General features: G+C 37.7%; 6 protein-coding genes across 6 annotated transcripts in view; 3 read left to right on the forward strand and 3 right to left on the reverse strand.

Annotated features, from left to right (window-relative positions):
* The first annotated feature begins 537 nt into the window (after positions 1 to 537).
* LOC139116413 (nose resistant to fluoxetine protein 6-like) lies at positions 538 to 12,832 on the forward strand. Its single transcript, XM_070679051.1, has 14 exons — positions 538 to 766; positions 4,235 to 4,346; positions 4,938 to 4,987; positions 5,478 to 5,568; positions 6,216 to 6,400; positions 7,168 to 7,344; positions 7,741 to 7,837; positions 8,228 to 8,501; positions 8,912 to 8,991; positions 9,459 to 9,566; positions 10,366 to 10,510; positions 10,853 to 11,039; positions 11,753 to 11,895; positions 12,649 to 12,832. The coding sequence occupies exons 1-14, from the start codon at positions 538 to 540 to the stop codon at positions 12,772 to 12,774; spliced, it is 2,004 nt and encodes a 667-aa protein (XP_070535152.1). The 3' UTR covers positions 12,775 to 12,832.
* A 2,068-nt stretch (positions 12,833 to 14,900) lies between these two features.
* On the reverse strand, positions 14,901 to 18,866 carry LOC139116164 (epidermal retinol dehydrogenase 2-like). Its single transcript, XM_070678710.1, has 4 exons — positions 18,392 to 18,866; positions 16,417 to 16,661; positions 15,630 to 15,746; positions 14,901 to 15,270 (listed from the first exon to the last, which is right to left on the reverse strand). Exons 1-4 carry the CDS (start codon positions 18,842 to 18,844, stop codon positions 15,174 to 15,176), a joined length of 912 nt encoding a protein of 303 aa, XP_070534811.1. The 5' UTR covers positions 18,845 to 18,866; the 3' UTR covers positions 14,901 to 15,173.
* Positions 18,867 to 19,700: 834 nt separating this feature from the next.
* LOC139116165 (epidermal retinol dehydrogenase 2-like) lies at positions 19,701 to 24,982 on the reverse strand. Its single transcript, XM_070678711.1, has 4 exons — positions 24,420 to 24,982; positions 22,940 to 23,184; positions 22,183 to 22,299; positions 19,701 to 21,781 (listed from the first exon to the last, which is right to left on the reverse strand). Exons 1-4 carry the CDS (start codon positions 24,870 to 24,872, stop codon positions 21,685 to 21,687), a joined length of 912 nt encoding a protein of 303 aa, XP_070534812.1. The 5' UTR covers positions 24,873 to 24,982; the 3' UTR covers positions 19,701 to 21,684.
* A 5,375-nt stretch (positions 24,983 to 30,357) lies between these two features.
* LOC139116167 (epidermal retinol dehydrogenase 2-like) lies at positions 30,358 to 35,574 on the forward strand. Its single transcript, XM_070678713.1, has 4 exons — positions 30,358 to 30,943; positions 31,130 to 31,374; positions 32,902 to 33,018; positions 34,512 to 35,574. The coding sequence occupies exons 1-4, from the start codon at positions 30,467 to 30,469 to the stop codon at positions 34,603 to 34,605; spliced, it is 933 nt and encodes a 310-aa protein (XP_070534814.1). The 5' UTR covers positions 30,358 to 30,466; the 3' UTR covers positions 34,606 to 35,574.
* On the reverse strand, positions 35,564 to 56,561 carry LOC139116166 (proteasomal ubiquitin receptor ADRM1-like). Its single transcript, XM_070678712.1, has 10 exons — positions 56,324 to 56,561; positions 46,449 to 46,565; positions 45,574 to 45,715; positions 45,171 to 45,254; positions 44,630 to 44,711; positions 43,126 to 43,358; positions 42,389 to 42,436; positions 40,941 to 41,101; positions 39,425 to 39,527; positions 35,564 to 38,931 (listed from the first exon to the last, which is right to left on the reverse strand). The coding sequence occupies exons 1-10, from the start codon at positions 56,528 to 56,530 to the stop codon at positions 38,807 to 38,809; spliced, it is 1,302 nt and encodes a 433-aa protein (XP_070534813.1). The 5' UTR covers positions 56,531 to 56,561; the 3' UTR covers positions 35,564 to 38,806.
* A 4,749-nt stretch (positions 56,562 to 61,310) lies between these two features.
* Positions 61,311 to 71,626, forward strand: part of LOC139116168 (phospholipase ABHD3-like) — a 12,561-nt gene continuing 2,245 nt past the window's right edge. The window contains exons 1-8 of the mRNA XM_070678715.1: positions 61,311 to 61,507; positions 63,616 to 63,779; positions 65,902 to 66,023; positions 67,639 to 67,745; positions 68,513 to 68,625; positions 69,220 to 69,393; positions 70,278 to 70,326; positions 70,930 to 71,095. Coding sequence (XP_070534816.1) covers positions 61,349 to 61,507; positions 63,616 to 63,779; positions 65,902 to 66,023; positions 67,639 to 67,745; positions 68,513 to 68,625; positions 69,220 to 69,393; positions 70,278 to 70,326; positions 70,930 to 71,095 — 1,054 coding nt within the window. The 5' untranslated portion in view covers positions 61,311 to 61,348. The remainder of the gene's footprint in view (positions 61,508 to 63,615; positions 63,780 to 65,901; positions 66,024 to 67,638; positions 67,746 to 68,512; positions 68,626 to 69,219; positions 69,394 to 70,277; positions 70,327 to 70,929; positions 71,096 to 71,626) is intronic.

The following is a 71,626-nucleotide window of genomic DNA, read 5'->3' on the forward strand; positions in this document are numbered from 1 at the left end:
ATCAGGCTTTGAAAGGTCTTTACTTTTGCTGTATTTTGTAAATTTTACAATTACAAGTATTGGTATTTAACTTTTCTAAATGGGGGGGGGGGATCAGTCAAAATTTCAGAGTTAGAGAGGGAGGTTACTCAAATTCATCATGGTTGGCGAGGGGGGGGGTCACTCGAAATTTCAGAGTTTCAGGCCGTAAATAATGACGACTCCCTAATATAGAACGCAGTACAATCTTGATGACCAATAAAAAAAATTTGCACTGCTACCCCATTTGGAAAAAAAAATTGATGGAGGTCTGACAGTAGAAAAAAAAATGCTGTCACTCTGACAGGAAAAAAAAATTTGCTCCCATACCCCCCCGAAATCAAATGGTTCTCCCCTAAGAGGTTTCGATGACCTAAACACTATTATGAGCTTAGGGAGTTATGCCGTCTAACGGAACAGCCGACAACTACCTTTGTATTTTCCCCATCATGTGACGAATACATGACCTGCCTGCCTTGTCACCTGACACAGTGTCGGTCACATCTCTTTTGCACGATCATGGCGCTGCGTCGGTCACTGATCACCGGCTGTTTTATATTGGTGACGATCTTGACCACGTCAAATGCACAGAAGCCGAATATCATGGACTCCGTGTTTGGCGTACTGACAGAATGGCCAAACCCTAACGCTACAGGGAACCCACTGAAGAACGTCACACTGTCATGTTACCGTAACATGCAGGGGTTTGGTCTTGATCTGCTGATGGCAAAGACCTACGCACGAGAAAGTAAGTTTGTAGGTCTTACTCAACATGCTCGGTCTTTTGGTATCTGCATGGTCTGACACTGGGGACAGTTTACTTGTTGGGCGTTCGTTTTCACGATACAAACATAAAGTTAGACTCACTGAGATTTTAATAGAGGACTTCAGTTTGTGCATGGTCCCTGTAGGAACCGTGGTTTGTGCAATCATGGATGTGCATGCACTCACTAGTGTAAGTACCTCCATGGTACAAAAGAAACGGTCAGGCCCACCTGATTTGAGAAATTGTAATTATAGGAGTATACAAACGTGTAATTAAACCATAGCCAGTAGAGAAATTACTTTCTATGGTTTAACGTACTTTTGAAGAAAATTAAAATTCAAGGGGAACTGGGCTGTTCGTAATTTCTTCCGCTACGATTCGACGGAGGAAAATCATAGAACGCGTAACTGCCCTCCCGTTTCGATTTGACATTTTCACCCTCTCGCACATAAGCTTAAGTCTTCAGACTTCGTAACAGGAAATCTCCCTGCTTCCACTCCCCCTAAAAACCCTCCCGATTGCCCTCTCTCCACTACAAAAGCCCCTGCTGCCATATTTTGGCCGCATGGGTTAGCCCCGCCTTGTTGGCTGTCCTTGATCACAGTAATCATTGTTGACAATGTCAGTCAGGTGTGTGATAGACTTGCACATGACCCATTTTTCTAACAAAGCTGTCGAGTTACAATTAGGAGTGGCCACCGTTCAGTCTATGGGAGTTTGAAGTTCGTTCACCACGCTGTCACAAATCGGGCCGATTGTTCTCGTCGAAAACGTTTGGTTTACTGTTGACATAGCTTCCCCTGCAAAACGTTTAAACACAGACTCTCCACCTGTGGTATAAAGAAAGAAAGCTAGTGCGTGATCGCACTGCCATTTATCATTGATAAGAAGTACTGTTATACTAACATTTGCATATGTCTCTGCCTGTTTGACTGATTCCTATAACATTAGTATTTGATGTACCCTCAATAGGAATAAAAACCTGTAAAATAATGAAATCTTAAGTTGACAAGTCGGAAAAGATACTAGCTGGTGTTGCCATTTTAAAGATATCATGAAAGTATTGCATGGTCTTTGTTAGAAATCAGCGTGAAGGACACGAAAGGTTGTCGCAGATTGAGGATATGAGAGTACATTATTCATGGATATTTCAACAAACAGACTATTGACAATCGTACAACAGACATTTTTTTCTAAAATGCTGTGAGACCTTTCTCAAGAACATCGTCGTCTTATGACCATTGCCCACCCTATGAGAGGAACCATCACTAATTTTAAAGTTGAGGGGACGAGACAATTAGTCATTTCCTTTGAACTAACCTACCCTATTTTATACCCCTGGCCTATGTGTTTTCGTATGTTCACAAGGGGCTAAATATGAAAATGGAAAAAGTTAGAATTCAGTTTCTCGTTACGTTAACATCTATAGAAATCTTCAATTTCGGGCCCTTCCCCTGTTACAAATTACTGTAGTCAGTTGTGCTCCAACCAAGGATTTACCAGGAGAAACTTTGACTTGGAGTTGGCCACCAAGGATTTACCACGAGAAACTTTGACTTGGAGTTGGCCACCAAGGGGTCCGCTTGTTATCATATATCATTATCATTGAATTAGTTGCAACTTTAGTTTCGGTACAGCCTTAATTCATCCATAGCATTGACAGCGTCTGTCAAAATGTCAAAGCATATTTATTTTGCAGATCACAGTCCCTGTGCAGACCAATTAAATCGGTCTGTCAGACTTGAAGATAAAGTGTTCGCAATGAAATCACGTCTTGCTGACTTTCTTACAGAATCTTGTCAAAAAATCCAAACAAAACTGAAGTCCGAAAATGTTTAAACAAAGCATTTCGTTCCTCCAAAAAGAGAAAAACGTATTTGGCTATGATGAATCGGTCAACATTTTCCCTTGACTATAAATTTTATGTTTCACATTGAAACGAACTTGCAGGAATCCAAGAGAAAGTTCTTTAAAGGCCCAATAGCTGTATCCTTGAGCATTATTTTTGTGATTTTACTTCCAAACTAAAACAAGTTCGCGGGAATGTACTCATTGAGGGGTGTTTATACAAGTATAATAAACTCTCTACTGGGACTGCATGTGCAATTTCGAGCAAGATAAATAATAAACTTTTGCCCAAACGTAAAATGGCGCCCTCATGCAAATAAAGCAAAAACACTATACGTCGTGCCTACATGCATAGGAATCTTCACAGAAACAACGGAGTAATCCAATATAATGCATAATACTGAATGTTTTCCGCTTGGACATCATATGCTTTGTTTTCTTTGTAATATTACCAACTTTTAAAAATGGCGGGAAATCGAAATAACGGTGAAAATTTAAATTTGCTTGTCCAATTTTTCAGTAGTAAAAGACTACATCCTTAAGTTTGTAGAATTTAAAGAAAACCAGAGAAAATAGAAAACCTTTCTCTCAGGTCAACAAATTTCAAGAGTTACAGCTACAGGGGCTTTAATGACATCATCTACACAAACTATAGGAGTCGGCACCACAGAAGAATATATTGCGCAATAAATCTGGCATTCTTCCTCAATCTCAGCATGCATCTGCATCTGAAAATAATTTTGGTGAACTTCAGTATACACTTATTTCTCTTTTGGGTGGCACCTCAAACAAAAACTTTTTTTAATTTCTTGAAATTAATTAAAATGATTAGAAATAGCAGTGAGACGAAATGTTAGGTTTTTAGATGAATAATGTTCAATTTCCCTTACGGAAAACCGTAATTATTATGATCGTTCAGACACGCTTTGATTTGTGAACGATTGGGGGACATACAGACATAAAGTTACAAAGAGGGAGACACAGGGAACGAATTGTTTCCGAGGGTCTGGCCCCTTAATTTTCTGTAAATTACCAGGGTCCGCTATATCCCTTAGGCACCAAGGGAGTTCAACTTGTACGTATTGGTGTAGGCCTACTACCACGAGCACATTTGGTTTATCCATGCATGCACGGACGCATAAACTCCACTTTTAATGGTTTACAGGGAGAACCATTTGATTTCTGGGGAGGGACTGGGGGATTTTTTTGGGGGAAAAATTGTCGGCAGGTGAAGAAGAAGAAAAAGGAGAAACTGACCCAGCAATGTCTGAATGTCCAGTAATTACAGGACATAGAAAAAGTTGCTGCCACCTTGACGTGAAAAACATTGCTTCCATACCCATTTCCTCCAAACCCCCCCCCGAAATCAAATGGTTCTTTCCTATAGACCTCACAGTTCCTTTGCAGTCTTGCTTCTACTGCCTTATGTTGTCTCAAGTCCAACACACAGAATGTGGAGTTAAGAAAAGGAAAGAGAGCGTGTCAAATATTTCACTTAGCATTGTTTATTGTAATATGTTTGAGTAATGGAAATCTACGTCACTCGGTCCCTGTATTCCACAATGATGTACTACACCATGTATTGTTACCATACCCTTCCAGTGTACGAATCAAGTGGATCATTCAGAACAGATTATGACCTGACCCATAACCTCAAAGATCCTGGTAACTATTGGATGTGTGTTCACGCTGATCCACAGCAGAGTGGCAAGGAGTTTGGAAGCCTTTATTGTCCCACAAGCACTGTGGTTGATAAAGTAAGTTGTCTAAATATGATTGACGTCAAAATTGTAAAATAATCAGTGTTTTACGCTCCCCATCTCGATTTCATCCTTTCCATACTTTTTTGTTCATTTATTGGTTAATTGATTTGCTAAGAAATGTTATACAATCAATGTGATAGCAGTGACGTAAAGCCCTAGTACTTGCATCTTTCATACCGTTTTCATGGCATAAAAATAAAAAACAACAGTAAGAAATAAAAATAAATGTAAGAAATTTAATACAAACTGACCTTTTTGATTAAATTCTGCATGAGAGTGTATCGTTGCAAAAAGTTTCTTGGGAAATACTTTGATGACGACTATGTTGTGAAAGTGGCGCTTGATTGTTTTTGTCCCTTCCCAAAAGGAGACAGATCAGCCATATAAACAACAATATCCCAGACCCTTGAGGTACTCTCGTTCCCTTGGTCTACATTGTCAATTGTGTCTCATGGCGGGTGTCAAAATGCAAATAAACTCGTCCTGTGTTCACTTTGTCTTTTAGGACTATAATGCGTTGTTCATGGGAACGTGTTTTCCAGATTCCTGTACAGAGAATCAGAGAATGACGTCACCATATTGGTATTTGAAGGTATGCATATTCATAGACTTAGTACCTGTCGGGCATTATCGCCAGGTTCATAGGAACCTGAAGGCAATTTCGTCTATCAATTATGATGACTGTATTGATTATTGATACCAAGAATATACAATAACCACGTTGATAGTAAATACTATGATGGGAGACAGGATTGATGTTGGCTTGAAGTTGAAGTCCCCTGAAATCTCTGCAGAGGGAAACAGTCTTTGGAGTAAATCTCTCCGATATAAAAAATCACGTTTCCTATTACATGGCAATTGTGTTGGGATAACTGTACGAGTCGTGGAAAATCACATATATATGGAAATGACCGATTGTCTTCGCGGATAGTGTGTAGATCAAAGAAAGAATATTAGAAAGTGGCTCCTCGAAGCAGTCATCCTCGAAGGAATGTTGTCGGTGTATCTGGTAAGAATATACACTTATACCAATCAAATGAATATTGTAACATGGCTTTATTAAAATATGTCCGTATTTGCAGGCTACCAACACCAACAGCAGAGTCCGTACTACGACACATCTGTTACCTGCTATCGGCAGTATTCCCTTCGCGATGGAGACATCGCGGCAATGTACGTGTATTTTGAATTGTTATGAAACCATAAAACATGGACGGCTCCTAATATAATGGACAATTGCTCAATCCCGTTTATGCAGCACGGCCATGGACATACTTGAGTGCGATTGTCATGCAATAACAGGAACAGTTCAATTCCCTGTGTATTTGTTTGCACATTTAGCTAGATATTGACAGAACTTAAATTTGCAAAGGTTCCCACCAGCAAAACTGTTTGTTCCACACCGTTATCAATTAATTTTCAACTTTTTTCCAAATCAAAAATGTGCAAAGCTTTCGAATGGTGTTATATCAAAGTACGGCAAACTATGCTAACTTCATTTCATTGTATCACTAGAAAATTAAAAGTTTAATAAGAGCGTCAAGCATGAAATAACTTCCGTTGTCACGTTCAAGTTGACACCATAAGCTTCCTTATAGGTGTGAGAATTGTACACAGTTGTCAATAAGTGCACAGTTCTTGACATACCACCATATCAGGTGCTTCCGCTTTATCTCACAACTTATTCTCTTTCATGTGTCGTATTGGAAAGTACTTTAGAATACTCCATGCTAATCAATTTTTTTCTGCCATACACTCAAAGGTATACGTAAAGGATTACAATTTTCTACGGTTTTAAAATAGTTATTTTATTTTTTTAGAGTGATCTGTTCTGTTTTACTGGCTGCAATATTAGTTGGCACCATTTACGACGTATACCGTATGATTAGGGCAGACAGTTCAGTAAATTCAGACCCTGAAGTGAACGCACACACGGAAATTCGCGACCACATCGGAAATGAAGAGGAAAATCTAATCATGAAACAGCATGCCACCAAAAACCCAGGTACGCTGCTAATTGGTGCTTTATGATTTACATACCTATAATTCTCCAATTTTTTTGTTATGCAAAATTTTGCAAATCAGTAATTTAACTACAGCCCTTTAATGGAAGGATCGTGATTTAACCAAGCAAAATTTAAGTGGTGAGCACGTCCACTGCAATGTAGCTGAGGGTCCATAGCTGTGGTGTTTCCGGACGAGATTTCTTCCTTTTACGGTCTGGTTTTGACTTGAACGGTTTTAACCCCGCCACCACATGTTTCCTCATCTTTCATGAAACAGTCGCTAGGCTATTTGTTATTGGGTTTGCACAATCTCTCCGCCACAGTGTAAGCGGTCTTATGGTAACAACTATGACAAAGACCAAAGAGTTTCAATATGATCTACAAGAGAAGTAGAAGAATTTTGCGTTAACCGATTCTTTGAAACAGTGTTCTTAATTAGAATTTTCTTTGCGCATCGCAATAAAACAATCTGCGCAGAGTGTGCCATCAGTCGCTCTTTGTCAGATTTTAACGGTGTGACAGAAAATATGACAACACCCCGGATGATCCGTAACTTGAAAAACATACTGAAGGATTAAATTTCTCCATTCAATTCCTGCCAAAGCACAATTCATTGGTTTCATTTCGTACAGCCACGGTATCACAAATCAGTGTTTCACTCTAAACGCTGACTGCTCCTGCAGAGTGTGCTGTTATAAACTATCCCAGTAAATAGTGCTTGTGAATGTGTAACATGACAATTATTGTCTGGTTTTTTTCTTAATAGGCGTCGCTTCCAAATGTCTCTTGACATTTTCTGTACTGGACTCTGGTCGGAAGATATTGAATACCGATGCTGGACGTGGAAGCATTTCTTGTTTGAATGGAATTCGTGTTCTCAGTATGTTCTGGATTATTCTGCTACATTCGTATTTATATCTTGGATCAAGTCCATCATATTCTGGTAAGTACTCGACGTTTTGCGACATTTCAGCGAAACCAGTCATATATATACTTTTAGTCCCCAAGGACAAAGTCCGGGGAACTTATAGATTTGGTCGAGTCTGCGTGCGTTCGTTCTCACAAATTTCTCAGAGATGCCTGGAGCATTTCATTCAAACTTGTACAATGATTACCCCCGATGCCATACATATGCCCGTTGGTTTGCTTCGTGACCATCATACAATGCAATATGACCATCATTTCCGTCAACGGTTTCCAACGTCTCTAACACATTGGGGAGTATGACGTTGACAATGACTTGTCATTCTGTTTATCAAGAACCTAAAACTGGCTTAATAAACGCTCTTCCCTACCAATACGTAACAACGTCATGACAAGCAATGTCTTATAATTATAGAAAATTATCGCTTTATAACCGATGTCGTATATCAGAGATGGACAGCTACCGTCCTATGGCAGGGCCATCTTGGAGTCGAAGGATTTCTCGTCTTAAGGTAAATAATTTACTTTGACACCAAGTTTTGTAATGTAATTTTGATTTCTTAATATATATATATATATATAGAGAGAGAGAGAGAGAGAGAGAGAGAGAGAGAGAGAGAGAGAGAGAGAGAGAGAGAGGCATTAGTACCAATCATTGAAATCAAAAGAAGAGATGGCGATGGCTTGTTTCTGTGCTATTCAGGAAAACTGTCTGTCGCCCCTCGAGAGGCTTACATTACTATATTTGATTGTACTCAGATTTGGCAGGGTTACTCCTGTTGGAGCAAGAGTATGGTAATAATAATGACAGTTCAACGCTACTTTCGGCCAATGACGAAACGCATATGCTGGCAATAAACGTTTATTTAGTATTACTGAGAACAATCTCTCTGCCATTTCAGCGGTCTTTTGGTTAGTTACCTGACCCTTCAACAGTTTGACAAGTGTGGTGGGCCCGGAAAACACCGCTGGTGGTTGTTCTATTTACATCGCTATTGGAGACTGACACCCGTATATGCGTTTTGCCTGATGATGTACGCCACGCTGACTCTACACATGGGGAATGGTGTATGGTGGTTCTCTTGGTACGGAGCTCAGGAAGTATGTCAAAACAAATGGTGGGCTAATATGTTGTATATTAACAATCTCTATCCGTTTCCAGGAACAGTTAGCGAGGTGAGTTGATTTGGGTGTTCATCATAGGTGAGATCCACGAAAATTAACATTTCACAATTGAGATGGCGGCGGTAGCAAACACCAACTATATATAGGAAAACCTGTTTCACATAATAAGCGTCTAAAATGCCCCTTGACTTGGAGAATCAAGGTAGATCCGATTTCCGACTGTCATTGAACATCAACAAAACGCCACAGTCAACTCAGAGACATCGTAGGCAAATGTGGTGATCATATTTCTCGCTTCTCGACTTGATGACGGTAAAGTTTAAGATGCAAGAAGAAACATGGCGGCTTCCTTTATGAGTAACTTTCTAGTGAAACGACACGGAAATGTTCAGTGTCAGAAATAGAATGGTTACTGCAGGCAAAATCGCAAAGGTCAACTGTCCTATGGTTTTGTTACATAGTGTATGGGATGGTCGTGGTATCTGGCAGTGGACATGCAGCTCTACATTATCAGTCCCATCTTCATAATCACGTTTTACAAGTAAGTTGTACACGGTTTGCTTCTCTGTGTCATAAATGCTACATGACACGTGTAATTCATCAAACACCTTTCACGGTATTTCAACAAAAGCGGTTTCATGATTAAGTTTTCAATGTAAGTAATGCCACAATTGCTTTGTATGAACGTTGTTTGAAAACAAAAAAAAAGATTTTAAAAACCAAGGAACTGACACAACGTAGTCAATGTTATTAAGAACCATTATGAGAACAAAGTTTGAAAACAGCGGCTTTTACCTGTTTAAACAAAACGCCAGACTTCTACCGGATAGTATATCAAATATTTTCTTAGCGTTCAAGTTTCGTGCATGGAAACACATGCAAAATTATTACGGTATTTTAAAAGTACATTGTCATGATCAGAAGCGACTTCGAATTCACCAACCAAATTATATAAACCAATCAGTGCTGTGTCGCACACTTACAGTTACCATTCATACTCATTTTCAGATCCTGGCGAGCAGGGCTAGGTCTGTCACTTGGAACCATCCTTTGTTCCTTTGGTATCTGTGCTTACCTCGTCACCGTTCAGGGTATGCCTGCAGGCTTGGATCAAAAGTACAGTAAAGATACCCTTTCAGTTCCTTTGCCACATCTCAGAGTTTGCAACGATAAGCTTCATGACAGGATCATGTAGTGATGATACTGGGAAATGGGCATGCTTTACTCGTGACAGTCACACCATCTCTTTCCAATAAAGCATGTGTTTATTTGTCATCGAATGTTCTCACTAATTTAAGACTTGTTTACCATTTCGTCCCACACACGGCTGTAATCTGTACACAAACATTGACTCAGTGAAACCAAAAGAAGAGGACGGTTTCTGGTTATGGCTTCCTTCCAAAAATGGGCGTCTGTGCGAATTTTCGTATTTTCATTTCTTTAGTGCTAGCCATTCAGTCTGTGAAGAGTTTGCATGTATTGTATGAATTAGGGAAGGGATAGATCTACAAAGCATGTTATCCAGCGACTTCAATAATTAATTTTAAGGCTTCGAAATGATACGTGTGCTGACCTGAACAATACACTATACAATTACAGTACCGCAGTACTACACTGGCAACTTCTAACTGAAGTGAACTTAACATTTACCCGAATATACCTCTCTTGAATTAGACTTTACAGTGCGATTACAGGACCAGTAATTTTACTGTATGAAAGCCTAGTTGGAATAAGTACTCCAATTTCAGGTTTGTGTTAAAACGAAGATATCGTTGCCGGAGATCAGTGAATCCATATTTTGGCATTCAAGTTCAGAAACAACTGAAACACGAGTGGTGTACATCCTATATGGCTTCTCTTTAGCTGACGATATTTCTGTCGATATGAACTTTTCGTGCATTGTGTCTCTGTCCAGGCCTTATCGATCACCGAAATATGAACCAGCTACGGGTGACTGGATATACGGTAAACCTTACTACAGAATACCTCAGTATCTCGTCGGTGTTGGCCTAGGTTACGTTCTATTTATATTAAAGGGGAATACAGTCAGAATCAACAAGGTGGGTACTCGACGTCTGTGCAATGAATAAGGAATACCTGTTTCAGATTAGTAAACTTTTGTCTCAAACATATAAAGATTATGTGCATATCGTCAACCAGTATATATTAGAATTTAGACAGCCTGTCCAAAAAAGCATTTATGTACTCCAGTGATGAGATTAAACAGAAAGCAATATATTATTGTCCAGAGGATTTATATTGAATGGAAAATAATAGTTTGAAAAGTGTGAATTAGGTACACACAGAACAAGAGGTGTTCCATGTCAAGAAATATGCCCTATAATTAGATCTACCGATCGGGCGTTTTATGTCAGCGCTACATTTCAAATTTCTTTCTGCAGATCTTGAATCTTTGCATTTGGTGTGTTGCTGCCGCTATCGCCTTAGCTGTTGTTTACGGTGTGTATCCCACGGTAACAGGTCATCGCTTGCCCCAGTTTGCAGCAGTCATCTACAATGTTTTGCATCGATTTGCGTTCTCCGTGTCGATTGGATGGGTGATATTCGCATGTGCTACTGGCAATGGAGGTATACTGACAGCTAACACTTTTACTTTTTTAAAATAGTAAGATAAGAACTAGTACATGAAAACAAATGTAGCGATGCTATAAATCTCGCTTTTTAAGTTAAAGCATGGATCACAGTCCCTTCATGTGATGGGGAGGGGGACTATGCAAGAACCACAGTCCCTCCATGTGACGGGGAGGGGGACTATGCAAGGACCACAGTCCCTCCATGTGATGGGGAGGGGGACTATGCAAGGACCACAGTCCCTCCATGTGATGGGGAGGGGGACTATGCAAGGACCACAGTCCCTCCATGTGATGGGGAGGGGGACTATGAAAGAACCACAGTCCCTCCATGTGATGGGGAGGGGGACTATGCAAGGACCACAGTCCCTCCATGTGATGGGAGGGGGGACTATGCAAGGACCACAGTCCCTCCATGTGATGGGGAGGGGGACTATGCAAGGACCACAGTCCCTCCATGTGATGGGGAGGGGGATTATGCAAGGACCATAAAGGGTCTATAGTCAAAGCTAAGATTGTAAGTCTCCTTAGTAGCAACCAATGAAGAACACGTAACTTCCAGCAGTATTAAATTTCAGTTGTAACGGTTTAACGATAGCAGACAACTCTCATGAAATAGACAGTTTTGCTTGATGTTGCAACACAATGCTTGCAAAACCACCTGAAGGACTGTGGCCAAACGTAGCCTATCCTTTTACCTTTGTGTCATAGGTCCCGTCAATGCATTGTTATCCTGGAGCTTTTGGCGGCCCCTGGCAAAAATAAACTATTGTGCTTATCTGGTTCATCTTGGAGTTATCTTCCTATATACATTCGGATTTCAAAGTTTGTGGTACTACACGGACTTTCACTTTGTAAGTACTTTGAACAATCTATTGTCCTTTTTGGCAAGCCAAAGTTGACAGCCAATCTATGGCATTTTGAAGGGAAGCTAAACCATGAAGTACAGTGTAATCCAAAGTATTGATATCATCATAAAAGAACGCTGTATTCGGCCACAACGGACTGCTTCCAGTATGTTAATAATTTGTTCTGGCCAACAATAATCACGAATCAGCAGGCTATTGAATTGACTTATTATTTTACATCGGGTGTTTCCTTTTGAATATAACTATTGCTAAGATGAATCACCGTACTTCAAGTACTGGATACATTAAGAATCTGAGCGCTGCACTTGAATTTGAATTCAGATCTTACCATAAAATTTCGACGATGCAGGCCGAGACGCTTTTAGTAGGCTCGGACTTAAAAAAAGAAGGGCGCGAGCATGAGGCTTTTTTCCTAACTATTAAAGTTATATCTTATGGTCGCAGTTTACTGGATCCGTTTCGTTTGTCAACCAGAATTATCCTGATTTTCGCTAAAAAGTTTAATTTTGGTCAATTGCCTTCAAAGCCAATGGAAAATCCAATGGAGTATCTTAGTTCACACCGGCTTCAAAGCGGTCTTTGCTCTTGAGGTGGTTCTTTACTTCGAAACGTAACAGATTTCTTGAAGATACAACGTAAACAGCGCCAGAGTTTTTCGTGAGAATCCCTGCGTTTTGCGATCATATACCATGCATGCTTGTCAATATTTTACTCATCGTTTCGTACATCTCCTTACAGGCTGTCGAATATTTGGGTGTTCTGGTCATCAGCTATGCCGTTGCTTTCATTACCACGATGGCTGTCGAGTTCCCGATGATAGGTCTAGAAAGAGTATTGCTGCCCAGTAAAAGCAAAAATTCATAATGATTTTTGACTTTACATATATATATATATATATATATATATATATATATATATATATATATATATATTACACAAATTACTTGAAGTACAAATTAATAACATCTGTTACTTAAGTTAATAACATCTGTTACTTAAGTTTCCTGCAAACCTCAGACAAAATAACTATCTGAGGATCGTAGAATGCATGAAACATAAGTAACAGATGTAATTACTTTGTACTTGAAGTAATATGTCTGTCTGTCTGTGTGTTTGGATATACCCTGTTGCTTTACACAGCGTGTGTATTTTATCGTAAAATTTACAGGCCAAAAGATGTTCATCGTATTTTTATAAAACTTATACACAGGGTATTCAAATATTTAAGCAGGTGAGAATGTAATATGTTTAATATGAATAGTGGAAACCTGAAATGCTTGATATTTGTTGCAAGTTACAACATGTAACGTCGTTGGCAACTGTTTTAAATCGAAAATCGCTATTTACTTGTCTGTATCACTATAAAACAAAGTCAAACAAATTCTGTGACCGCCGTTAGTTCACATGATTTTTTCTTCTGATGATAGTAAATCCTTCATGTAATTCGTTCTATGTGTCAAACAGAGTGATTTACGATAATCTTGAAATTCAAACTTTATTTGGTAACTTATTTTACAATTCCGTTATCCTGACTTTTGTTTGACTTTTCATTAATCATATCCAGTGCTGATTGTTGCGATGGCGGCATATTTCAAATTTACACTTTTCTTGTCCAACTTTTAAGTGTCAACTGTATCCATATGATCTATATTTTGTCCCGGGTCTCCACCCCAAGTAGAGTAAACATGGTCGGGTAAGATATATATATATATATATATATATATATATATATATATATCCTAGTTCGTGTATTTCCTCAGATTTGTTGAAATGTGACTTGTAATAAATTTTCAAATATGTTCTCAGACAGTTTTCATAAACTATTGTAATATTAATTTGTTGTTGTTTCTGTTATTTGTGATAACGGTGATTCAACGTCGTTCTCAGTACAACAGATTCTCTGTGATTGATTCGTCAGTTGCCGGTTTTTAAGGACTTCTAGACGGGCGAAAATGTTGAATCGCAGTGTTAGTATAATGTCTACGTTACATTGTAACATACCATGGTTTGAAACCCGAGAAACAAAGCTAATGCCGATGTAAAACGGCAAGTTTGCTACATTTCTGACTGTCATTCGTTTGTTGAAGCTAATGTTAGCGTTTTCATTTTGCCACATTCTGTATAAGTCTGAGCTGGGATGTTAAGATCACACCGACTTTGTATAGTGGGTGTGGATTGATTTGAATATCAATTCAAACAAACTCTTGATAAATATAGTACGTTTCAGTGCTTGTCTGAGCAGTGTCTTGTCGTCTCTATGGTAACGAAATGTCATGTAGTCCTAATAGCAGATGCAAAAAAGCATTTGTTTGAAAACTATCACTAACATCTCTTGTTGCGGCACATGCGCCGTTACTAGTCAATACACTATTGTGATCGTATCTGGGATTGAAAAAAATTACGTGCGTAATGTTAACACCAATCAGTGCGCTACCCATACAAAATGGACTCACCTCATTGGCCATACACTCACAATGCCTTTAACGAATTATAAACATTAAAACATGGTGTAATTCAGGAACATAGGAATCTTATGCACATAGGAACATTTTGAAATAAGATTTTTGTCAATAATTATTAACAATATCAATGATCTAAATAGCAAATCTAAATTTTAGTATTATTTATTTCTTGTACTATATTTGTCATGGACAACTATGCCATAAGGTTTTGTCACTGCAACTGTACACAACGATGATGCCTCTGTGTTTTAATATCAAAGATGATTAGCTCACTATGAAACATTCTTTTTACTATTTAAAGACCCACCATTGACACGAAATACAAAAAATATACCGTAACATATATACTCTGCAACCACTCACTATAATTTCATGCCACAGTGACGAGTATGATGTAGAACGGCGTAATTATATCGTATGGGTAGTCTTTGATAAAAAACCCCGAAAACTCGATACATAAACTATAGCCTAGCATAATACGTAATATTGCTCCACCAATGTATAAAAGTATCTTGTCGCATGGTCGTGCATTAAACTCTCTTTCAATAGTATCGACTTATTTGTTACACATTTGCATTGAGATTGTCTTCCCTACAGCTTCGACGTTTCTCTCTTCCTATGTTTGTACTGCAGACCCATTCCCCATAGCGTGCGTCATACTTTCAAAAAGCGTTTTTCATTCGCAGGTTTCGAAGTTGTCAGTAGGACCACGAAAGAATTAGAATACACAACATAATCTGAAATCAAGCCTTAACCTTATTTTTGTCATTTGGAAAAGTATCATTTTAGCTATTAATCCTCCTAAAAGTTCATCTTTTGTCTTCCGACAAAGTCTTCCATAAATGTTCCGCCTCCAACCAGGTATGTCAATCTCATAAAGGCGTCGACAGACATCCAACTACAATAAAAAAACAGAATTATTGTTATATTGTCACTGTATTGTTAACTATAGCAGACATATCATAGAGTAATTGTCTTAATAAAGGACGAATAATGAGTACTTGCTCTTTTTATGAAAGTCGGAATTCGAAACCGCAGTCAAGGTGTATTCCTTTCAGTACTGTAAATGCGTAAAAAACTGAACATTTCGAAGATTGTTTTGCGGAGAAACCGGGTTTTTAGGGTCATTCTACAGGATAGAAAGAACCACTTCAGCAGTGTGTCAGTGTGGATGAAATATCATCTTAAGTCAGTCGATAACAGACTCGCGTTTATTGTTGATAGGGAACACTTCAAGGTTATGTTTACCATACTTACGATTTTAGATAAGGGAAAACATACATAGCCTTTGGTAAGCAAAGTACTTTTTGATTGCTCTGAACAGCGTCTACAACCTTCTTGGCAACATATTTTTGTTCCAACATGGGTATAATGCTGTTAAAACAATAAATTAAGATGGCCTTATCATTAACTTACCAACTGCGCATTTGTCAATGTGAACGTCGCTGATAACTTGATATTTGTTCGCATATAACGTAATAATCGAATCTGTGGCAGTATTTCACAATTTACGCCTTAATGACCGAGCAGAAAGGGAATTTAAATATCATTTATTGGTCTACACGAAGTGTCTTCTGTCTTCTTAACGTCGATTGCAAATCAAGATATCAAATGACTGACAGAGAATGGTTGACACTTTGTGAAAATTGGTATCAAATTCCGCGATAGAATTCATCGTGTGACATCAGGAAACTACGCTTTAAACATCATTTCTTGCTGTTGAATCACAAAATCAAAATAACTGTGCTCGACTCTCGTGCTGATGATCTTATTGGAGAATCACTGTCGTCATTTGAAGCTGTTTCGCATTTCCAAGATGCAAAGCGCTCGACTTTTGATACCGTGCATTGTCTCAACGTGTGTTTCAGCGCTTGAGTGCTTTCGGTAAACCTTTAATAAGTTATTGAATTAGCCATCACTCATATACTCGTTTCACAGATACGAAATTAATCCATAGACCCTATAAGTGCCAAAGGGTCTATGATTAATCCAAACTTGAACACAATTGCCTCTGTCAATCTTGCCCGGGGAGATATTTGCTTACCCAACTTTCACACCATCAAACATTCCAGTATCGATAAAATATGGCTGCACCAGAGTTGTATGAACTCCTGTCACTTTCTGTATATCCATTTCTAACATCAACGATTCATGGAGACCAACTGCAGCAAATTTACTGGCGCAGTACTCCACCAAACCAGGACATCCACAGCTACCTGCTATGCTGCCAATGGTTACCAGATGACCACGGTTGTTGTTGATCATTGTTGGCAGGAACGCTTTGATGGTCTGGAAAGTGAAACGTAAACTTCAGTAAATTTAAAATAAACTTACCTTCCATGGCTAAGTATGCATCCCCACTTTTAAACATATAAACATTGGCCTTGTTACATAAAAGATCAATTACAACTATACAACCACGCGTATAAACTTGCATAGTCACTTACTTACCAACTTTCATGGCGAGCTACTCAACTCCTTTAGTCGAATTACATACCATGTAAGGGTTGACCGAACACCCATTCCCTCCGACAAACTAATAGCTGCATTTAAATCCTACATTTACCATAATACATTGTACTTGGCATTCGGTATTTTTTATGGCTGTCACCATCGAAGTTTACACCAGACTTCAGCATTAAGTCGCTCGCAAGCATTCAAGTTAACCTTTATTTTAGACATACACTTCGATATTATTCTAAGGCTGTACCCGTCCAAGTAGAATCGATTGTGATTTTACTCTGGAATAAATTACAAAGAAGTCGCTTGCAAGCATTTCAAGACATAAACGCTGCGTGGCAGTCGATGTTTTTACTGCTACAACCATCCATAGTGCATTGATATTGTCCCCTGCATTATTATTTTTTGTGAATTTTAACACAGGAGGAGACTAGGGACATTGAGCCAGATTTGCTGTATATAAGTATTTTGTCGGCAAATGTGAAAAAACTTTTGCTCATTTGTGAGACGATTGTGGTAGTTTGCAGCCAGTAATAAGAGTTTTTAAAGTAATTTAAACCGTAATTTTAAGAAATTAGGGTTCTTTTCGGAATTATCTTATTGTCTTAAGACCCGTCTTTCCAGGAATGTATAATCAGCATGGACACCCCCTTGTGTTTCGCCTGGTGATTTGTACTTGAACTGACAATCATTACATTCTGTGTTCGGCTTCTGTCTCCATGCCATTTCAAGTATTCGAGCTAAAACACTGATAACATTCAAGTGACCCTATAACTCCCTCAGTATTCACGGTTCCACAAAACCTAACTTGTCGTCGTACAGATGAGGAGTAACCGATAGGCCATTAGGTCATTAACATGGGACGCGAGACATCAGGTGACGACCTTTATCGTTAACGAGTCACTGTATCAAATATAGCATGTTAAAGCGTAAAGTTACCCAATTCATGTCTTCAAATAAACGAGGTTTCGACATCAGAAGTGTAGGCAGAATCAAATACACATGACTTTCGTTTTGTAAAATGTGATTCATCGACGATGAAATGTTCAAATTAAGTCAGGATTGACATTGTGAGATGAACTGCAGGCAATTTGTAAGTGTACACAACTTCAAATAGATTCATGATCCATCCAGAAATTCAGGGATTCATTACAATTAATTGCATTCACAGGGCATTATAGTGTTCAATATTTGCACAGGTGTGTAGGCATTTCAAATGATAAAACAGCTACTGACGTAATCTGAAAACGACCGCCATATTGAAAGAATCAGTATCTAAACAGACAGATAGAAGGGAAAGTTTTGGAAAATTTTGCATATTTTCAACATAGCATGCAGAACCGCGAAAATTAAATACTAAACAAGTGATTCTCCCAACGTGGCAGCTAGGCTTATATGAGATGTGAAAGTGTGCTTACTGATGCTCGGCGATCAGGGTTCATGCCCTGTTCCGAAGACCAGAGACAGTTGCAACCTATTCGGTAAACGTCAAAAGGCCACATGAAATGACCGTAGAAGAATGGAGCATTACGCAAGATATCAACAAATATGGTTATTACCCAAAACACAGCCATGACGTTCACATCCATGGTCCTTTCGATGAGTTCATCAGGGCAGTCTAATAATTTCTTACCAGCCACCACTCCAGCATTATTGACCAATATGGTAACATCACCAACTTCTTGAGTGACTTGTTTAGCAACACGATAAACGTCCTCTTTCTTGGTCACATCTACCACGTAGCTGTGGGCTTTACCTCCAAGTTGTTTAATCTGTTCAGCTGTCTCATCGTTACCTTCTTTGTTAATATCCCAAAGTACCAATGTAGAACCCTGCTTAGCAAAGTTGATTGACATCAGACGACCAATACCACTACCAGCACCGGTAATCAGCACGATTTCTCCGTCCAAAGATTTCTTACTGGCCGGCAGAAAGAATTTTATCCATGACCAAAAAATTAAAGTACATAATCCAATCATGTCAAACAGGGCTTTTAAACTCTGTCGGGCCATATCGATCGTAGCTACCGTTGTTTGAATACCTCTTGACAAACAGGACTGCGCACTCGAGAAGTTCGAGTACGGGCTCTTGAACTGAATTTTCGTAGTGGGCACAGGTCTAACACAGGTAGCCTCGTTTTAAAGTAAACATGGGACAACAATCTGTCGGATTTCATTGTCTATAGACTGCGTGTAGTAGTTGTACGCTCTGGATAGAGCAAACACCAGGGACAATCGATGCATACAAACTACAAAATTCCGTATTGATCATTACGTTCCGGTTGGGGGAAAAGTTCACTCTTCAAAGGGGAGCAAACAAAAAATCAGATACAAAATCAACAAAGTGCGAACGCCGACGCTCCACTAAAATAACCGACTTGTGGAATTCCATATCAAAGTAAAACCCCAAGCACATTTTGTAAAGGAAATATCAGAATTACAACACAAAGAGCGGGCCGGGTTCATCCGTGCAAGACACGATCTTGAAATGACATGGCATGACTAAAAGTTTGGTGTTTACAACCGTAACTGTTTGGTTTAGTGTCGCTATTAACTTCTTATACATTGACAAATCTGCACATTTTAAATCGATGATGGCAACTATTGTCGGTACATACCTACAGTCAACGAGGTCAAAGATAAAGTAACGGTAGGGACTCGGCCTGGGATAGACATCAAAAAGTGGCTGACCTCCCCCCCCCCCTTCAAACTTTCGCAAACAGGGTGACCCCCGTTCCACTTTGTGAGTAATAACTTTAGCAAAAAATATTTATTTTAATTAATTAAATACAGTACGCGCGATGACATCAGTGAATTTGAAAAAAATGTCCTTATTATACTGTACTCAAATGACTTTTTCTTGCATTGATTTTGCGGAGATGAGAACGTATAATTTTATTGATGAATTGCAAGTTTGAAATTGGCAATACTTGAGTTGAAGTGTACTTTCACAGTTTTACAAATTCCGAGTAAAAAGTCCAAAGAAAATCTGGTGTACGGAATTTGTCTTCTTCTCTGACTGACATTTTACGTGCAGTCGGCGTTAGAATATTACACAGTGCGAGTCAGAATATTACACTGTGGCGTCAGAATATTACACTGTGGAGTCAGAATATTACACTGTGTGAGTCAAATCAGAGTTCCAACTGGCCGAAGTACATATAGTACTATAAGGTACAGAATTATATTTAATGTTTTATCAATAGCAGTGAATTTGTGATGTCATCCTTCTGGATTATTATTGATAATGCATCCGATTATCCAGCATTATGGTACCAGATATTTTCTACATCTACAAATAGACGGGCATCACCAAAAGTATAAATTAGTACAGATAATGTACTCCTTACCGGCCGATAATGGACTCAAGTAAATTTTGCACTTCATAATGTACTCGACCTCCAAGTCACCCCATACATTATGTCTTGCAAAGTTCGCTTTTGTCCATTATGAAACGGGAAGGGGTACATGATTGCTTAAATAATTAAACGGACAAAGTCGCCATTTTTCATGAATTTTGTTTGAGACGAGATACTACTTATATTGTTTGACATGTTGAAAGATACTGAATGAATGGGTGACCATGCATATATTCGACTCCAGTACTGAAACCATAGCGAAAATGAATTAATGGTCATCACCAATAATTCATTTTTGCGCTGGTTTCATTTAATTTGTGTAAAACTGGGGTCGAATATATGCATGGTCACCCATTCATTCAGTATCTTTCAACATGTCAAACAATATAAGTAGTAACTCGTATCAAACAAAATTCATGAAAAATGGCCGACTTTGTCCCTTTAATATAACAATGTCTTCGGCATGCATCAGTGACTGTGTACAGCTTGAGCTAGGATCATTAAATATTCTTAGTTACTGTTATCTTAGTTCAAAGAAGACTTATCTATGATTTATAACAAAAACTTACCGCACACATGCTCTTTTAGGAAGCATCATTACATTTCGGAGTGTCATGGTCATAATGGTGACACGCTTCGAAATATTTGACATTTACGGGGTGAGCTGAATATACATGTTTTTTTCAGTAATCCCCTATTTTCACGTTCTGATCGTTGGAACAACAGATATTTTACAAGCAGGAATTTTTACATTGTAGATTTGTTAACATTCTACTGCCCTCACCAAGAGTCTAATGACTAAAACAAGGTGGCATGTGAAAGATGAAATTAAACAAGAGACAACCAAATTGCTTAAACTGATTAAAGCACACCAGAAATAAAAAAGTGAATTGGATAAGAACACTGGATGTCAGAATAACGCGTGTGCAACTTATAAACGGAACCAGTGAAAACACGCATTTTATCAGTCCAATATGACTGTTTGATTGGAGAAACTGCAAGAAAATTGTATTGGGATTGACTGCTTGGTTATCGGACGAGTAGTGATCTCTAGCCACTCGATCAGTATATCATTACAATTCAAATTTTAGGGCATATTCAACCAAAGCCTAGTTGCGAGAAGGTTACGATTGGTTCGTGTCCCATCTTCTTGTCGCAAACACGCCCCAACAATATTGAGGGAGAAAACGATTTGAGTCACTTAGTAAAGTGACTTGCAGACTTTTATCAGATTGCCAGATTACAATTAGGCAATCCTGGCAGAATGCAAACATTGTTATCAAGTTCTAAAAATTCCTTACATAGTACCTAAAGGCCCTAAAAATTATCTAGTATTAAATTTTTTATGATTTAATTTTTATTGTCTCCATAACTACACAAAACGTCCATATTATCACAGGTACTGTACAATCACAACGCAGGTGACTGTGATGTCAGGCTTATTTCCATTCGTGGTAACTCCGTCACTAAAGATGATACAAGCCGTGATTCCCGTTAAGTCTGTTTCTTCTGTCTCCCAACAAAAGTTTCCATCACGTTTCCTGATTTTGATATGCGCCCCATTAGCATTGTGGCGTCCACTGGCATCCACCTGAAAAATGTTGATAATATGCATTTCTTAACTAACTGTGGCCACCTTGGACTTTGTCTTTTTTACGTTGTCACAATCTGCTTCGTTAACCGGTGAGAATCGCCAGCTCATAAATCATATAATCATATTAATAATCATAAATAATATAATCATGAAAATTTAAATGTTCGCTCTTTATTTCCAGCGTGGGTAAAAATAGACGTTCTAATTATTACTTTTAGTCGATTTAATCTTTATCACTTATTTTAATACATTTACACATGTTATAACATTCATTGTCATAAAAGAAGTAATTTGCAGAATATTGCACCAATTTATTGCATTACAATATTAACAGGTACCGTAAATTCCCGATTGTAAACAAAATATCAGAGCAACAAGACAAGACTTTGAATACTTACGATTTAAAGTATGGGAATAAATACATACTCTTCGGCAAACAGAGAACCCTCTGGTTGGTCTGCACTGCGTGTATAATTTTGTCAACAACATACTGTGGCTCCAACATTGGTATAAGACTGATCAAGAACAATAGAAATGGACTATTAATTAGCGTCGGTGGCAAAACATTCTAAAAGTATTCTGGGGATGTTTGAGTCCTAAATGGGTGAATTTCTTTCCTTACACGAAAACTACTTCACAAATTCCATATGATGTGTCATTTCATTTGTCGTTTCTATGACATTGCATCATTCAAAAGCATGAAGTTCATTGCTCTAAAACCAATTACTACGTTGAAGGTAAAGCGAAGATAAGAAATTCTCTTCGACGGGCAAGATGCAAACTGAGTAAGCATTTATCTTCACTTACACATCGTCTGCTCTCGTCTAACTTTTCTGATTTCGTGATCGGGATTATGTATCACTTCAGAATATTGAAGATGCTCTTAAAACGTAGATGGAGTAGACAAGAAACACGTTTCAGGAAAACACTGAAAACACTCGAACGGGAGACGAAACAGAGTAATTATTGGACATCATTCTGTAGATGTAGAAAACTCAAATGATCCATGGGATGGTCATACAGAGAGAGGAGGCTTAAATAAAACTTAGTGTTTTCATAGAACGTGTAACAAAGTTACCATTTCGAAAACTACTTGATGACTCTGACTCTAAAAACACAACGATAAGAAGAGGGGCTCTAAAAGAAACTACTTACTCCAGGGTTACACCCTCAAACATCCCAGTATCTATCCAGTATGGCTGCACCAGCGTAGTTTGAACTCCCGTCACTTTCTGCATATCCATTTCTAACATCAACGATTCATGGAGACCAACTGCAGCAAATTTGCTGGCGCAATACTCCACCAAACCGGGAAACCCCATTGAACCGGCCATACTAGCGATTGTCACCAAATGTCCGTGGTTTTTAGCGATCATCGATGGCAAGAAAGCCTTCACAGTCTGTAAAAAATACCAAGTGAAGTAGAATTTATAGCAAGTAAAACAAACTCTGTATGTATGCGCATGTATCAGTTAGTGACTGATCTGTATGCAAGGTACAGTTTTGTGTCCTAGATCCTCTTGACTATCGGCACATCCCCGTATTCAATATCCATACAGCCTGTGCATGGATATTACTGGTACATTTCTACAGTGGTGCCGTAAGCTATAAAACAACAGTTCCGTACCACACTGTGTAAATAGGATGAGTTCTGTGTATGGTGTTGTGTGTTCCCGGCGTTATACGGCCTCCAGCCATGTAACGCCGGGAACACACAGCACCGTAGGCAGGGCTAGGAAAGGATATGCTACAATGTGACCGATATTGGTGGCACTTCGCCAAATAAAGGCAGATCAAGGCACGGGACACGACTTTCTATTTTTGAGAGATGGATTAATTTCTTAATTGCAATACTGCAGTGCAGCTACTTTTGTCCTTCTATACCGTCATAATGTTGAAAAGTCGATTCTTGAAGGGTGAGAACCACAGTATTGAGCAATTATTTCATGAACAGAAAGAAATCAAAATCAGTCAGACTAAACCATCAATAATTTTGTCATGCGGCCGTAGTAACATTAATTCAAAAATCCCATGTTGGAATTTTCTGTCGCATAAATTCTGAAAGTTCATTGACACAGTTTCGATAGTTGCTTTGAACCGGCATCGTATGAGGAACACGTCTCATGACACTGCTTTTGCCAATTGTCACTGAGGTCAAAGGTTGCTGACGAGAGTTGAACAAACTCTGGACCGTCGCTTTCAATGTGTATGAAATGTTAAAGAACAGTGGTCCCTTGTTGTATTGTTGGGCCATGGAGGTTATCTCCATGGTCGGGTGGAAAAAAGACTATGTTCATTAGGAGCAAGCTCTAAGTGGATCATTGTGTGAGTTTAATACCCAAGTAAAAATTACAGATTCCTGACGGGTACGTCCAGAGATCGGGAATAGAATAATCTTACCTAACATGACCTTCACGGGGACTGGACGAAATACCATAGGGCCCAATGAGCAATACGTAGTAATAATGGCTGCATTATATAACAATCACGGTCGCTTGTGATTAAAGGTATGCGGTGACTGTCGTATGTACTTTGCAATGACCAAGGTATCAAATTCTAAATTCCTACAGGCTCAGGTCGAATGAGGTCACAACAGCTAGTTGATTCATGGAAAAGTAAAGCAATGGCCGCTTACCCAAAAAATAGACATGGCGTTCACATTCATGCTCCTTTCGATGAGTTCATCAGGGCAGTCTAATAATTTCTTACCAGCCACCACTCCAGCATTATTGACCAATATGGTAACATCACCAACTTCTTGAGTGACTTGTTTAGCAACACGATAAACGTCTTCTTTCTTGGTCACATCTACCACGTAGCTGTGGGCTTTACCTCCAAGTTGTTTAATCTGTTCAGCTGTCTCATCGTTACCGTCTTTGTTAATATCCCAAAGTACCAATGTAGAACCCTGCTTAGCAAAGTTGATTGACATCAGACGACCAATACCACTACCAGCACCGGTAACCAGCACGATTTCTCCGTCCAAAGATTTCTTACTGGCCGGCAGAAAGAATTTTATCCATGACCAAAAAACCAAAGCCCACACACCTATCATGCCAAACAGGGCTTCAATTATCTCTGCAACCATTTCGATGCCGGTTGTAGTAACAGGCTCACGGAGTATGCGTAAATGATATATACTCTGCGTTCGCAAGCGTGGAGTCAGAAGTCTGAAGCCCTTGAACAGTGCAATGATAGCCTCGTTCCGGTACTTCAAACCGTTGAGCTTCAGCTGTTGTTTGTGTGAAGAGTTTTAAGGTCACTGAGGGGGCGTATGAAACTTACACTGATATAATTTATTGGCAGAAAGTTGAAAAGGGAAATTCTTTATCATATTTCCATCCGTTGTTGTTCGTACTTTTGGTCATTTATAAGGCCTCAAGGCCCCATCGGCCGTACATAGTTGTAGCAGTGACCCCTAAACTCTGCACTTAAACTTTGGACTTTGTTGCCAACAGTTTTAACAAACTTAAGCTAACTGTCATGCAAATAGAGATCGTGTTAGGTCTTAATTTAGAAAGGTTCACCGGAAGAGAGGATATTCACTTTTTATGAACACATGGATTTCATACTTTACACCATGTGGTCGGAATTGCAATAGGGAAAACTGTGTTAACTTTCATCGAAGCAAATTACGCTGGGAAAATACGTCTGCAATAATATTCCATACATTCATTAAGTTCTTCGTTCAATGATCACTCTGTTTATTGAAATTAATTATCCATCTTTCGGTCCATTCATACACTCATCGATTTATATACCCAACCACACACGCACACTCCCAATCACCAATCCACACATCCTACATTCATCCATAACCTAATCCATTCTTTCGTTCTTTTGATGTCTCGCTTGCTCGTTATTTCGTTCGTCCATTCATTCCCTTCTTCATTTACTTATTCACTCACTCAATCACTAAATTACCCACCCACGCATCAATCCATGCATACATCCTTTAAAAACTCAACCATTCATCCATCTATCATATCCTTCAGGCACCCCTCATCAACCCACTTTGCTCGCTTGCTCGCTCGCTAGCTCACTCATTCATTAACTCACTGAATCATTCATTTGTCTATTCATCTGTTTTTTCCTTCTTCCTTCCATCCTTTGTCCCCTCTAAAACGATGAGTTCTAAGGCCGAAGTTATGCCCACGGCATTCCCAGCTCGTGCCTTCGGCGCTACGCTTGTGAATCCTAACCCCCACGAGACTATACCAATAATATCTTTTCCATGGTTAGATTTCACCCGTTGGCGTTATGGTGATATAGCGTGGTTACATGTGAGTGTCAGTCAACGGTTGTATCTCACATCAACTCTTCGCACTGTTTGAACTTTCGTTACCGAATATTATATTTTTTTTTACCTTAACCCATTTGAAAATCTATGACTGTACAAACGGTCAGTTACCTTTCTCTGCAACGTAAAATCGATGATGTAGACTTCTATAGTTCTATAATTTCTACACATGCGAACTGGCTGGCTGTTTAATTAGGAAAGGATAGCAAGTAACATATAAAAATACTGCTACGTATACTGTATATTGGAAGCCCTGTCTGTGTTGCACGTGATCCATATACATTCAGTGAATTTATAGAGTGCTGCTAACCAGAAAGGAAGCTAAAACGGTTTTATTTATATTAACATTTCAAAAATTATATTTTTTAATATTTACGAAAATAATATAATATTTCTTACAATATTTATTTACTCTTAGTTCGCCTATGTCCGCTTAGTATAGCAAGTTCTCGATCGCGTTTATTATCGTAGTCATATATAAGCTGTGGTCAACGCGACTAATATTGAAATGAACTCATTCTATTCGGACGTGTACCTAGCGCTATCTACAGGTATCTTGACGATCTTGCTCGAACAAACATTCTGTTTTCGTTCTAGTTGATAATGACAAAGACGAGCGGTTTTGAAGTCTTGTTGGGCCTTGCTCAATGAAGTAGGTCAGTAAACTTAGTTTACCTATTTTAAAGTTGCAATATGGATCGAATTGTCAATTGTTTTAATTTTGTAAAACTACAGCGAATGGATCATACTACGATGAAGTACTCTTCTTAGATAGACCTCTAGCCACTCCAGGCACACAAACTCGTTCATTTTGATGCGTTGTGGCGGCCGCTTAGAAAAGTTGTTTGTAAACAAACTTTTAAAAAAAAACATGGGGATTTTCTGCTGTACACGTGATCAAGACCGCCAAGATTGATGGGTCAATGATCTCCTCTCTCTCTCCCTGAGAATGCAAGTTGTACACGAGACTCGAACAGCAATATTGATGCAACAATGGCGGAACTTGAAGTGAGGCTTCGTTCACAAAAAATGGTTAGGGGGCTGGAGGAATTCAGGGGGGGGTTCGAAAATTTTGGGGGTAGTAGAGGGGGGACTTGAAAATTTTGCTCTACCTGTAGGGGGGACTTGAAAATTTTTGTCCCCTTTTATGTTTTATATTTTCCAATTTAAAGTTTTTGTAATTCAATGAAAAATGAATACCATTTTTATGTCATCCAATTGTTGTAATGTTAGTAATAATTTAACAGAATCTAGAACCATTTCGTCACATTTCATGACTTTTATCTCGAAAAAATCTAAACATGTGTGATTTGTCATAAAAAACCAAACTTGAGCCTAGTAACAGGGCAGAAGCTGCAACTGTTAATGATTTCTGCAATATTTCTATGCAATATAACAACTACAGTTTCTTGCTATCTCCCTACAGCATGCTCAAACACACAATATTTAGTTTGTCGACAAAGCCTGTATATATAAATATGTATTAGGTGATAATTTAATTGGAGTCCAGACTGACAGTCAGTTGTCAGTGATACAAATGCATGGTACACATACACAGGCTGTGATAGCAAGCTGAATACTGGACAGTTCAACATGCTGTAGGGAGAAGAACAAGAACACAGTTGTAAAACTGAACAAAAATATTGTCAAAATTATCAAAGTTAACCCTTTGAGTGCTGTAATTTTTTCCCACTAAAATTTTAGTGCAACATTTCACCAATTTTTATGAATTTTTCTGTAAATTTTGTGATAATTTTGGACCCAATGGCCATCACATTTCATTGGCTACAGTTTCTTATCAAAATTTTGGCAAAAATCTGAAAAAAATTGACTGGGGTACATTTTATACAGGCGGCAAAAGTTGACTTTGGCGCTCAAAGGGTTAATACAGCTACTGCCTACAGGTAGTGTCACTATCATTAATGCTCTGCTACTGTAGTGTCACTGTTACTGCATACCTGAACAGTGATAGAGATAGCTCTGACTCTGATGTACATGGTAGTTGAAGAAGAGTTTGGGTCAAATGACGCTCACGACAGTGAAACATAATACTCTGAGATCAGGCCAGAGAGCAACACATGGAAGAACACATGGAAATATTTGAATTCTGGCATATGAGAATAATCAAATTATTAAAGAAAAAAGATGGGGTCACCATGCTTGATTTTCTAAATTTTCACATTCTTGTCATAAAATCATACCGAAGTAAACTGTAAACAGTAAAGACTAAATGAAAAAATATTTGACCAAATGGAATTATTTATTTTTTAATCAAAATTTGCAATTATTACACCCAAACTTTCAGAAATTAAAACATTTATTTGATGGAATATTTAACCTTCCAGTATTGTCATTTTGAGTAGCATCTAATGAAACAAATTTTTGGTAGGTCCTGTGCTCAATTTTTTACAATATGGCAATTAGCCAGAATTCACAATTTGCCTACTCTCTCATAATTGTCATTTTGTGTGCTCTTCGGCAGGAGCAATTGACCTGGCGGCCAGAGTTGGATTAACTCAAGTTGGCTTTTAGACCAATAAATCTAAAAAATATACTGATGCATTTAAAGAACTTGCCTTGAGAATATGACTATACAAAGTGCTAATACAGGTAGTTTTGAACACCTGTGAGCAGAACGGCGCATTACATGTTTATTTTTTCTCTGCTCACATTCTTTACAAATATGTGGGCCTGTGATACTTGGGGGACTTGAAAAATGTTGACCATATAGAGAGGGGCATTTGAATTTTTTTTAGGGTACTGAGGGGGGATCTGAAAAAAAAAGATTTCAATCGCGGTTCCTACAGCCCCCCTCCCCAATCATTATTAGTGAACGCAGCCTAAGTAATGAATAATTCATAGTGAAGTTGCCAAACTTTCTTCGTTTCATTATGTTTCGAAAAGAATACAAGAAAGTCGGTCTGATCTGACCTCGGCCAGTAGGCCTGTCGGAGTAGGGTCTCTGTTAGACTAGAAGATTTAATCGTGTATGGGTCCTCCCGATATCTCCAACAACAACCACAACTCATTGATAGGGTCAGAGATCATGGTGAAGCACCGATACAAAAACTGTGAAGTCAATCTTTTGGTTTACAATAGTTTATATTACCACCAGATACTTGTAAACATAGCTTGAACATTTGTATATTTCAAAGATAATACATTTACTGTATACAGATCACTCAAAGTAACCTGACGACAGAGTTAGTGAGGACTATGATTTCAATCAATGGCCATGGCTCAGTACAATAAATATTCAAAACGTATGGTAATTAGAGATGAATCACTATACACAAAATTCATCAAAAACCTCTGAGTTTTTGATTTTACAGCTTGCTTTGTCGATATCATGCGAGATCAAAAGTATTTCAAGTAGAAATGTATTTAAAAAAACGCTGAAAGCTTACCTTCTAGACCATTGATAAATAGGCCTATATGTACGATTTCTTGAACTTGATATTTTTATACCTGAGATTTCACTTCAGTTGTCTCCTTTTGCACCGCAAATATTTTACGTTTTTACCATGGACGTACAAATTTGCCATCCAACACAGTTAGGTATAACTATCTGTCTGTACATTTTTGTTAGGGACACGGACTCGAATAGTTCCTCGAGAACTATTTCTTGACCCTCACCAGATTTAATTAGATTATTTTTTTCTTCTCTTTCGCACATGTATATTTTGTCTACATATTTCTGGTGAAACAAAATTCACTTCACTTCAAAAAATTCACTTCACTTCACTTCACAATTGCTTAATATAGTATATAGGTGATTCCAATGCTTTGCAGCTGCATGTGATGAAGCGTAAGCTCTCTTAACTTTGTGTTTGAGACGAGAAAGTTTCCGTCCTTAGCAGGATATGTGGAGAAAAGTGTTTGGGAAACTCAAACGAGTTTTCAGCGTTGTGAGACAAATATTTTGTTTCACACCAAAAACAAAAATACAAGAAGAATAATGTGTTCATTAAGTTTATTTAAAAAAAGGCCAAGAATGTGCATGATCGGAAAAAGGTAATCAAACGAATTGTCTTTTCCTGCAGACGAAACGAAAGATGGGGTTCCAGAGAGCCATAACTATTTATTTCCCCTGATCTTAATACATTGTGTCAAATGAGGTAAAATAAAAGCCTTGTATAATTTCATAAGTCTATTAGTAAAAATCTTATTGAAAAATCTTATTTTGGTGTCACCTGTGTTTGTAAATTCCCTGACCATGCACGTTCTAACGCACGCAGGGTCAATGACCTCAGGTCACATAAAGGACATCAACAGTCACATGACTGAGGTCAAAAGTTCGACAACGATCCGAACCCTGATTCAGCTGTAGTCAACTACGATCTCGCTGTACACTCGACTTTTATGCCTCTAAAACGGTCGAAATGGCCGATCGGCACCAAAAGCTGAGCGTACACAATCTGTTAGACTTGGCAATCACATTGTTTAAGACAATTTACTTATTATTTATATCATGGCTGTCATTCATCGTTCCCGCTGTGAAGAAATCGGTTGCCGGAGAAATCGTACTGGTTACCGGTGCTGGTAGTGGTATTGGTCGTCTAATATCAATCAATTTTGCTAAGCAGGGTTCTACATTGGTACTTTGGGATATTAACAAAGAAGGTAACGATGAGACAGCTGAACAGATTAAACAACTTGGAGGTAAAGCCCACAGCTACGTGGTAGATGTGACCAAGAAAGAAGACGTTTATCGTGTTGCTAAACAAGTCACTCAAGAAGTTGGTGATGTTACCATATTGGTCAATAATGCTGGGGTGGTGAATGGGCGTAGGTTTTTAGATTGCCCGGACGAGTTGATTCAAAGGACTATCAACGTCAACGCGATGGCATATTTTTGGGTAAGTAGAACCAATGATGGCGAGAAAATGGATGTTAAACAACTCCCTTTATGTATATGCGAAGTTAAAGACGTAATATGAAATATTAAAATATTATAACCTGACTTCCCATTGCCAGCAAACAATTCATTACGCTATGCATCAGTAAGTTATAATGTAGAAATGTTTCCACCTCCCTACCTACAGACACTGAGAGCATTTCTACCGTCGATGATTGCAAAGAATCATGGTCATATAGTGAGTATTAGCAGCATTATGGGATCTGTTTCAGGTCCGAGACTTACAGATTACTGTGCCAGCAAATACGCCACAGTTGGTCTCCATGAATCTCTGGCTCTAGAATTGCTGGCTGAAAGAGTAACAGGAATTCACACAACACTTGTACAGCCATATCAAATCAATACTGGACTGTTTGCAGGAGTCTATGTCAAGTAAGTTTACAATGTATTGTGTATGGATGTAGCACAACTTTGAGTATAAGCATTACTTTGGATATCTTAAACATGCACATTTAGCTTTACTGTTTCATGATGTGTAAAATTGTTCCATTAGCCAAAAACAACATTGTCCCTGATATCAAGTGCATTAAGTTGATGGACGACATTAAAAAAATGATTGCATGTTGTTGACTTTCTCTATTATTCACTGACTGTACTGATTTACCAGGAATTACATTCATAGTATCAAAAAGTAAGTTTGTAAGTGTTCACAGTGAGTGTGCTTTAAAGTAGTTTGCTTTGTTCGTGAGTGGGTTAGTGCCCTAGGAACCAACAGACACACTAAACTCTATTGAGATGTCAACAAATCCAGTGTCAAAGGTCAAGGACCCCAAAATGTTTCACCCAGACCAGTGAATCTGTTATTTTCATCCACAAGTTTGTATAATCCAGGCTTTCTTGATTTGAATGACAGAGAAATGTTCATGTATATCTTTACTCACAAAGATAAACTACCTCTTGTGAAATCTTGTACTTTAGTTCCTCCCCCAGCAGCAGCTTCATCCAGTGTTTGTTGAAGTTTACATCTTTTAGTTTTGTAATTTTTGCCTTACCGCACTTCCATTTGTCTCACAAAGTAATAGAGATTTCACATCACTATTTAAACTTACATGTACGTCACACATTTTTTTTAATGCTGCAAAGAATGTGTTGATAACCCAGACATGACAGCTGTCGAGCTGTTGAACATTTTTTTAGAAAAAAACAACAGTGATACTAGTCTTGTGTCATGGTTGTGTGTCTGTAGTCAATTAACTTGTCTGTTTACCTATGGTTGTTATGGTACCTTGCACCAACAGTGTTCTGTCTCTGCCAAGGTTTCTGTCTGCCAAGACCTTGTACCCTGTGTTATGTATTTCAAACTGATTCCTGTCTCCATTGCGATTTTCTAACAAAAGATTAAAAGTGAGTTGGGAGCTTTTATGTCTAGTGAAGTATCAATACATTTTGTGCACATTTACGAAAAGCGTGTGTCAACGGTGATGTGAAATCTGCTGTAAATGCAATCATTGTGTGAAAATGTACTGTGAAAATTGTCTATGGTGAAAAAGAATGTTTGCAGGACAGTAACTAAGAGGCAACTAGGTCTGCTGTTCCTCAGATCACCAAACACTGAATGAATCTATCCAATCCTGCCATGAGAAACAAATCCAACCATAACTACCACAGAATGTGCCGTTCTGTATCCATTTTAATGCACTTGGGATATACGTTACTGTACGGGTATGATCTTGGAGATGGATAAAAATAAGGTATTTTTACTGTGCACTTCTCAATCTAGTGATATCTGAATTATATAATATATGCTGATAATTAGCACTCACAATACATGATATTACCATCAGAACCTGTGCCTTTTTCCCTTCATCATTATCCCATCTTTAAATTTACTGTACAATTTTGTACTGATCTCACACAGACTATATTTTATGTTTGTTTGTTTTCATCATATATTTGCAGTTTGTTTCCTCCACTGGATCCACAGTATGTAGCTGACAAGACACTCCATGCTGTCCTTACAAACCAAAAAGTTATCATCCTACCAAAGCTGATGTACTTGTTGCCATTTTTAAAATCGTAAGTAAGCAGGAGTTCATGTACAGAGCTTGAAACTGGACTTTCACAATATGAAGATTTTTAATAATTTGTTTCGGTCACAGAATACCGTTATTCCTCATAGTTGGAGTTTCTGAAGAGCTTGAGTACACAAAATGGTATGTCGTTGAGAAATTGTACCATAGACGGTACAGAAATGTTTCTCTGCTATGAGTGTACACATACAAATTACAAGATAATAGTTTGGATTGACCTCACTCTTTCAGAAAATGTTAAATGAAGCTTTCATTCCACTTTTAGTATGTATTTTAAATGGACCGAAAGTACAAGATAGAACAGCCAACAGAATACTTGTGGTCTGGTTTCCAGTTGAATTGGTGCACTTTGTCATTTGTTGGTAATCACCAGCTGGTTGTTGTTAATGCACCACCACCAGTGTCAGTTTTTCACTAAATTCTGTCATTTGACATTCTGTGCATACAAGTGATGACTTCACACATATTTAGCTCCAGAAGGCCAGCATAGGCGCCCTCTGGAATTGTTGCGTGTTTATTCACAGTTTTCAGCAACCTTAATTTGTCTTGCCAAGATAAATGCAAGTCAAGCCCCAGATTTTGATAAATAAGATAAAATTCCCTTGTTGGAACTTGCAGAGACAAAAATGATACTGTATATACAATGTGACACTGTGACATAGTACTTCATATAGAATGTGTATTTTTGGAAATAAAAGGCGAAAGAGTGTCTTCAAGGGGCCATTAGTCTCTGCCCTGTTTACATATGCATGAGGATAATAGCGCTGTTCACGGTTACAGGTTTGTTACTAAATATAGCTGTACGCGCGCGACATCGGACACGCAGCTTGAAATGCGGACAAATTTTATCAATGTTGCATACATGGCCGTTTTTGCAGCTTGTACTCTGAGTTGTGAATATGTTTTTTAGTATTCATTGTTACGTTAGCAGTCGCCCACTGAGATGTATTTTCGTCGTTCTTGCATGCGTAATTTTCAAAAGCGTAATCTAAAAATGCGGACAAATATTTATTGTTGCATATTAATGAGAGAACAGTGACGTAAACTGTGAACGGCCCTATTTAATGGCAGGTATCTGCAGTAGTGTTTTGACCAAAAAGGTTGCATAGCTTGCAAAATCAAGTTTACGGTTGACACTTCAGATTTACTTGTTTTTTTTTCAGTCAGGCCTAGCGGCAGGTCAGACACTGCTGGCAATAATGTACCTTTGTATATTTTAAGTAGGGATAGTGGACCATAAACAAAACTTGAATGGTTCTCCTGAAAACAATATCACAATATTGTGACTTGTATCAAAATTTTACAAAAAAAATTCAAACTTTCATGTATGTGAGAGCCAATGGTTATCAAATTTCATCTTTTGAATCTCTGAATTATTGCTTACAGAAAAGTAAAATACAAAAGTGAAGTTTTTGTGGGTCAACACAAATACATGTACAGTAAGAATGCAGTGATTGATTCATTGTCGTTTGTTTTCAGGTGGCTGCCGTTTGAATGTACCGTCTCTCTAGCACAAGGGATGGGATTTCTTGATGCAATGGACTCATTCATTGGACATCAGAAACAAGTTTAACATTTGGATATTGTTCTGTGAACTATGATTCAGTGATTTGCAGTCTGTTGCAAGCTGACATGAATGTAGATGTGTCGTGTTGGCTCATCAGAGGAAAATCAGGACTGGAGTCAGGGTGATGGCGCCCTCTTGCAGTTCTGATGTGTTATTCATGGGACTACTTACATTGCAGTTTCACCATTGCCCCAGTAATTGGGCGGCTGAACACTCATCAAACAAGTACAGGGAGTCACACATTGTATACTTTTTGGGGAATATCAATGCACTGTATGACCGAAGCTGAAAGATTTGATTTTTCACATGTAAGAAGGAAATTATATGATGAATAGTGCAATATCATTAGCTTTCCCATTTCAAGGACCAGTAACTGTAAATTTTGATCATTTTTTCACTGTATTTCATCAATGTCAACCACAGTTTCTTGTTCTACTCCCCACAGCACATTGAGATACACACAGTATTCATCTTGTCAACTCAGCCATTACATGTGTTGATTATTGTTCATATGTGAATTCTGGGTTAGACTAGAATTCAAATGTATACAATAATGGTACATTTCACACATAAATACACTGACAAGCGCAATAGTAGGTGTTTCAACAAGAATATGTACTTTACATTCAAAATGAAAATAGTGACTTTGGTGGAGGGACTCTACTGGTAATGATATGAAGACATTGTCTCACTGTTGGCAATACTTAACGTCAACGACACAATCTTTCTATTGATGGTGAAGAATAGAGCAAGATATTATAATAATGATTCAAGTTTTCAATCACTTTCCTCATCAGTCGATTATATGGTAATCTGTGGCAGGTGAAGCTAATCTTATACGATAGCATCTAAATATCTTCATGATGTGATGCTTGACTTATTTTCAAAAAAAACAATAGAAATCTAAATACATTATTTATGAAATATTAATACCATTTCAATAATAAACATATCAAGACAAGTCTTTAACAATAATGCAATGGATTTTATTTGACAAATATAATAGCAATGTGTGCATTTGGCACCTGCATGTGAGAGTACACACTGTTCTACTACATAACAGCACCAGAAGTTTTGACACAAACATATCCAACCGTACATCCACCAGATTATTGAAAAGACATTGAACCATGAACTGCTTAAAAACAAAGTGCAATCTTTTCTCGGTTTATCACAGACAATCAGGGACAAAGAGTTTTAATTTGAACAAGACAGAATTCAACATAACACCAGCAACTGAAAATTTCATGAAAAGATTTTCACCTGGTATATGCATTATTGATAAGAAGTTGGTTACAAAACAATTTGTACATTCTATATTTAGCCACAGCACATAATTGATGGTTCTTAGTACCATAAAGCATTATCTTCTTGTCATTCATTGAATATTCATATGAATTATTTCACTGTTATCATTCACTGACGTCAAGACGTCAACATAGGTTGGAAATAACATGACACCTAAATGAAGATGTTACATTTGTTGACCTTTCTCCTGTTGGGTCATTTCTGCATGATGTTGTGTCCTGTTGACCCTTGACCCCAGGATAAGCAATAAGCAGAGTGTTCAAAGTACAGAACAAGGCTATCACATTTCTGAAGTCTTGTCTGTATTCACACAAATGAAGCTAAACTTTGACCATTGGTACAACACATATAAAACATTGTCCTCTCTCTCACAGCCCTTGCACAGAGTTCTTCATTGCTGTACGACTGATGTGCCTTCAGCAGTCTACCGGTAGTCAAACAGAGTAAGCTAGGCATCGTTTCTGAAATATTTGTAGCTGTGCTAGCTTGCTGAGCTGGGCTCTGTTGGGTTTATCCTTTTTACTCATTTTTTGTGTACAGGTCCACATTCACCATTGAAAACAATGGAGTTGGGACAAACCATGGTGGTGAAAGGGTTAATAATGATGGCATGCGAATGGTAAGGAGTGGCTAGCACTCAAACCCAAGCACAGAGGGGTGTGAGAGTTTACAATCGATGTTATATATGTCTCTTTTGTTACAAAGTCATACTGAGTGCTTAGTTTCTGATACAAGCTGCAATACATGCTGTGATTTACTGAAATAAACTTGACAAATACTGTATCATATTACACAATAGCTGAGCAGTTGTTCAATCCATACAGCTTGCTATGATCATCGGATCAGCACACACTGGTATACAAAACTCAACAAATACACCTTCAAGCCTGCGAAAACGTTGATCAAGACAGGACACAAACTGAATGCAGTTACAGATGAAGTGAAATGCATAACATTCAAGCCATGATTCACACAGCAAAAGCTAAATGTATACGTTAAAGGGCCAACAGCTGCAATTTTTGATGATATTTCCCTATTTCTGTTTACAATTGGTCAATACAGCCTCTATACGTGTAAAATGCACTGTTATTGTGTACACTTGAACTCTAAACCAGACCAAAATTCTCTTGTGAACAGTAAAGCAGTCTAAAGATGTACATGCTGAGTTGACAAGCTGAATACTGTGTATCTCAGTATGCTTTGAGGGTAGAACAAGAAACTGTAGTTGACATTAAAAAACTTGACTGCAAGAAATCATCAGAAGTTATAGCTGTTGGCCGTTCAAGTTATCTGAACCTATTCCTGTCTTGGAAAAGACACATTGCAGTAACAAACACAGTACTTAGTAACTTGTACGATGACAAACGAAACAAATTAAACTCGATGACACTGACCCATGTAGCAAGTATTGAACTCATGTAGATAGCTACCACAACTAAACAACACATTTCAAATATAAAACACAGTCAGTCTCCCTCACAATACCATGCTGACTACAACTAGTAAGTTACTGTGAGATCCCAGTGAACAGGGCTTGCCATGTTGAATTCAACCACTGTGGACAGAGATTGTGGGGATTATACTCTAGGGTTTAAACAGTTTATCAAGTGAAGATGAAGCAGTTTTCATCTCAGTCACCAAAAACTGTCAACACTCCTGGACAAAGTTCAAACATGGCCAATCGGAAAGTACATTTACCAAGTCAGAGTTGCATTGTCACACAGTGGCTGTGTCATGTGTCACAGTTTGTTCTGTTCACAGTTGATCATCCCATCTCACAGTTCTCTATTATTCCTAATCCATTGTTACATCCTTCAGAAAACAAATACTCTTCTCTGCTTTCTTTTCATCAAATTTTTGTTTTGGCGCTGACTACACCAATTCTTTCTGAAATACTACCCCACTGAATATATCATTATCTTTCACCATGGTCACCTTACACCATTCTGTTGTATGAAATCAACTGAACCAGGAGCAAGATCTATGGTTCAACCATAGACCCTCGAGGGTCTATGGTTCAACACATCAAAATACTGTATTTGAAACAAACATGGTTAACTCCTGTCAAATATATACTATCTGTGTGGCTGTTTGTATCAAAGTCTGTGTACACTACTCATCCTATACTCTTCCATCCTTCATCAGCACTGCCAGTTGTGTAACATAGGTACATATGATGATATGGTCTATCCCTATGGTTTTAAACTACAAGTGTAAGTTAATGAATGAAACATAGTTTGGTCCAAATGCATCTGATATCAGATCTCATCAATGGTAGAGTTAACAGTTGAAATATTTAATGAATCATTGGCAATATAAGGCAATTTGTAACTGGAACAAACGTAAACTTTCATCTGTAGAAATTGGAGTCAATACTTGCATGCATGTTAGACAGTAAAATGGATAAAGTTAAGTTGCCTTGGTGATGTACATGTTATTTGCAAATACATCTTTGAAAACTGGAGGTACAGCAGTTACAGTTGTAATACTTTGTCAATGTAACGGGAAAGAACGTTCTTAGAAAACTTTTTTAAAACAAAGGAAAAGTTCTCCAGAAAAAATGCCAAACTTGGAATAGAAATTGAAAGAAACGGTTTAGCTTTGTCAATGTAATAGGAAAGAACTTACTTAGAAACTTTTGAAAAAAGGGAAAAATTCTCCAGAAAAAATGCACAACTATAGCAACTGATCTGCTGGTTGTTCCCTTTTAACGAACCTGAAACTTTAATAACAGACAAATGAAGATTTCAAGGGTGAAATTTCATTTGTGTTGAACAGTTAACTGAGGAAGTTAGTCATTTCTACTTGAATTCTTTAATTTATCTGAACTACTTTATAATCTTAGTAAGTTGTAATTAAGACTATGTTGTGACAATGATGGACTAATCCGTTACAATGATTAATCTACACTCATCCCTTCGTCGTCATCTTTGTCTTTTTCATCTCCTCCAGAAGGTTTATCTTTGTCCTCCTTCTTGTCTTGTCCACCCTCAGACTGCATTCCACGCACAAAAGCCGGTAGATCTATAAAAACAGCAAAATGCAAGAATTAATACTAGTGTACAACCTTGCATCAGTTCAATTGAAATCTGTTTCATGGTTGCACCATATCAGACAGCTTGAAATTATCCACTATACGGTAGATGAGAAGCCAACATAAAGAGGTTCAGATATCTCTCTAGTATTGTCAGTGATCCACAACATTATTTTGCCTGACACTGCACTTGATATGCTTGTCTCTAAAAGCTTAAATCTTATAAAGTTGTTTAAAATTCATTAAGAAACACTTTCTTTTAAATTTTTGACTCTATGATTCATATGTACTGAATGGTAAAATACAAGCTGTAATTTCAACAATGTCAATACTTTGCACTCCTGTAAAGCACTGACTTTACCACTGTATATTTGAGAACTCTTGAACTTTAAATAAGTTTTGGATTCTAAGTTTGATTAATGTTATCAGTCTCTCATGGTTTACAAAACTCAATGGTGTGATATTTAGGATGATACAACTTACCTCCTCGATTGGCTGCCTCTACAGCTTCTTGACTTAAACCAAATTGATTCATCAATGGTCCTAACTGCCCAGACTGTAAAGCAGCACCAAACATATTCATAGCCTGGTAAAAAATATGTAGTGAGAACGTTACCATCCATGACACTCTGTATGGATCTACACATCTACATGTATGATTGTCCAGGAAGCAGGATTAAATCGTTCCTCAGAATCGCTTAGGCAATTTGGAATTTTTTTCAGATATTGTGGCAAATACATACTTCCAAATTCCAATCTCTTTTTTTCACTTTCAGGGCATTTCTAGGGCAATTTTGTCTTGCATATTTATACAGTTTTTAGCTCATATTTGGTTTTATATATAAATACCAAAAAGAGCTTATATGATGAGTCTAAGTGGCGTCTGTATGTCTGTATATTTGTGGGTATGTGCGGATGTATGTCCGTCACACACAAAGGCTCCCATACCGCCAAAGCTACCGTCTCAGTATTTGGTGTACAGGTAGATGTAGGGGTTGAGATGTGAATTTGTTCAAATGAACACATCAGTGTCAAAAATGTGCAAATGAGGTAAGAAAAAGCGAAATTCTGAAACAGGCTTGAAACAGGCTTACTCCCCTGACTTGAGTCATTTCCTGTCATTGTTTATGAACTGTTACATATTAACAGACCTGCTCAAACCATAGACAGTAGAGGGGAGGAAGACCGTCAGTAGAGGGGAGGAAGACCGTCTATGGTCAAACTAAGGGGGGGCTAGCTGCCTTTCTGCTATGCATGTTGCTAAAGTTCTCCAGTACCTAAAGTTTCAGACCTTAATTACTTTTGTCATTCTTGTTTTTCTGGTTTAAATATTTCTTGTTGTTTTTCTGGTTGTACTGTGCAGAAATCATTGTCATAACATCAACGTAGAATTTTCCTGCACTGAACAGATAGAAACAACATTTATTGTTGATCTTTGGTACCCATACTGGTATGTACCAATTCTGATCAAATTTGAGCGACACCGTATAATTGCGGTATTTTTTTTTTCTTCTAGTCACATGTGGAAATGCTCAGAATTTGTTATGTCATCACTGCCTGTATATGCAATGCATCTATTATTGTGGACACTTTATAAAATCTTAGACTCCAAGTCATCAGTAACAATGTAACTAGTGAAGAATTTGTTGGTATGCCAAAAGAAATTTGAAAATTTTCGCGCTGTCTCTGAAGTGTTGTCAAAAACATCTTAGAACAATAATTTTTTCGTCATGTAAAAAGAATGTTTCAGTGATGTGGTTTACCTTCACATGAGCAGACTATCCACTATTTGACAGACTTATACTGTGTATTTTACCATAGCAGTACTTAAGAGACAAAGACAGAGATAAACTCCTTGTCTTAGAGAACATGGTCATGAAAATATCATCAAAAGTCACAACCATTGCACCTCTTACTTGGTGCAATAATCATTGTACAGCATATATGATGTCATCGATTACTGCCAGTGTGTTTCCCCCTGTTGGCATCTGCTACATACCTGTTGAAACTGCGGTGAATGCAGTGTAGCAGAAAGTTGCTCTGGGTCACGTGGTAGACTTTCCCCCTCTGGAAGGTGTTGCATCAAGCGTTGTTGAACTTCAGGGTTGCTCAGTATCGGTGCCATGACCTCAGGCGACAGTGTCTGTGACAAGTCAATTGCTGCAAAAATTGAAGAATTACTTCAGTGTAACTAGAATGTACATCTGAGTATCAGTCAGAAAAATGTAACAACTTAGCCGGCTATTGAACCACTCTTTTTTGGGAGTGGAGATTTAGCCGACTGGTTCTGTCTCAGGCCTCTCAGCTAGGCGACTGATGCCGTATGTTGTGGGTTCAAATCCGATTGAAAACTATCCGTATTGTAAGTTGAAAAAAAAGCTAAACATTTACAAATACATTTACCTTTCATGTATTTCAAAACAGTTTTGTAAGAATCCTTTTCAATGCCAGACACATGAAATAACATATTGAAACATGTGCATTAGGAAACATGACAGTCACATTACTATCTCTATCTCAGTGATATTACCAAATGGTTGCGTACCCTACATCATTTCTGTTGTCCCTTGTATGATTGTATTGATATTCTGATGGGCGCCCATTGTGACATGCCCAAAGCCAAAATAATGTACCTACATGCACCACATAAGATATCACAATAGTCCTCAGAGTTTACAACGTTAAGAAATACTGGACCAGGAAAAGTCGAAGTCAATTAAAATCAACAACATGTGTATCTACAAATACCCAGTATTGTACTGTACAGTACAGATGTTTTGAAAAGACTGGCTTCTTTGACTCAATGTATCATATGATGCACAATGCTTTAGTTTGACTACTGTTTAACCCTTTGAGCGCCAAAGTCAATTTTTGTCACCTATATCAAAATATACACCAGTCAACTTTTTTCTAAATTTTGCTAAAATTTTGATAAAAATCTGAAGCCAATAAAATGTGATCTTCATTTGATCTAAAATTGTCCAAAAAATTACAGAAAATTCACAAAATTGGGAAAATGTTGCACACAATAATTTTGGTGGGAAAAATTGCAGCGCTCAAAGGGTTAATAGGCTTTCTAACAATGTTCATAGGCAACAGTTCCATTACAAGCATTGCTACATGATTGGATTGACAATACACTGTAAATGTATACCGCATTACCATGTGACCAATCACTACCTCTCTGTAGACACTTTAACCTGTTCACCCCTAATTCCCTGTGAACAGGACCACACTCACCACTGTTAACAATGGGTTTGGGCCAAACCATGGTGGCGAAAGGGATAAAACAGAATCTTGTCATCTGTGGTACAATAAGTATCTGATGACAAGATCTGCAAGACTATTCTGAGTGTCATGCATCTATGTTATGGTCTATGGTCAGTGTACATACACATACAGTACATGTAGATAAGCAGTACTGATTAACAGATAGCATCAACTTACCAGCAGTTTGTGCTTGATCTCCTTGGTTACCAGATTCAGCTGCTGGGACTGAAATGAAAGACAACACAAACAATTTCATGTACGGTACACTACGATCATTGCAACATAGCTATTACTCTGATGCCAGGACAGTCAGGTGACATCTTGCCTCAGCTGAACAGCTGACAAAGCTATCTGGTGGCGAATCTAAAGAAATAGAGTGCTCTTTTAATGTAGGCACTTTGCTTTGCAGACCGATGAGTTAATTGTGCTCTTGCAGTTCACCATTGTGCTGTTTTGTGATCACTTCAGTATGATCTATGGAAACTAAGTGGAGACAATTTTACAATGCCAACACTTTCATTGATTGCCTGATTGTTTATACCAGTTTTATTAAGACAGTCACTCCTTGACACTCAAAAGACATGGACTGTTGACCAAACTTTCCTAAGGAAAACCTTTTGCCATTATCTTTTAAATCAACAAAAATCATGGTTGCAATGCAAATTTGCTACCAGTCAAACAATTTACAGCGAAAACTTCATAAATTTGAAGAGCTTAAGAGCCCACACAAGTAGAAGATAAGAAAAGTTTTGTGAAAATTCAAGGGTATGAATGAAAGTCTCTCAGGTGTTTTTTGCAGTAATTTGATAAGACTACACTTCTAAGTAAATACCTTTGATGTACATATCTGTAACTACATATATTGCTATGCTTCAACAAAACTTTACAATATCTAGGTAGTCAACCCTACTCACTGTTCATGCTGCCAAGAATGTTCTGCAAGTCACTGAGTTGTATTTGCTGTCTGGCAGGTGACTGAGATGGCAGAGCACCTGATGCAGTTGCTGGTCGTTGGCTGGACAGGTTGGTACCACTTGTACCAGTGCCTGTGGCAGCAGCAGTGCCAGTTGTACCACTACTACTACCACCACCGCCGCCACTTCCACTGCTTGGTCTCTGGCCAGGTGAAGACTGGACACGTGATGGACTGTAAAAGAATTTTCATGATAGAAGTTAATTTATTTATTTATTCATTCTGACATCCAACAGGCATAGCCCAATAACTGGATGCAAACAGAGAAAAATTAACATATGAAAAAGACAAATTACAACATGCAGAAACTAATTTAAAAAAGGCACTAAACAAGTAACAACAGAGACTGACAAACATCAAAAACTCTCGGTAGTAAAATGACTATCAGCAAGAGATAATAAAACAGATGACACTTGTGTTTTAAAAGCACTAAGACTGGTAAACAAATCAATATCAAAACGATAGACACTATTTAAAAGTGACATTGCCCGAGACGAAAAACAATATTTAGACAGGTTAACGCGGTGATTTGGAATCCGGAAAAGGTCAGAAGACCTGAGACGCCTTGGGGGCACAAAGAAAGTGAAGGAGCTATTAATATCTGGACAATCGGTAATGAAATTGACACACTTGTGAATAAAACAAAGATCTAAAACTTGACGACGAATAAAAAGAGGCGAAAGTTTAAAATAAGAACATAATGTAAAATAATTATCAACATTATACTCCACACCCTCCTTAAAACAAAGAATTTAATAAATTTCTTCTGAACTCGTTCAATTTTGTCAATGTACGACTTCTGGTGTGGAGACCACACTACTGAACAATACTCAAGGATACTCCTAACAAGTGCAATGTAAATACTTTTGATGGCAGTGGTATTAGTGAAGTCGCAGCAAGTCCGTTTAATAAAACCGACCAATTGATGTGCTCTTTGATTGTGCAATTGATGTGATGTACAAAGCTTAGATTTTTGGAGAAATAAACACCAAGATCCTTGATGACATCAACACGTGTGATTGATTGCTTATAAAGCTTATAATTGGAATGAACTGGAATACGCTTGTTGGAGAATGAAATAACACAACATGTCACATGGGCTAAAGCTAAACAGAGTGTGGGGGAAATGTTTGAAAAAGTGATACTGTACATTGAATAACAAAGCCAAAACAAATGTCAGCTTTTACTGAATTGTAAACTTGAAAAGGTAGTAACACCGTATCTGTTTCATTCATTCTATCTTCACCATGGTTACAAGACAGATACATATTACACGTTCTGATCATTTCAACCCTTTGATTTTTAGCAATCTATTCACATGTTATTAACCAAACAAAAGAATATATTTTTACAGCAAAACATAGGCAAATTATGTATTGTTGTGTACATGGATCCCTTTGTTTGCTCAGGCTGTGGAGAGCACAGGTACATGATAGCATACTTACACTGATGATGAGGTAGACTGTGCACTTGATGGTCTTCCTTCACCAATCAAAGCACCAAGGCCTCCAAGCCCTCCCATACCACCTATAAAAAAACCATGAATGTAATTCTTGTAAAGACTGTACAATGATATTTCTCATTACATTTCCTAATCTACACCAAAGTGTGGACAGACAATCTTATTACATCAATGGTCTTTTTCTCTTGCTTGCCATTGGAGAAACCTGTAACTCATACAGATGATAGTACACACAAAACTATGTACATAAACGAGCACAGAAATATGATTACTGAAATGTGGGTGGGCATATATCATTTGTACTTCCATCAAGTAATCTTATTTCAATCTGGACCTAGCCTGATATGAAATGTTTTATACATTGGGGTGTGACATTTAATACAGGTTAAAATCTTTGATGGACTGTGCCTCAAGCAACGTTGAAAAACTGTGTTTTACTATTATTAATTCCGATATCTTCCTAAGAAATTCTGCAGTTACTTTAAAGACAATTCCTATGAACAAATCAAAAAAGTGTAGCTTACCTAGAGCACTGAGACCACCGCCTCCAAGTAACTGCATCAGTTGTTGTTGATCCATGTTACCAAGCATACCAAGGCTACCTTCACCTGGTACAGAAATTAATAGAGTAAACCTTCAGATAAAGTTTGCAAGGGTCAAGTTGTTACGTAGATACTAAAGTGCATGTACCATGCATACTGACATTTAGCAAGGTACATGTAGAGTCATGGGACTTCTTGCAAGATGTGTTTGCTCAGTGCCAATGTGTTTGTTGTATAGAGACAGTCAAATTGGCCATTCAATTTTTAGTTTTCTGTGGTATATTGACATTGGTTTTTCTTGTTGAAAAGTGGGCAGCGGTCAAAGGTGGACAATCAGAGTATCTTGGTGTTGGACAATTGCTTTATTTATTTAAATAAGACTTACCACCAAGCTGTCCTCCTAAAGCGGCTAACTCCGGTGGTAAACCACCAGAACGACTGCCACTGGAAGATCCAGGTGGTGGCGGATTGTTCAGGTATTCATTCACTTTCTTACAATACTCTTCATCTTTCTCAGTCTTGGGTTCCTATCATATGGAGGGAAAAACATACAATAAACATACTACATGTATATCATGTCTAGACTATATGTACCTTGAACCATGCAGGTAGAAGCAAGCAGAAGTCACAACCAACCAGATATCAAACGGACGATTATAGTGACCACTGTTAACTTATGATTGCCGTAAAGATGTAGTTTACTTTATGAACTTGTGAATGAGCTCTTGATACCATTCTCAATCAAACAGGCATACAAAGAAGGTCCCTTGGAATTGTTCAAGACTTTACAGCAGTGCCAAATACTCGTAATTGTTTCTCATAATGAATATATTTGGTGCTCAGGTAACATTAACAAATGTGAAAAACAGTTTAAGTATTTCAGTGATGGTCATTTTGCACCCCAGTTAACTCTGTTACCTTATGCGTGGTTGGAAAGCTAGAAATATCTGAATTTTGTTTGGAAGTCATTGGAAAACATTCAGAAAAGTAGATGCTGGCTTTGAGCTACATTGACAGAATAGTATGGTGAAACAAAACAACCTTGTTCACACATTAGACAATACATGCTTCTAGTCTGTTGTAGTAGTTCTCTGAGATACAATGTAAACTGGATGGAATGATGTCAATGTCAGTCTGTAACATTGCATATCTGGCTGACTACCCTCAGCAATTTTATAACCATTGAGTTGTCAGCTTCAGTTTAGTCATACTTGCAGAAATTTCAATATTCCAATAAATATCCATACATGTATCTCTTACCTGCATCCAAAAGAAAAACTTGCGACTTGATGACTTGAATTTCAAGATGTAAACTCGTCCAGTTGTACATTGGGGCACTCGCTTGAATTCACAGTCATCAGGGAAAATGATCAAGTCCTGATGTGAAAAACAAATCCTTATCAGTACAGTCATAACCATAAAAATAAAACTTGTATTTTTCACTACATAGTGCTGTAAAGAACCATTACATTTATGATTTGACATGTGTCCTACGACAGCAAATAAAACATCCTGGACTTTTCATAAAATGTAGTTGAGGCAACTCCACTGTGAGGTGAATTAGATGAAAATATACATTGCCTTCTGAGTTCTGATATCTGAAGACTATTAAAACTATTAAATTAAACACACATGTACTAATGTTCTACTGTTAGTTTTGCTATTAAAATTAGCAACCTTTAAAATAACGGAGTGTCTATTGACACCCGGGTGTCAATAGCCAGGAGCTGCCCTATATGGCTATTGACACCCCTCGGCCCGCGACCCTAGTCGAATAACTTCAAAACGGAGCTAAGTTACGTTGTCCATTTCTTGTTTCAGACAAGTTAATGCCCACTTTTTTGCTGTCGTGGGTACAGCTTTAATGGGGTAAAGTAACTGTGTAATGTTGTAGAATCATATCGACAGCTCGGGGTCAATAATTTTTATCCGCGGGCGAAGCTTGTCGAACAACATTTGACCCGAGTTGCGGAACCTTTTAAAAACATGCGGACATACTAAACACCGACAAGCACCGACAAGCACCGACAATAGACCGACAAGGACCGACAAGTGACCGACAAGTTGAATTAAAACCATTCTTTTTCGATGTTTTGGTTTTAAAATGTCATTCTCTACTATTTTGGTGAATATAAACGCAATTGACAACGGCATTGAAGAAAGAGAACGATTGGCCGACAGGGAAATCGCGTATTGAAGCAGCTGTATTGGCCTTATTGGACCGACAAGTTGCCGAAAAGTTGAATTTAAACCATTCTTTTTCGATGTTTTGGTTTTAAAATGTCATTTTCTACTGTTTTTGTGAATATTTACTCGTGACCGAACTGAATTAACGAAACTAAACGAAATATTGGCCGACAAGTAAATCGCGTATTGAAGCAGGTCTATTGGCCATACTAACAAGGGCCGACAAGTGATCGATAAGGTGGATAATTATCATTCTTTTTCGATGTTTGGGCTTCAAATGTCATTTTCTACTATTTTGGTGAATATTAACACAATCGACTGAACAGAACGAAGAAACTGTACGAAATATTGGCCGACAATGAAATCGTATCTTGAAGCAAGGTGTCACATATGCCGGAAACCAAAAAAAATTAAACTTGTCAATGACTTCGGTCACCTGTCGGTTTCTTTCTTTATACTTTTAGTTGTCGTAGCTTCAGATCTCTTTGTCGCTGTATTTTGATTTGAAACTGTTCTTTTATTTCGAAACTGTATATATTTACAAAGATAGTAGAAAGTAGAAAGTAGTGTTTGAATGGCGAAAGTTCGAAAAATCGTTTTATTTTAACTTGTCGATGAGTTTTTGGTCACTTGTCGGTCCTTTCTTGACTTCATCTCTAAAGTTGAAAGTGAACTAAATGCGTCCATTATATAGACGATGTCGGGTCTCCGTCGTCCGAGGATTGGTTTAGTCTATCTAGTTGATTCAGTTACATTCTAGCGAATGTATGTCGGAGGAGGCAAATTAAGACTCAGTTTATGGTAGATAGATAGGAAGTCTATCGTTATAGGAGTGTGTTGTGATTGGTCGGTTATCACATTAAGGCTCTGTGTGATTGGTTGTTATTTCAAGCGATTTGATTGGTTGGAGTGTCGGATCCGATGATCCTGATTTTTGTTTTTAGTCATAAGGAAAGATAGGTGACTCGAGTTTTACATAGCCATAGCATGTTTTCCCGCCACTTTTTTGTATTGTTGTAATGATGGTTTGTTATTGCTTTCGTGATGATAGATGAGGGATACTGAAGGGTATTCTCGGGTTTGCCCACTTTCGACTTAACTAGGCAGAAATAAGTAGTAAAATCGAATGTAAAAATGTGAAAGAGGCTCCCCACCTAACTATCCAAAATTTTTTTGTGTCGTTTGTGTTTGATTCGTTCGAACAGTCTTTCTTATTTGGTATTGAGAGTCCTATGCAAAGGACTTTAAATTGTCACCAAGCTATGCAGCAGGAGCCAATTGAAATAATATTCATCAGCATAAGATCACAAAAATGCACAAATATTTTATATGGAATTGTTTTTTCTTAAACATCGAATACTGTGAACTTTTAAATGAGATGTGCAGTACAATTGTTTGCCTACATCTTCCAAATTATATCAAAACTATCGACACACGGTTCCCTAAGCTATTCAAAGCTATTTACCCTGTGTAACAATGTGAGTACACTCTCCCTTTTCCTTTTTACAGTGAGCTCATTCCTGTTTTATTCGTTGTCAATCATACATACTATTTCAATACATTCCTGATGTGAAAAATGGAGCTAGTACAGAATATGGCAGTCTACATGAGGGATTATGATAACATTCATTATCTATGCAGGCACCAATGATGTGAAGAATATCATAGTTTACCATAATGTTTTTGGTAGGAAACAAATACAAACTTTATCCGAACCGTGGTTTTGTACAGAATTTAAAATGGCAATAAATGGAAGAAAGAAATCAAGCAGGAAACAGACAAGTGGGTGAAGGAAAGAATGGGGAAAAATATTAAACAACTACATAAGTAAGGTGATACCAGAAATCTCAATAATTATAGAGGTATTTTATTGGGCTAAATTATTGGAAAATGTACAATAGAATCCAGTGTTCGAAATAATCGGTGGCAATGGTGGCATTTGCCACCAAAAACTGTCAATCTGCCACAATTTTTTTTTTGTGGTTGTATTTTTCTGCCACTAAATTTTGGATCATCATGTATCAATCCAACGGCTTGAATGAAGGAACACTGAAGGAACACGCGTTGTCTGACGGCGGAAAAACTCATTAGCAAAAAAAACCAAACTAATTGCGACATTTTGGCATGAATGAAAACATAGCGTGAATCCAAACTTGTGATTGGCTAATCTCCATATCGATGACAGCAGCTTTTGTACACTTGACATGTTGTTGCCCTATGTGATAGCCGCATATGCAGTCATACGGCACAAGATAAAAGCATGTTGTGACATTTTGAAAACAAAGCCAAACTGCAGCCATCATTAAATAATAATAAATAATTGCAATCTATTAGCCAGTACAGGGCTCAAAATTCCTATCGCCCGACGATCGTGGCTAGTGAACTTTGCGTTCGGGCAAGTAAAATCAATATGCTTCCCGTCCGACGGGCAAGTGCACCAGCGGTTGAATCAACTAAGCTCTGGCCCTGGACAATTCAAGCTTGAAAACGTATTTCATTAGGTCTGTACACGCCTACAATCATTGTAAGTCCTTCAACTCTCAGAAGTTTTTTTCTGAAAACCCTTGAAAACCCGCGCGACATCGCAAAATAATCGTTCTTGCTGTTGCAAAACACAAAAAGTCTTAAAAATAGAGTTTTGCGACATGTTCTCTCCGACGACACGGAGTGAACTCACTGTTTTGTATGTGTGCCGTAAAGTGGTATGCTCTTGACATTGGTTGCCATTCTCTTTGTGCAAGTGTTTGACTCGTATGACAATCGATCAGCTTCACGGGATAGTGTCGTTGCACCATGTGCTTGGTTAAAATGGATGTAAACTTATTCGAAGCCATGGATCTCGGCAATGCTTACTGTTCAACATAATTAAATCAACACCCACTTGAAAAGTACAAGTTTACATCGTAGTCGAAACGGGCTCAGTCGACCAAAGAGGCCACATATTGCAGCTACGTAGTGTGTGAGATGCAGACAGTTTCAAATTACGTGACCTTGGTTGTTAGGGATCGGCTCTCACTTAAGAAAGCAAATCTGCACTGAAGAGTGACGAAAATGAAACTTCAATCTGCTCTCTTGACGAATACATTTATCAAAATAAAACAGCTGTGCTCAGTGAGCAAACATGTAAACAGGTAAAAGTTACTAAAGGGTTGAAGATGTACATGTGCGTATGCATTGGCAGATAAACACTAGCAGAGCAGTTTGTCTGTGATCTCAGCTTGATAATAAAGAGCAGCAGCCAGCCATGCACATTGTAAATCACACAATCTTATTACTCTTATGCAAAGATTTTAATTTGGATTAGGTTGTGGAAAAATTCCAAATTCAAAGATGTTTTCTGGATGACCAAATCTACAGATAAGACTTAAGTATTCTCACATTTCTTCTGCGACATTTCAGATTTAGTAATGGTCCTTCATTTTAACAAGATGTAGTTCATGTTTGAATCTGTTTTTTCCCTCTTTGAATTCACTTCATATGGCCAAACTCTTGCTCTCTGTTACAAATTACTGGGACAGCTATTAGACATTTAGGGCAAGTAATTTTTCCTCTCGGGCAAGTAAAAATGAAATTCACGTGTCCCACGGTTAGTAAGTTTGAAAAAAATTTCGAGGCCTGCAGTATGGGTTGACTTTTGTGACGTGTACTCACCATATTTTCAAGAATTTATAAATTAGAATGAGTATGTGGCAATGACAAATGTTTTATTATACCGATCACATGATGTGTTAAACTGCAACCAGATTTTTCATAATTGCCACCTAATTTTATATCCGGTGGCAAACTTTTGCCACAAGAAATAAAAAAGTATTTCTATCCCTGGAATCATACAAAAAGAGGTAACAAATTTAGTTGAATTAAATATTTTGGTGAAATTCAAAGATTTTTGAAAAATGGGCGAACCATTGGTCAAATTTTCATTTGATTTTTTAGATTTTTGGAAAGCTGTGACAGCTTTTGGAGAGGTGGTTTGGTACAAATTGTAGAACAATGGAATCAAAGGGAAGTTGTGGCGTGTGATTAAAACCATACATACGGTCATATTGAAAGTAAACTCTCTTTTGATGACATTGAAAGAATTTTGACCAAAATGAGGGTGTCAAGATGTGTTTAAAGGGAAACCTAAGTCCAGCGACATTGACCGTTTATCCCTTCAAAATCACCCTTGATTAAAATGCAGCTCAAATTTGCAACATAATTGCACGCGCTGACGACTACGGAGCGACGAAAAGAGAAGTTGAAGTAGACGACATTTATGGAAATGAGCTCGGAATCCCATGGGCGCGAAAGGGCTCATGGGAGAAGCGTGCGTGACGTCATCGGCGATACAGACGATTGTAGCTTGCAGCTGGAGGAGTACCGTGAACAGTTTAGCGCGTTCGTAAGACGACTCTGGAGAGTTCGGACAGCGATATTTCTGACATCGAGTATTACTTTCCCCACACTAAAATCAAACCATACTAATTTGAACCAAGATATGTAATAATGGGAAAGTATCTCCACACATCGTTCGTAATTCCGCGGAGGGAGTCACTCTGTGCATGTACAGACCCCGAACTGGATTGGAGACCTGACACTGAGTGACTCTGCGATCCTTCAGCGTTACGTTTCTAAAACAGAGTTTTCTTTATCAGTCGCTTAAAATTAATTTTTGGTTCGTGAATGATACGTAAGTCGAGCTTAGCCAGATCTTTTAGGTTGCGAAATCTTCAATATACGGTATATCGGAAAATATTTATTCGCAATTTGACAAATGTATAGCGTCGTCTTTTTTTCGAAGTTGGTGTCGAACTTAGGAAGTCGGGCTTACTCAGATCTACAAAGTGATGAAATCTCCGATATAATGGATATTTGCCCGCTATTTAAAACAATAGTATCGTCTATATTGTTGTAAAGAATGCATTTCATACAAGACCAGCCAAAACTCTCGACGATGTCCGATATGTCCTCTGTTCAGGTCTCGATCGCCAAGTAAAAATGTATTACATGTAAAGAATGTTATTCCTGCACGGCAATCCCCAACTCACGGTGATATCTGATTGGCCCTCTCGACGAAGTTCCGATTGTAGTGTATGGAAGTTCGTGTGGAAATTTAATGAAAAAATCCTTTACATGTAAAAAATGTATTTCGTGCATGAATAATTCTAATAATGTAAAACATACAGTATTCTTGACTATCGGCCACGGATGCTATGAACTAAGAGTCGGACAGAGGTGGTCGGGTGTCAAAAATGTGAAAGAGGCTCCCACCTAACTATCCAAAATGTTTTTGTGTCGAGTTTGTGTTTGATTCGTTGCAAAAATGTGTTCCTACATTCTTATCCGATTGTTTGTGTTAATGAAATGTTTGTTTCGCTTCGGATATTTGTAGGGAGGTTTGGATTTGTGTGTACGGTAATGTTTTGTTTGTGTGGGAAAGCTTATGTCCAAAGTCGCCGATATTTATCGGATAAATATCCGTGATTTCGCAGACCCGTCGTGCCGACACCACACAGTGCACGTAAATCTAGTATCGTCTGGTATCGATATCGATATTAGCCTAGCAGTCCCGGTGCAATTGATATTTATTGGGTAAATATAATATCGGCGATTTCTCAGACCCGGCGTGCCGATCGAGATACATCATTCTCGACCGCGGACCATCCGGGTACTTGCGGATTCTTACGTCATTTTTGCGTCAGCGCCGTTGGAAGTTTGAATTTTTCAACCACCAAAGAAATATTCGAAGTTTCAATATACATAAATGACATAACTTTTAGTTCTGCTTTTTTCCACACAATTTCTGTATCATTCTCTCTTCTGTATCGTCTGATCTCTCATTCACCTCGCTCGTATGCGTTTCACCTACTGACGTCACTCCGCGGTCGAGAATAGGCAAGAAGTCATTCCAGTATCTTGTAATATCAATATTACCAGATATAGTCACGAAATCGCCTATATTTATCGTGTATATAAGAGCGATTTCGCAGATCCGGGCTGTCGAGATGAGAGACGCTTTGTGTAGTTTCGTCTTCGGATTTTAGAGTCCCGAAATCGCCAATATTAACATTTATCTGGTTAAAACCGGCGATAGTAGGCTGACTCAGCATGTCAAGATACGAACCGCATTGTGTAGTACCGTCTTGTATCGGTATCAGAGTCCCGAAATCCCTTATAAAATCATCCTGAAAGAAGTAGAACATAACTTTGTATCTTTTGAGATTTAAAAACTCGCCCGACTTTCTTTAGCCACTGTCTTCGAAAAAGCTGTTCTGTGGGACGACGATAAAAGCTGACTCCGTTTGTTCTTCCTTGAGTGATTTTTGCACTCAACTGAACAACAGTTAATAATTTTTTATGCTACTGATGAGAATTAAAGAGTCGTAACGTGCAGAACTGCACTCCTGCAGTCATAGACTCCAATGCTTTGGTAAGCGGTCACACACGTTCGTGTATCACCGATGACGTCAAGCACGCTTCTCCCATGAGCCCTTTCGCGCCCATGGGATTCCGAGCTCATTTCCATAAATGCCGTCTACTTCAACTTCTCTTTTCGTCGCTCCGTAGTCGTCGGCGCGTGCAATTATGTTGCAAATTTGAGCTGCATTTTATTCAAGGGTGATTTTGGAAGGGATAAACGGTCAATGTCGCTGGACTTAGGTTTCCCTTTAAGCCCCAATTTTAGTTGCAGTACTAGTGTACATCAATAAATTCAAGAAGCTGCTTAATGAATCACTGCTTGGGGTATACTTTAATTCAGAACTCATAAGTGGCCTGTTTTTTTGCTGATAATGTAGTCCTTATGGCACCAAATGAAAAACAAATGAAGTCTATGCTATGCATTGCTAATAAGTATTGTGAACTATGGAAAATGTCAATTAATGAAGAGAAGTCTAATATTTTAATAGTAAATAAGAAAGTTGAAAAATACAAAAATGGACGATCGGTGAAGTTAAAAATAAATAATCATCAGTGATAAGTATCTAGGCTAATGGACGTCACGTAATCTCTCTCACCATACTCATTTTATGGAAATAAGATCAAAATTTGACAGTTTGTTTCCTCCCATGAAAGCAATCTTTGAAATCTTGCAAACATTAAAGGAACTGATTATGATTTGACATTATGGAATCATATTATACGTCAGAGCAAAATATGCGGGGAAAAATGTTGATACTTAGAAAGTCTTCAAAGAATGCAACGATTAGTGGGTAAATTCATCCTAAAAGCATGCAGCTGTACATCAAATGAAGCAATTCTTGGTGAGCTTGGTTTGCAGTACTATAAGAAGTAGACTTGATATCATGAAACTTAAATAGTGAAGATTATTGTACATGGCCCATTGGTGTAGACCTATATGTTGTTCAGAATAACTAAGCTAAGTTTGACTGAATTTGGAGGCCGACTGGCGAAAAAACGGGAGGGGTGTCAATAGCCAAATAGAGGGCCGGTTGGCTATTGACACCCATTGGTACCCGCCTGCAGTAGCACTATCGGACCTCAAAATGCTGACCAAAGAAGCTTTTTCGAAGGATTTTTTTGGATTTCTATTAAGAATATATGTTGTTCAGAATAGGTAAGCTGAGTTTGGTTGAATTTGGAGGCCGACTGGCGAAAAAACGGGAGGGATGTCAATAGCCAAATAGAGGGCCGGTTGGCTATTGACACCCATTGGTAGAGGCCGCCTGCAGTAGCACTATCGGACCGCAAAATGCTGACCAAAGAAGCTTTTTCGAAGGATTTTTTTGGATTTCTATTAAGAATATATGTTGTTCAGAATAACTAAGCTAAGTTTGGCTGAATTTGGAGGCCGCTGGCGAAATAACGAGAGGGTGTCAATAGCCAAATAGAGGGCCGGTTGGCTATTGACACCCATTGGTATAGGCCGCCTGCAGTAGCACTATGGGACCGCAAAATGACGACCAAAGAAGCTTTTTCGAAGGATTTTTTTGGATTTCTATTAAGAATATATGTTGTTCAGAATAACTGAGCTGAGTTTGGTTAAATTTGGAGGCCGACTGGCGAAAAAACGGGAGGGGTGTCAATAGCCAAATAGAGGGCCGGTTGGCTATTGACACCCGGGTGTCAATAGCCAGGAGAAGCTCTATATGGCTATTGACACCCGGGTGTCAATAGACTCGGCCTTAAAATAATGACCCTACTGGAGGCATCCAATATGACACTTGTCCCTTTTATCTCTGGAAATGGGAAAATATGTACCTTTACCCCGATTTCTTAGATTTTCTTTACTTCTGCCTTCATGATTTTAAATCTATTTTACCTCTGCATGTTAGAGTGTAATTTGTATTTCAGATCTCTGACATGACAGGAATGAATATTGACCTATATAAATTGTAATGCATTCAACTATCAACTTTTGAAAAGTGAAAAGTATCAGATCTGATGATGATCTTAAATTTTCCCTTAATTGTTGGTTTTCAGAGCATGGCGATAAAGGTATCCTTTTTTATCTCCATAGTTGAGCACAGAGGAAGGGCGAACCTCCGTGGTTTGAGCACGATGATTACATGATTTCGTTTTCCTGTTGGTTTTTTTTGTCTTCTTAAAATCATCGAGGTAGTTAAATATAATAATGCGTTATGGAAATTGTCAAATTGTCTAGGAAATCTCCCCGTTAAAATTATATTCTTCAATAGCAGATCTCTTTTCCGATTTAAGATTGAGCACCGCTTATATGTTGGAAGCATGAACGATGGACATGTGTGGACCCAGATTGACCAGACTGACTCAGCAAATTGTGTAGGATCCATTGCCATGCTGTCTACATATAAAAAACTGTATAAAACTGTCCACGTCTTCACGAATCGAAACTTATAGATGGTTCATGCAAGCAACAAAAGCGCAAAGATTCTACTGTGTTTTTTTTTTCAGTAGAATTCTCACAGGCAGATAATTACACACACAACAAGGGAATGTTCTTGGCGTTTGATCGCCGTGTATTCACTTACATCTTCGACTGAACCTGAGGTGCGGTCCTTCCAGCAAAAATGAACCAGGGAATCTTCCGACTGGTGAACGTATACCAAACCCTTTCTCTTGTCGGGAGTAACAGTAGTTCCTTTGAGATGCATTTTTCCAGCGCGAAATTCGACCAAATTCTTGCTTCCAGAGCGGCTGCCAGTGGCAGCAGAACCGAAAAGTGCCCCAGACGCCATGTTTCTTTCAGACAAGTCAATGCGTTAATTTTTAGAACATGTATTACGCAATTCCATTATTTGTTGAATTTTGCCAAAATTAGTCACATTTTAGGTCTTTTAAATATCTAATTAAATTTTTAAGATTAGCAAATACACAAAATATACTAAATTTAAATAATTACCGTATTATTCAATCTCAGTTGTACGGCTGACAATAGCTGAATGCACGTTTTAAAAATGTAACGATGGATAAGGTTAAAGGTTATGCGCGATACGTCACGTCCAGAAAAAATCCTGAACAGGCGCAACGCCGTAAAGCTGGGGATGGTCTAAATCCTGGATCACACCATGGGAAAAAAAGTGATGCACAATACAGCTTCTTGAGCTGTACATCAGGGCTACGGTATAAAAAGTCATCTACATAAAGCTACCTTGAATATTTCATAAAGTAGTTCGACAAACTTTTACTCAATCTTTCTTGAGGAATCTCGGCTTAAAAGTGTTTTTACCTCCATGAACTTTAAAATGAGCCCCGAACATATTATAGACCGAAAAGCGTTGTAAAAGTTTGGATGCCGAATATCTTTGCGAGAGGCGCATTCAACATAAGTTCATAAAATCATGGAAATGAAAATTACATCATCTTATTTCGTTTCTTCGCCATAGATTCACAGAAAATGCGCCTTTTAGCTTACAAGCCTATTGGCCGTGTGAAATTTCTGGTAGAGGTTGATTTCGTAACAATTTAAGGCATTTGAAGACTGCACTTCGTAGTAAGTGAAAAAGTCACGTTTGAAAAATTCACCAACTTTTGAAAGGATACTTTCTGACCAAATTGTGAATGGTAATAAATTATCCAGATTACGCTCTTCGCCTACGGGCCCCATAGACGTGTAGCATGGTATATACTAGCTCTGCAGAGCTATAAAGTACGGTATATTATACACTTTACTTTACTTTACTTTACTTTACTTTATTGCTCAACAACACACTCAAGGAGTGCGGTAAGGCAAAAATTACAAAACTCCGCAAACACTGGATGAAGCTGCTGCTGGGGGAGGAACTAACGTACAAGAAATAAATTTGGCAAGAGGTAGTTTGTTTTCGTGAGTAAAGATATACATGAACTTTTCTCTATCATTCAAATCATGAAAGCCAGGATTATACAAACTAGTAGATGAAAATAGACTATCTCGATAAGCTCTGTATTTTGGACATTCTATTACAAAGTGAAATTCATCCTCAACTAAAGACTTACAATGCTTGCAGAATCTTTCATTTGCAGGAACTTTTGGAATTGACCTTCTACCCAGTTCTATTTCTAGGTTGTGATCCGAAATTCTTAGTTTTGTCAGCCACCTCTTATAGGTAAAAGATCTTATATCTAGCAAGTAACTTTCAAATTCAAATTTTGTCTTAAATAGTCCGTAAGTTAGGAGCTTATTCCTCTGCATTCCACACTTCCTTGTATCATTATGAATATTTCTCAACCATGTTTGATCATAAGCTTCACATAAACTATCATATACATTATTAACTGTGGAATTGATATTGCAAACACAAGACCATATATCACTCCCACAGTAAGAGTTCAAATGCTTTGTATATAATTAGACCAATCTGAATTCAACCTGGATGTATAAGCAGATCTCAGTAAGATGTCATCTGATAAAACTAATCTATGCCAGTATTTGAGCATGTGCTTTATCACCATAAAGTGAATTGGATATCTACCCAGCTCTTCAACAACACCATCAGACGGTGCATGTTTAGAGACTCCTAGGATAAATCTATAAAAAGATATACTAACATCATTGAGAAAGTTACATTTGTCATTAATTTCATGTCCCCATATTTCACAGCCATATGTCATAATAGGAACAATTAAACTATCAAAGAGTGATAATGCAACTTTTACAGAAAGTGAACCATTTTGAAGGCCCTTACGAAGGCTGAAAAGAGCTTTCATTGCCTTCAATTTAAGATTATGAAAATTACCTTTGAATTTACCATTTGGGGTAATGACAAAACCAAGGTAACAGTACTCTTTCACTAAGTCAAGAGTCACTCCATTGTAAGTGAGTGTAACTCCTTTTACAAGATGATTACTTTTGTTAAACACAATAACTTTCGTCTTCTTTATATTAATAGACAATTTCCATTCACGACAAAAACTATGAAGTTTATCTAAGCAGCTTTGTAAGCCTGTTTCAGATTCTGAAATCAATAAAAGATCATCAGCATACATTAGACAATTGATAAGGAGTTTACCAAGTTTGATAGGACAGTCCTGACTGGAACCATATGTACTGGAAGATCATTTATAAAAATATTAAACAAAGTTGGACTTAAGTTACACCTTTGCTTAACTCCTAAATTGGAGTCAAATTCTTCAGTAAAGAAGTTGTTACTTTTCACACAATACTTAATGTTGTCGTACATGGACTTAATTAAGCTACAAAAATTACCATTAATGCCATATTTCTGTAATTTCCAAAGTAAACCTGTACGCCAAACCCTGTCAAATGCTTTCCGAAAATCTACAAAACAACAATAAAGGTACCTACGACTGGGACTACAGCTTGACTGAGAAAATTTCGCATAGACATGTTGATCGATAGCAGAACGCAAAACAAGAAGATTATCTGCAGTTCTCCTCTTTGCTCTGAAACCAGACTAAAATGGTGAAAGAATACCATTGCTATTAAGAAAGTTTATAAGCCTATTATTCAACACAGAGGTAAACAGTTTTGCAAGGCAACTATTTATAGAAATCCCTCTGTAATTTGACGGATCACATGTATCACCTGATTTGAACACAGGGACCAAATATGCTTTTTTCCAAGCATTAGGAAATGTTCCTGATCTGAGGATGACATTGAATAATGAACACAATGGAGTAAGTATGGAAGAACCACCATATTTTAGCATTTCATTCAAAATACCATCGACACCTGGGATTTCCCTGATTTAATTTACGCAAAGCCTTAAATATTTCTGATTCTCTAAATGTGGAATTAAGAATAAAATTCACATCATATTCATTGGCAGCTTCCATTTTTGTTAATTCAGATATGATACGTTTAGAAACATTATCAGTTTCTTCACAAGAAAAATCACCTAACTGCTTAAAGTGATAAAACCATTCAGCAGGAGAGATAGATGAGTCAATTTTCTTACACACACGACTCCCTGAAATATCCTTCCACAATTTCCAGTAATCATTACGGTCTTCGGAATAAACCCTTTCTAATTTCCGTAATTGACTCTCTCTGAAAGTTGACCGTTTATATTTTAACAATTTTTTGTATGTATTCTTTTTTTAGAGTGAAACATCTCCCTCTAATATGTGGATCATTTGGGTAGCGATTCAACAATTTACAGCAATCTTTAAGATCTTTACGAAGTGAAAAACAAGACTTATCAAACCAAGGCTGAAAAACACGTTTTGATTTCTTCTTTTTCAATTTCGGCGTAACCTTACGTAAACAGCGATCTGAAACTTTGTGAATAATACCTTCAAATACTTTTACAATATTATCACAAGAATGGGAACTATGACACGCAATATTAAAATTTCTAAAGTCTTCTTGAATTGATGAACTTTGCAGAGTATTTAAGAAATCTTGTTTAGCATTATCATTCCACAAATATTTACTTGAACATGGTTTACATTCTACATCAACTGACTGCTTCACAATATTATTTATATTCATAGAAAAACCTATTGGACAATGATCAGAGAAATGTGTAAAAGCATAAACTTTGAAATAATCTATACGGTTCACCAAATTCTTTGTAACAATACCATAATCTACTGTACTAAATCCGTTTCCCTTGTAACAAGTTGGTTTTCCATAAAGATCCCCTGCAGTTCTACCATTTAAAATCTGTAAGCCGTTTTGAATGCAAAGATCAATAAGTTGTCTCCCAAAGGAATTGATATTACAACTACCATTATCCATTGAAATTCTATTGTGTACAGAGTCAGGAATATAATCATTAGGTGTAGGACAGTGATTTATGTTATCATGTTGAATATAATCTTGCAAATTACCTGTCCTGGCATTAAAGTCTCCTACTAACATTATGTCTCCCAAACTAGAAAATTCAAGAATCTCAGAATGAAGAGTTTCAAAATAATCATTATTTACATGCATTACAGACCCTTGTGGAGGTAAATATACACAACACATAAAAACATCACTACTCAATGAGAAAAAATCCTTATCAAGTTTTACCCAGAGCAAGTCAGAAATTTTTGAATTTATCTTATGAATACCTGTCTTAAGGCATGACTTAAATACAACAACAGATCCCCCAGCAGCACGTTTACTACGTTTATGTTGTAAATTTCTATCAGATCGAAAATAACTATAGCTATCTAATGCAAAAGTGTTTGACTTCGAAAGCCACGTTTCTTGAATACACATAATATCAAATTGGTTAACAATTGATAGAAAATCTTCATCATCACATTTTTTTGATAAACCACCTTGGATGTACGTATATACGTATATACGTATATACGTCCATGGCATGGGGAGAGTTGGCGCAGACTCTAGCATAGTCACCTGTGGTCTATTCCACTCTGCGTCTATGTATTTTGCATATGCCTGAGAATCAGGCATATGTACACATGTCTATGAGGCGCATATATAGTCGCAGAGCGGAATAGATCACAGGTGACTGTGACTCGAGTAAGCAATAACTCTCCTTAAATAAAGTGTAAATAAATAAATATATTTGGGAGAAACGAAATTGGCTTATTAAATCTAAAATTACCGTTGGCGGCGCAAGACTGGGGTCGATGCCCCGTTCGGTGTGCAGTTCCGAATGAACTTTACCTGGTGTTGGAACGGAGGATACCGGCAGAGGATGTCCAAAAAAGTCGCCGAACTAGCCAAGGAATGGCACTGGGTACCCGTTATGCCCACAATACTTTGTGGACTAGGGCTTCTTTATACAACCTATTACTTCGTGTTTGTCGCTAAGGTAAGTTTACGCGATACGTTACGATATAGGTTGTGATACTGATACTGCAGTGCAGCAGTGACAGGCAGGCTGTCTGCAGGACTGTACATCGACCCCGACATCGATCGTCGACGGTTTGCCTGGATACGTGTATGGTTGGTATGTGGACCCAACAGGCGCTTCGATCGCTGCTTCGTGAAGCCCCTATGATACAACAAGTAAATAATCATAGCAGGGGCTTCCAGCTGCAGTACAGTAGCTCGAGGTTTTGCCAGTGGGAATATTCCCAGGCAAAACCTCGTACTGCAGCTATTAGGGGCTTCGGGAAGCGACGATCGAAGCGCCTGTGTGTGGACCCGGACGGCAAAACCAGACTTCACATACATTAAAAGAGATGTGATGACAGATATCATAACGATTTGCTGTTCTCATAATATGAATGAAAATTCTGATCGATATCTTTGGTACCGTACTAGCCCTGCGTACGATGCTGTGTGTTCCGCTACAGCTAATCGCCCCGCTCACCACACGGGGCGATTACAAATGTAGCTGTAGCGGAACACACAGCATCGTACGCAGGGCTAGTACCGTACACGTTTCTCCCGATGCAAAGGTCATGGACAGGTGTACTATACTGCTTATATACCGGTATAATGTAACTACCTGTTGTTACAGATCTGCATGGCATGGCTATGTGTTGTAAACTAGCCAGTAACATTCAACACACAGCCCTACCACACACAGCGACAAGTAGCTCTGCATGGCAGGGCTGTTTGTTACCGCGGTACCAGCTAGCGACTATGCCACCCACCACCACACAGCCCAGCCACGCAGACCTCAGTGACCATAGGCGCTGGTGGGCTGGGTAGTCTGCTTGATCGATCGGTTGTCTGCTTGATCCATCAACCAAGCAGGCTACCCATGAGCCCCTGTGTCCGTAATGTACGTACCTGTGCCACAGGCGTTATGTGGACCGGGTAGTTGTTAAAGTGTAGTTTATGCTGTGAGTTTCTGCTACGTACCAACGTTATCGTAGCCTTACCATCGAGGTTTTATTTGAAACAAACTTGTCTGGCCTGCAAATAAACTGCCCATTCTAGTCGAAACATAAACACAAATCTTAAAGTCAGTTAATTACATTGTTCGACGCAAAAGGTTCTCTACTGTCCAAAAAACACTCTCATGCCACGATAAAATGAAAACTTTAGAAGAAATCTGCCATCCATGCGGACAGCATTCCATTATGATAATGAGTTGCATTATTACAACTGTGGACTCCAGAAATGCCGAGTTTGTCAAAACATGGCAGATTTAAAAGTTTTCATTTTATTATGACATGAGAGTTGTTTGGACAGTAGAGAGTCTTCCACATCGAACTAGGTACTGACTGTAGGATTTGTGTTTATTTTTCAACTAGAACGAGCAGTTTTATTTGCAGGCCAGAAAGTCCGTTTCAAACCTTGTGGTAAGGCTACGTATCAGAAAGTCAGAACATAGTATAAACTACACTTTTACAAACTACCTGGTCCACATAACGCCTGTGACCTGTACATACATTCCTGCAGATCTTTCTCCTTTGCATGCAAGTAAAATCTATAAATTTGTCACTATTTTTATAGAATTTCATTCTTTCAGCCTCGTGGTAGAACTAGTGTAGTTTTGTTCCTGCACCAGATACTCTTGAAGCACTGAGGCACGCAACACGTCGCTTTGTGATCGGTACCAATTCACAGTAAACAGAGCCCTCTGTGTACTGTGAATCAGTACTGATTGTGAAGTGACGTTTTGTGTGCCTGTGCTTTAAAGAAGTTGAATTGATAATTTTCACAAAAAATCAGACAACCCTTTGAGGGCAAAAGTCAATTTTTGTCACCATTATAAAATCTATCCAAATCAATTTTTTTTTGCCAAAATTTTGATAAAAAGCTATGGCCAATGATATGTGATGTCTGTTTGGTCTGAAATTATCAAAACACAACAGAAAAATTCATAAAAATTGCTAAAATGTTGCACTAAAATTTTTTGTGGAAAATTACAGCACTCAAAGGTTACTCCAGGTATAAATGTCGATGTCAGTACCTTTTTTACCCTTGGAGTACTTACACTGTACCATATCTGTTAAATTGCAGAAACCACAGCTAATCGGAAAAGATAAAAGATTTTTAAAATTTTTATCCAGACACTGCCCTGCACTATCAGAGAAATACTGGCCACTGTTTTGGTGTTTTGGAGCTAGAGCCAACACCATTGTGAGAGCACTGTTCAAGGGTCACGTTTCAGTGGCATACAGAAGGTAAATTGTTCCAGCTTCCAAGTCAATTCTACTTATTTCTAAAGATTTCCAAGATTCTTTTATGTCCTTATTTCAGATCCATCAAACATGATCTTGGATCAAACTCCAGCATATATCCTTCATGTAGTTAATTGCACATGCATTAATTTCAATTCAGAATTGTACCTTATTGTCAACCCCAGCAACAGTTTTATTTTGGTTGCTTGTCCTTCAACATTCTTAAATTTTACCAGTGCACGGAGCTGATCCATTTTCAAGTGGAGAACAGACATATGGGCAAACATGTCAAGCAAACAGCATACATGGCAGCAGATACATGAATCGTAGCAATCAAAGTCATACTGAGTAGAGTCCCATCCATTTTACCATCACAAGTCATCCATAAAGTTTCACGTACACTATTTACTGCTTTGGTTGTCATCAATTTTGAACATGGCAGCTGTCTATACACATATTCATGAATATGCCTACACTCAATATGTTCACAATATGCTCCTGACGTCAACAAACTTGTTCCAATTTCAGAACTTTTTGTGCAAGCCTGTTTTCGCATGTTTCTATAATTAAGTCTGCAAAACATGGCCATATTGCTACGCACTGAGAGGGTATGCAATCACTTATACTGTTACTGAAAAATGAAACCATCAGAAAGTATTGCATCAGAAACCATTGTTCATGATAATTGTGATTCAGGATATGGCCTGACTGTGCACTGCAATTTATCTGCTGAGAACCTGCCATTCCCTTACTTTACAATACTACACCTGCCCAAATATTTTTGCTTGTAAAACATCATCCAACTTTATCTGCAGACAAATTTCTCATTTATTAAAATATATCTTTCATTCATCTTTACCTAAAATAAACTTCAGCACTAAAAGGAATACCAGGCAAACCATATATATGTGTAATTCTACCATCTCAACTGATCATGCTTTTCCCCATCAGCAAGTATGTTTATTACCAGTATGTAACAAAGAGACTAACCTACAAAGGCTCCTCAAAATAGCAGTAAATCTTGTCTTCATTGTCGGAATTTGTTTCAGAAAATAAAGAGGCTTTAATATTGAAGATTTGGTTAAAATTGAAGCATACTGGGTTTACTGTACACCTGCTTCTGCATTGAAAATTGAAGAAAACTGATGTTGTCAGATCATCCGTTTTTAGTGTGTATGGTCAGAGCTACTTGATATTTACATACACAGGCTGTGCGGTCAAAGGTCAAGTTGCATCCAACAATACCCAAGGTTATTGGACAGGGCATAACTCTCATTGCACTCTGCATCCATTTAAAACCAATTAAGTGGACAGAGACATTCCTCAGGTTGCAAGTATTTAGTCAAACAATGAACAAGGACCTTGGTCTTAGAAGGCTGACATCCTCGGTACAGTCAATATTCAGCCCTAAATGACCAAGTCATTAGTATTACAGCAATTTAATTTTTCACTGGCTGTGAAATTTGTTTATTAAGTCAGAACTATGTCTCTGGTCCATTTCCATCTGTAGATTGAAGTCCTTTATTGGAGGAAACGATATTGTCACTATGAAACTTTAGTGGTTAAGTTCAAAAAGGGTTTAGTTCAACTATGGCTTTTCTCATTATCCACCTGTGAGGGCGCCTCCATTTTCCTGTTTGTTTTCACATAGTGCAGAAGGAAAGGGTTCATTCAGCCCTGTTTAGTGACGAAACCATGATAAAATTTTTTATTCGCATTTAAGAAATTTCTCTAAACATATCACATCATTACTGACTGAGAACACTGGTGCAAAGAAATAGTACCGCTAATAAACTAATCATCAGTGACAATATGAAAAAAATTATCAGCTTTATTCTCCATACATTACAGAATGAAAGACATTAATTTGGTCATTAAGCTGTGTGTATTTTTTCCTTTACAAATTTCACTTTTTGCTAGATGTTGATAAGTTGCTTTCCAGAAGTCCATGACAACAAGGTTTCAAGCTTAAGTCCAACACAAGAAGAGTTCTCAAAATTCATGAGAAATCACAGTTTCAGCGATTTTGCACAGTACTTGGTCCTTACAGTACCTCTTTCTCTGTCTTCACTCTTCTCTCAAATAATTTCAATCACTTGTAGAGTAATTGTTGTGTAATTTGCAGGGAGAGAATTGAGACCCACGATGGCGGTGAAATATGTTTGGACTGGATGGACAATGATGACAGTGAAAGGGATGATGACAGTGGTAGAAGACCAACGGTCATTCTTCTTCCAGGATTAACTGGTATGTACTTGTATGATGTGGGGCACTCATGATAGTAGTACATTGTAGTATATTGTGATACAGCAAAGGTTACACACCGATGTATCTGGAAATTTGAATGGATAAGTCAGACATAGACATAATGAGATAAACCCTGGCACTCATAGCAAGACCCTCACAGAAAATATTACCTATACTGGTTCATGCATAGGCAGTCAAGGGGTCCCCCCTTTACTGTCTGTGGTTCATGTTTGGTCATGCTACTTGTAGTGTGTGAATTTTCCTGACATGGTTTTGTAATGTTGACCAAAATAATGCTGTCTGGTCAATTTTTTCTCCTTCAATGGTACATTTGTTAAATTTGTACATCTCAAGTCTCTTGTGATGAAAATGAACCGCAGCACATTTTGTTGCCATTTTATTTTGAATTTGAGTTTTATGTTTGCATCCAGTGGTAACTCTGACCCATGAAAGATTCAAGTTTAATGTTTAGAACTATATATGTAAGAGATTTTATGTGACTTTGGAAACACTGACACTTTCTGCCATGCAGTGTGCCCTCTTTGTTTTTTTTTAGTCAAAGGGACAGAAATTAAAATTTTGTGAGTCAATCACAGACTTGCATGGCACAATATGAAAATTTCAAGACAGCTTGAGAATTCTCATCTCCCAAAGAATCCATTGACCTCAGCCATAACTGTGTACTATAATTCATGTAACGTGGCCTAGAAGGCCAGAGTATATGTACATTGCATGAATGATGTAATGTACAATGGCAGCTCAACACAGTACTGCAAAGTCATATGCAGTTCTGTAAATAAGTCATCAGTGTGCTGTGTTTACATAGGAGTACTTCCATGGTCATACTATCTATTTTAGATATAGTGTCATCTATCATCACATAATTTTTCAACTCCTAATATTCTTGTGCAAAGGAAGCTAGCTAAACCACAGTGAAAACAACATACACTGACCAATCAGTCAAATATCAAATGGTGAGACAGGCCTTGTTGCCATGACACTTCAACAATGCCTTATACATTTATTTTTTGATCAGGAACACCTGGAAATAATATTGATTTAGATTATGAATCCACTAAATGGTTTTTTTTTTCATTTGCAGATGTTTTGCATTGTCTCAGGGATACATCAATGCATTTGTATTTTCCAAGTGTCTCAAAGCCTTCACTTGTATCATTTCACATCAAATTGGCTTGATGCATTTTCCCTTTCTTCATGTTCAGTGTTTTCAAAGGAATGTCACATAAGGCCAATTGCAGCTTGCAAGATTAGCAATTGTTGGGATTAGAAGCAAAGATGTTCACTGTTTATTTTTTCAAGAATAAAGATGAAATTTGCAGATAGAGACCATTCTAAACGTCAGAGCACTGATCCTGTAGACCTGCCCATCTGATACTTTCACTTTCTGTGTATTTCCATCAACCCTATATTTGAGAAACACTCACAATTAGTCCTAGTGTACAACGTACCCTGATTGTATGTTTTTCTTGTTGATTTCATTATGAACTACAATGTTACTCCAATTATGGTTTTCCCAAATAAGTATTTAAATAGACTAACAATATGAATAGGATAATTTGAGAATAGTTTCTGTTATCTGCAATATTCATTGTAGGTGACAGCCAGGATAATTATATGCTACACATCGTTGAAGGTATCAGACGCCTTGGATACCGTGCAGTGGTGTTCAATTATAGAGGCAATGGTGGCGCTGAGCTCAAGGTGAACGGACATATCATGATTGTCAGTGACATTTGTCAGGAAGACATATACACAGATGTACTTGATAGTTCCCTAGCTACTAGCTAATATTGTGTCTTTAATCAAATGCCCACCATTGGTACACCACTGGTGTTGTGAATGGCCTTATTGATAATTCACAATTGCCCATACAGATGAATTTCTCCTAATACCGGTACCTATAGCATTTCTACAGGAAATATTTCCTCAAAACAAATTTATAGAGTTATTACATGAATATATAAGTATTTTAAAAAGTATATAAACATATACACTCATTATCGTAAGGTAGACAGGCGCAAAAAAATGGAAACTAAAATGTGTTTATGTCACAAAAATGATGACATTTTTGTGGCATTGTCCTATGTATATATACCGTAAAAACCCGATCAATTCGACCACCCTATTAATTCGACCACCCTATTTTATGGTTTTCAAAGTTACCGATTAAAAGTTATGCAAAGGAGTTTACAGTAATATATTGAAGAATTACAGTGTGTAAACTCAATGAACAGGTACCGGTAGATGATAGACATACAGAAATGAACTGGCATAGACATGAATAGAAGCAGTGTTGTGTTAGTCATTAATGCAGTCCTTTGACAAAATAAGATATATCACATATATACAGTGCTCAACTAAAGAGGTGCCATTCTGGGACAGAAATTACACAAATGTTCTTTTTCTAGTGTTCTGATGCCAAGAATGAGAAGTTCTGTTGAAAAATATTGTTTGTTTCTTCCTTATAGACACCAAGGACATACTGTGCAGCTAACACCGATGACCTTCAGTTTGTTGTTGATCATGTCAAAGGCCATTATCCAGACAGTCCACTTATCGGTGTCGGTTTGTCATTAGGAGGGTAAGGTTCAAGATTTAACTTATGTGTGTGTACCTCTGATGTGAGATATGACAGCTTGTATGTGTAAAATCTTCTAGCTCAAAAAGAGCCGTTTCTCGCCAGTGCTGCATCACTTGAAAGCCTTTGTCTTGACCTGTTTTCTACCGTTTCTGTTGAGCAGAGATTTACAATGGAGAAAATGAAGTATATAAGTAAAAATATGGTGTGCTTTACAAAAATTATCTCTTTTCCCAGTATTTAAATAACTAGAATTTAAAAAACATTTAAAATTTACTGTTGACGATATGTTTAGAAAGCAGATTGAATGACCGTTTTTTTGAATGAATAAAAATTTTAAAATGCATGTCTTTGCTCGATCACAGTCCCTCTATCCACCGGTGGATAGAGGGACAGTGGCTCCATAAAAGAAGGATTCAAAGTCTTTTTTGGCTCATATTAGCAAATTATTTACAACAAACAGAAGCAGTCTACCATATTTGTATAAGATGTAAATTGGTACCAAATTTGAAAAAATGCATTAGTCATGTAAATGTCTGATATATCTTGCACTGTAAACTGATCTATGCTCTGTCATGACTTTTTGACCTTTTTCAGAATGATATTATTTCACTATGTTGCAAATAGTGGGAAAGACTGTAAGCTGCAAGCGGCCATGGTCATCTCAACTGTATGGAATGTCTTTAAAACGACAGAGTCGTTAGAATCACCCATGAATTATTTAGTTTTCAACTTGTTCCTCACAAGTTCATTAAACAAGCTTATCCAAAAGTAAGTCAGTTTAATAGTATCTACCTGGGTTCTGCAATCAGTTATTCGCTGTCTAGTCCGTGAGGTCATTCAAGCCAACCTAAGAATCCAACAATTTCTTCCAAAAGACACATCTAATCCTAAGCTAATCAATTAACCTTTATTTCTAAAAAATCACCCATTTCTATAAAAATCAAAATAGTCAGATCAATTATCTGCTTTGACTGGGCAGTGACTCTACCCACCCCAACATTCAAAATGAGTTTCAATTTAAAAGCCTGGAGATATAACCTTTGAAGACTTTTTTCACTATTTTTTGTTTTTATTGTCAACTATACATTTTCTTATCCCCTCCCAAAAGTAAGTTGATATACACAGTATTCAGCTTGTCATCTCAGCCTGTTTGTGTGTAAACTGCATTGTTATTGCTAGTTAGTGAATTCAAGTCTGGACTAGAATTCAAATGTAAACAATAACAGCACATTCTACACTTATAGACACTGTTGTGGCAAGCTAAACACTATGCTTTGAGGAACAGAACAAGAACATGCAATTGACATAAAAAACAGAAGTAATGAAAAAATCATCAAAAAGTACAGCTACTAGCCCTGTAACCCTTATCCTGCCAGGTTCATATATGTCACCATCAGGTCAAGTTGGTTTGAACTAAATGAGGCATAACGTGTCCTACATGTTTGTATTTTAACAAAACATGAATATTTGAAGGCTCCTGGATACTTAGATACTGTAAATATGATTTTTACTGACCAAACCTACTCCAACATACAATGCCAAGAAGGTGAAAATGTTACAGACTTGGCTCAATACTGCTGTTTACTGACTTGGAACATGGGGAAGTGATACTGTCTGGCAGGATTACGGTTGATAATGGTGTTTTCTTTCAGACACAGAAACATGTTTGAGGATCTGTTGGATGTCGATCACGCAATGCAGGTAAGAATTCCCTCCGTCACATCATCTGCAAATTTCAAATGAAATGTGAATTTTAAACTCTAATGCAACCAGTCCTATAGTCATCAGCATTCTGAAACATTAAAGTTAAACAGATATAAGAAAGATATTTATTTACCACAACTTTACAATATTGCAATACGCATGAAATAAATGTAAATACAAAGGTCATTGAAGTTAGACGCCAAAGGTAGTTAACATTAACTAATCTATAGCCTTAACTCTAATAAATACATGTACTAAGTATACAAGTGACTGCAAATTTGAAAAATTAGACGTATAACACAGGTGACTCCAACTCTACAGCAAATAAGAAACATTCAAATACCGTCTACAATATAGAATGAAACATTCTTTAAATTGAACAGTAGATAATCCCTATACAAATACCAAGGTATTACCATTATTGAGAAATTTTTGCTTTGGAAATAGCAACCTTCCATGTGAGCCTTCAGAATCCGTGCAGTGTAAATTGATACATTTCCTTTGATTGATTCTTTCTCCTGAGTGATTTGGTACAGTCTGTCATTTTTCAGGTCTTTTTTGAAACATTTATTGAAGAATATTTTTATTGGATTATTTCAGTCTCGCTCCATCAGGGATTTTGATGAGAGGGTGACAGCTAAGATATTTGGTTATGATAGTGTTGAGCAGTACTACTCCGATGCCTCAATGGACAACAAGTTAGATGCGATAAGAATTCCTGTCCTCTGTCTGACAGCTGCTGATGATCCATTTTCACCAATGGACGGTGAGTTTCTCTCAGTTCTTACTTTGTGAAAATCATACAAAAACAGACTACACACAATCACTTCAGGAGGATTGCACACAAAAATTACATGTTCTTATTTTCAAATTTTTCAAACAGATAAAAATGCTGTCATCATTGTGAAAAAGTCAAAGGTCAATAGGTTGTAAATTTTACAGGAATTTTTCCTATATTTTACTTCTGTTTGTTCAACCCAGTTACTTGTTCTATTCCATAATTGTCAAAATGCAGACTGTAAATTATTAACACAACATATACTGCATGCTGTGTGTGTAATATGAAATATTAAATTTGACCATAGAATTTATTTCAGACTGCATTACATTATACATTAAAACTGCATATCGTACATAATGTGTTGTGCTGGTTAGTAAAGTTTTGTATAATAACATAATTTGTGGAAAAAAAAACAATCTATTTGTCTTGTTTGTAGAATGAAAATGAAAATTATGATGTGATGAAAATTATTTATTTAAACCAGCACCCCAGTTCCCTGTATACAGGTCCAACTTT

The sequence above is a fragment of the Ptychodera flava genome, chromosome 17, assembly GCF_041260155.1.
Source record: "Ptychodera flava strain L36383 chromosome 17, AS_Pfla_20210202, whole genome shotgun sequence".
Classification (NCBI taxonomy): Eukaryota; Metazoa; Hemichordata; class Enteropneusta; family Ptychoderidae; genus Ptychodera; species Ptychodera flava.

What these genes read in the sequence shown, in the direction of transcription:
- LOC139116413 (XM_070679051.1), top strand. Translation starts at nt 538, where the DNA reads ATGGCGCTGCGTCGGTCACTGATCACCGGCTGTTTTATATTGGTGACG. An exon ending in ATCAAGTCCATCATATTCTG is followed by an intron (nt 7,345 to 7,740) that starts GTAAGTACTCGA and finishes TTATAATTATAG; the next exon opens with AAAATTATCGCTTTATAACC. An exon ending in GAAGGATTTCTCGTCTTAAG is followed by an intron (nt 7,838 to 8,227) that starts GTAAATAATTTA and finishes CTGCCATTTCAG; the next exon opens with CGGTCTTTTGGTTAGTTACC.
- LOC139116164 (XM_070678710.1), bottom strand. Translation starts at nt 18,844, where the DNA reads ATGGCCCGACAGAGTTTAAAAGCCCTGTTTGACATGATTGGATTATGT. An exon ending in TTTGATGGTGTGAAAGTTGG is followed by an intron (nt 15,747 to 16,416) that starts GTAAGCAAATAT and finishes TTGTTTTAACAG; the next exon opens with CATTATACCCATGTTGGAAC. An exon ending in GTTTTCCCTTATCTAAAATC is followed by an intron (nt 15,271 to 15,629) that starts GTAAGTATGGTA and finishes TTTTTATTGTAG; the next exon opens with TTGGATGTCTGTCGACGCCT.
- LOC139116165 (XM_070678711.1), bottom strand. Translation starts at nt 24,872, where the DNA reads ATGGTTGCAGAGATAATTGAAGCCCTGTTTGGCATGATAGGTGTGTGG. An exon ending in ACGCCATGTCTATTTTTTGG is followed by an intron (nt 23,185 to 24,419) that starts GTAAGCGGCCAT and finishes TATTTTTTACAG; the next exon opens with ACTGTGAAGGCTTTCTTGCC. An exon ending in TTATTCCCATACTTTAAATC is followed by an intron (nt 21,782 to 22,182) that starts GTAAGTATTCAA and finishes AACATTTTTCAG; the next exon opens with GTGGATGCCAGTGGACGCCA.
- LOC139116167 (XM_070678713.1), top strand. Translation starts at nt 30,467, where the DNA reads ATGGCCGATCGGCACCAAAAGCTGAGCGTACACAATCTGTTAGACTTG. An exon ending in TTTGCAGGAGTCTATGTCAA is followed by an intron (nt 31,375 to 32,901) that starts GTAAGTTTACAA and finishes ATATATTTGCAG; the next exon opens with TTTGTTTCCTCCACTGGATC. An exon ending in TTGTTGCCATTTTTAAAATC is followed by an intron (nt 33,019 to 34,511) that starts GTAAGTAAGCAG and finishes GTTTGTTTTCAG; the next exon opens with GTGGCTGCCGTTTGAATGTA.
- LOC139116166 (XM_070678712.1), bottom strand. Translation starts at nt 56,530, where the DNA reads ATGGCGTCTGGGGCACTTTTCGGTTCTGCTGCCACTGGCAGCCGCTCT. An exon ending in TTTAGGAGGACAGCTTGGTG is followed by an intron (nt 45,255 to 45,573) that starts GTAAGTCTTATT and finishes TTTCTGTACCAG; the next exon opens with GTGAAGGTAGCCTTGGTATG. An exon ending in ATTCACCGCAGTTTCAACAG is followed by an intron (nt 39,528 to 40,940) that starts GTATGTAGCAGA and finishes ATTTTTTACCAG; the next exon opens with GCTATGAATATGTTTGGTGC.